This window comes from Elephas maximus, chromosome 25 (assembly GCF_024166365.1).
Source record: "Elephas maximus indicus isolate mEleMax1 chromosome 25, mEleMax1 primary haplotype, whole genome shotgun sequence".
Classification (NCBI taxonomy): Eukaryota; Metazoa; Chordata; class Mammalia; order Proboscidea; family Elephantidae; genus Elephas; species Elephas maximus.
In genome coordinates this window covers 39,406,977-39,478,579 of record NC_064843.1, presented here as the reverse complement: position 1 = coordinate 39,478,579, position 71,603 = coordinate 39,406,977, and the positions used below count along the sequence as shown (strand labels likewise).

Here is a 71,603-nt window from a genome sequence, read left to right as displayed (position 1 = left end):
GCTGACCTTCCGTGTATTTAGTGTTGTCTTTCCCTTCACCCAAAGCAGTTCTTATCTACTGATTAATCCATAAAAAACCCTCCCCCTCCCTCCCTCCCTCCCCCCTTCATAACCGCAAAAGCATGTGTTCTTCTCAGTTTTTACTATTTCTCAAGATCTTATAATAGTGGTCTTATACAATATTTGTCCTTTTGCCTCTGACTAATTTTGCTCAGCATAATGCCTTCCAGGTTTCTCCATGTTATGAAATGTTTCACAGATTCGTCACTGTTCTTTATCGATGCGTAGTATTCCATTGTGTGAATATACCACAATTTATTTACCCATTCATCCGTTGACGGACACCTTGGTTGCTTCCAGCTTTTTGCTATTGTAAACAGAGCTGCAATAAACATGGGTGTGCATATATCTGTTTGTGTGAAGGCTCTTGTATCTCTAGGGTATATTCCGAGCAGTGGGATTTCTGGGTTGTATGGTAGTTCAATTTCTAACTGTTTAAGATAACGCCAGAGAGATTTCCAAAGTGGTTGTACCATTTTACATTCCCACCAGCAGTGTATAAGAGTTCCAATCTCTCCGCAGCCTCTCCAATATTTATTATTTTGTGTTTTTTGGATTAATGCCAGCCTTGTTGGAGTGAGATGGAATCTCATCGTGGTTTTAATTTGCATTTCTCTAATGGCTAATGATCGAGAGCATTTTCTCATGTATCTGTTAGCTGCCTGAATATCTTCTTTAGTGAAATGTGTGTTCATATCCTTTGCCCACTTCTTGTTTGGGTTGTTTGTCTTTTTCTGGTTGAGTTTTGACAGAATCATATAGATTTTAGAGATCAGGTGCTGGTCTGAGATGTCATAGCTGAATATTCTTTCCCAGTCTGTAGGTGGTCTTTTTATTCTTTTGGTAAAGTCTTTAGATGAGCATAGGTGTTTGATTTTTAGGAGCTCCCAGTTATCTGGTTTCTCTTCATCATTTTTGGTAATGTTTTGTATTCTGTTTATGCCTTGTATTAGGGCTCCTAGGGTTGCCCCTATTTTTTCTTCCATGATCTTTATCATTTTAGTCTTTATGTTGAGGTCTTTGATCCACTTGGAGTTAGTTTTTGTGCGTGGTGTGGGGTATGGGTCCTGTTTCATTCTTTTGCAAATGGATACCCAGTTATGCCAGCACCATTTGTTAAAAAGACTATCTTTTCCCCAATTAACTGACACTGGGCCTTTGTCAAATATCAGCTGCTCATATGTGGATGGATTTATATCTGGGTTCTCAATTCTATTCCATTGGTCTATGTGCCTGTTGTACCAGTACCAGGCTGTTTTGACTACTGTGGCTGTATAATAGGTTCTGAAATCAGGTAGAGTGAGGTCTCCCACTTTCTTCTTCTTTTTCATTAATGCTTTGCTTATCCGGGGCTTCTTTCCCTTCCACATGAAATTGGTGATTTGTTTCTCTATCCCCTTAAAATATGACAATGGGTTTTGGATCGGAAGTGCGTTATATGTATAGATGGCTTTTGGTAGAATAGACATTTTTACTATGTTAAGTCTTCCTATCCATGAGCAAGGTATGTTTTTCCACTTAAGTATGTCCTTTTGAATTTCTTGTAGTAGAGCTTTATAGTTTTCTTTGTATAGGTCTTTTACATCCTTGGTCTGTCACACTTTTTGAGCACGGTTATTTTAGTTCCTGGCCTTTGGGAGGGAACGTCCCTGGAGAATAACAGAGAAGGAGCCCTGAGAGTGAGCCCTAGTCCTGCACTAAGGAGCTGGGGTTAAGAAGGTCTGGGATGCTGGAGGAGTCTAACATAATGGAGAGAACGTGCCCGGGGCTTGGATGCCTCATGGGAATTCAGGGAATGTTGGTGCCCTACTCAAGTTCCCTGTTAGATGCCAAGGACAATGAGACATCTTATCTGCACACCTACATAGCAAGGCTTGCAGAGTGCAGAATTCAGAGCAAGAGGAGGCCTGGCTCTACCACTACACACCACCTCTAGTCAAAGAGAACAAGAAGGCAGGCAGAAGCCAAGGTCTGTAGATGATCTGCACCATGTGCACAGTTCATCTACAAGGACCCAACTCATACAAAAAGCAGAGAGGGAAAGACAGAATGGAATACTACTCAGCAGTAAAAAGGAAGTAACTACTGAGGCACACACCAATGTGAACGAATCTCAAAAACATGTTGAGCCACAGAAAACAGACGCAAAACCGTATAGACTTATGATTCCATTTATATAAAGTTCTTGTCATCGTTGGTTGCCACTGAGTCAATTGCAACTCATAGCGACCCCATGTATGCAGAATAGAACTGCTCTATAGGATTTTCAAGATGGGCAAATCTCCAGGCCTATCTTCCAAGGCACCGCTGGGTGGGTTTGAACCCCAATCTTTCAGCTGGTAGTCAAGTGCTTAAACTTTTGCACTACTCAGGGACTCCTTATGAAGTCCTAGAGCTGCACTCGTCCTATATGGTAGCCCCTGGCCACATGCGGCTATCTAAATTTACATTAATTAAAATTAAACAGAATTACTGCATCCATTTTGGAGAGTGGTATCCGGAGTCTTAAGCATTAGCAAGCGGCCATCTAAGATGCATCAGTTGGTCTCAACCCACCTGGACCAAAGGAGAATGAAGAATACCAAAGACACAAGGTAATTACAAGCCCAAGAGACAGAAAAGGCCACATAAACCAGAGACTACATCAGCCTGAGACCAGAAGAACTAGAGGGTGCCTGGCTACAACTGATGACTGCCCTGACATGGAACACAACAGAGCACCCCTAAGGGAGCAGGAGAGTGTGGGAGGCAGACCCCAAATTCTTGTAAAAAGACCACACTTAATGGTCTGAGACTAGAAGGACCCCGGTGGTCATGGCCCCCAGACCTTCTGTTGGCCCAGAATAGGATCCATTCCCAAAGCCAACTCTTCAGACAGGGATTGGACTGGACAATGGGATGGAGAGGGATGCTGCTGAGGAGTGAGCTTCTTGGATCAGGTGGACACTTGAGACTATGTTGGCATCTCCTGCCTGGAGGGGAGATGAGAAGGTAGAGGGGGTTGGAAGCTGTCAAAATGGACACGAAAAGAGAGTGGAAGGAGGGAACACGCTGTCTCATTAGGCGGAGAGCAATTGGGAGTATGTAGCAAGGTGTATGTAAGTTTTTGTGTGAGAGACTGACTTGATTTGTAAACTTTCACTTAAAGCACAATAAATTTTTTTTTTAAAAAGAATAAAAATGGCACAAAAATGTAAAAAAAAAAAAAACAGATTTAAAAATTCGTTTCCTCAGTGGCACTAGCCACATGTAGCTAAGCCAGTTACTGTCAAGTCTGTTCTGACTCATAGAAGCATCCCATGTGTATCAGAGTAGAACTGGGCTCTATATAGTTTTCAGTGGCTGATTTTTCTGAAGTAGATCTCCAGGCCTTTCTTCCAAGCTACCTCTTGGTGGACTTGAACCTCCAACCTTTTGGTTAGCAGATGAGTGCATTAGCCATTGCACTACGCAGGGGCACTAAGCTAGTGACTATGTACTGGGTAGTGCAGAAATGGAACATTTCCATCATCACAGAAAGTTCTACTGAGCAGCACTGTTACAGAACTTATCTACAAGGACAGAAATCATAATAGTGTTAGCCTCTTGGGGAGAGGTTGACTGGAAAGGGACAATAGAAATCTTTCTAGGGTGGTGGTGATACTCTATAGCTTTTTGGGTGTGTTAGTTACAATGATGTATACAGACACTATGGCCTTCCCTCGTGGTCACCTTAGGAAGAGGTGGCTGAAGGACAAATGTTTTGTTGGCCTCATTGAGAACCAGAGGGTCTCCAACATGGCTTCTTCTGAAAACTGTCAAGAGCAATTTTGACTTTCTGTGATTTGGGCCTTTCACGTTGAGTTTGGAAATTAACCCCTAGAAAAGACTCGGCTCCTCTGTAATTGATAGTGTCCATAAGGAAAGTCTCTAATCCTTCCCAAGGGCCTCTAGAAAACCACTGGGCTTCTAGACAAGTCAGCCCATCCCAGGATCTGCCTCTCTTCCCATCTCACCTCCAACAAAGGGGAGACCCCACTGCATACCATTTCCCCCGTCCTTCCACTGATCACTGTCTTACAGTTAATTCAGTAACCCTTGTTTGAGCCTCTATTATGTACCAGGTGGTGTTCTAGAGTCAAAGATTATGACAGCCTCCCCAGCCATTAGAGGTAACTTAGGCAAACCCCTTCTCTTCACAGAAGCCCAGAGAGGAGGAGGGACTCACCCAAATCACAAGTAAGTCACTGGCAAGGCCAGATCTAGAACTCAGGACTCCTGCCTCCCTGCCCAAAGTTCTTCGCAGTATACCACCCACCTCATCCCTGGAGACTTCCAGGGGGTCCCTGGAAGCACTCATATTTGTAAGGGATCTGCTCTATGCTGGCACCCTGACAACCTTGCATGTATCCACTAGGCCATGGAGACAAGGCATTGTCTTAAGCCAGGGCTTCATTCTGGTTGGAACCTCTGCTCAGAATGTGCATTTCTAACAGTTCCCAGGTAACACTAATGCTGCAGGTTAGGGACCAGTTCTGAGAACCACTAGTAGAGCAGTGGGTCTCAAAATTTATCACACGTAAGAATCACCTGGGGATCTTGTTAAACTGTAGATTCTGATTGAGTATATCTGGGGTGGAAATGCAAATTCTCAGCAGGAGTTGAAACTGGAAAGAACCACTCTGAAACCCTGTCTTAAGCACAGCTGACTCAAGCCTTGATAGAACAGCTGTGATCCTCCCAGAACGTGGGCCAACAGCAGGCCTTTAAGGAGCTGCCACAAGGCCATTTCTCACCTATCTTCAAAGGGGCCCTGGTGGTGCAGCGGTTAAAGCGGTCACCTGCTAACCAAAAGCTCAACAATTTGAAACCACCGGTGGCTCTGTGGGAGAAAGATGTGGCAGTCTGTTTCCGTAGATCTATAGCCTCAGAAACCTGATGGGGTCACTATGAGTCGAAATCGACTCTATGGCAGTGGGCTTTTGGGTGGGTTCCCTACCTTGAGGGAGGCTGTCATAGACCTTTTCTCATCTGCCTCCCTGGTTCTGCGAGGTGGGGCTTTCCACCTTGCCCAGCTCCCCGTAGGGTGCAGCTGCAGGCCGGAAACAAGCATAGCTGCAAGCGTGGTCTCGGCTCCTTATCAACAGGTGCCCATCACTCATGTTGTGTGTCATCTGACCTCTTTTGTTTCAGCATCATCCATAGGACAAGGGATGCGGGAGATGACACCATTGCTGATCTTGCTTTTGCTGTCTATGTAACTAATAAACTGTCACAATCCATTTGGACTCGATGTATTTCTGCGGGCCGAATCTATGCCAGAGTGGCAAGCTAACCTAGCAACTTCTGCTGCTTAGAATCTATCAGTCTGCTTGACAATATGACTTTTGTATCAGTGTGATTATCCCCTCTGAGGTTTATCTATGGCACATTTCTCTTACTGGGTAGGTCCTGCGTACCATCTCGCCTCACGTTCCGGACACTGTTGGCCCATGGGGCCTACCTAGGTTTGGTTACTCAGAAGCCTGAACCAAGAAGAACTTACAAAGCCAATCTGCATGACCACAATAAAACAAAAAGCACACATGTCCTCAGTGGGCTCCCCATGCCCACTCTACCTGCATTAGCACAGACCATAGGAAGTAGCATTCATTTTCTCCTGTGCGGCTCCATTGTGTAGAGGAAACAGTAAAGCCATTGCGGCCAGACAGACCTGGGCTCGCTTCTGGCTTCCTGTGGTGTATTGGTTTCCTGTGTCTGCTGTAACAAATTACAAGACTTGGGAGCTTAAAACAACACGAATGTATTCTTTCACAGGTCTAGAGGCCGGAAGTGTGAGGTCAGTATCATTGGAGTGAAACCAGGGTGTCAGCAGGGCCATGCTGCCTCCAGAAGTTCTAAGGGAGAATCTGTTCCTTGCCTCTTCCAGCCTCTGGTGGCTAGCAGCTTTCCAGTCTTCAAGGCCAGCATCTTCAAATGTCTCTTTGCTCCTGTGTGTATGTGGGTGGGGGGAGGGGGGGCGCGGGAAGGGAGGGACTGTGGGAGTGGAGAAAAGCGGTCAAATATCCCTCTGCCTCTTTCTTATAAAAACAAATGTGATTGCATTTAGGGCCCATCCTGAAAAGCCAGGATAATTTCCCCATCTCAAGATCCTTAACTCAATCACATCTGCAAAGATTCTGTTGCCATATAAGGTAATATTAATGGTTCCAGGGACTAGGACCTAATATCTTTGGGGACCATTTCTTAGCCTACCACCTATGGCCCTGGGCAACTCATCCAATGTTGCTAAACTTCAGCTTTCTCTTCTGTAAAAGGGGATGATGTTGAGATTAGGATTATGTACACTGTTCTATGCAAAACACCTACCACTCCATTTCTTGCAGTCAAGTCAGCTATGTGTTGCCTCACTGGGCAATGGAAAGCCCCTTCCTTGCTCCCCAGAGCCAGTTGAGACCCCTATATTAGCCCTTGGTACATACTGTTTTGTGACTCATCCTACTAGGTCCCTGTTCACGGGCACTGTAACATACTAACCACAATTTCCAATCCAAATAAGTGAGTACATAGTTTGGCTGGGAGTCTAAGGACTATTCTTGAGCTCCAAAGCCACCTGATAGACATAGTTTAGCTTCGTTCCATGAAGAAAAGGAATTTCGTAGACATTTAGAGGATCAAGAAGAACAACGGAACAGCAAACCTGCTATCAGGATGGTGCAGGAAAGTCCAGCGTGTGTAGACCCCATAGCTATTGACATAGAACATGGGAGGATGGGTCAAGGGAATGGAGGATTCTGGTGCCTTCCACTTTTTGCAGGAAATCCGGAGCACAGACAGCCTTGTTGGCCATGGTAAGGTGCCTCGATTTTTTCTGAGTGCAGTAGAAAAACACTGCAGGGAGGCAAGACAGATATTTTTTAAAGTTTATCTAAGCCTGCTCTTGGAACTGTAACACCCTCCTAGGAGCTCAGAGTGAGGATTAAACTTCCTGTAGACTCCAGGGACAAACCAAAACAGGTCTTTCCCAGTGAAGCACCTTCCTTCCTCTTGTCTCTAGCTTGGACCCCTAAGATCCCAGGTGCCCTCATTTAAAGGATCAGGGACTGCCATTATACCAATAGTTTTCAAAGTGTAGTTCCCAGGCCAGCCCATCAACATCACTTGGGAACCTGTTAGAAATGTAAATTCTCAAGTCCCACCACAGATAGAATGATTCAGAAATTCTGGGGGCGAAGCCCAACAATCTGAGTTTTAATAAGTTCTCCAGGTGATTCTGAAGCATGTTGAAGTATAAGAATCCCTATACGCACTATACACACATATACCCAAAGCAACTGATTAACTTCTATGGATAAAATGACCTGTGGGTTTGGGATTATATTATTCACAAATCTTTTAGTTGAAAGTGGTAGAAAGTTCAGTTTAAACTGGCTTAAACAAAAAGGGGACTTTATTAGCCCACATAATGGAAAGTTTAAGGGTCATGTAGATTCAGCCATTGCTGCATCTATTGTAATCAGTCAGGGCTCTCTCTTTATCAGTGACTGCATCAACAAGGATCTGGAATTAACTCTGTTGGGATCATAGGCCCATCAATCACTGCATCCATGGGGATACAGAGTTCCAATTGGTCAGGCCGAGAGCTGGGAGTGCTATTAACTCCACCTGACCACGGTGGCCCGAGAGTGGAGGAAGAGTGCTTCCCCAAATGAAAACCAAAGTACCATCACCAGAAATAGGCAAAACCCAAATGTCCACAATAGAAATTTATAAGATTTTCTTAAATATTATTTGTTTTGTTGGTGATGGTGGCGAGAACATACACAGCAAAATATACACCAATTCAACAGTTTTTAAGCGTACAATTTAGTAACATTGGTTACATTTTTTGAGTTGTGCAACCGTTCTCACTCCCCTTTTCTGAGTTACTCCTCCCCCATTAACATAAACTCACGGCCCCTAATGTTCCTATCTAATCTTTGGAGCTGCTGCTGTCAACTTGATCCCATATAGATAGTTCTTACAGAGCAGAATGCTCAAGGCAGACCTTTTTTACTAGTTAAACTGAACTATTGTTTGGTTTTAAGAAGGCTTCAAGGGATATTTTTGGTTTAAGATTTAATGATTATCCCAGGGCAATAGTTTCAGGGGTTCATCTAGCCTCCAGAAAGTATGGAGTCCATGAGAATCTGAAATTTTGTTCTGTATTTTCCCCCCTTTGATTGGGATTCTTCTATGGAATCTTTGATCAAAACGTTCAGTAATTGTAGCTGGGCACCATCCAGCTCTTCTGGTCTCAGAGCAAAGGAGGCATTTGTTCATGGAGACCATTAAATGTATAAGATTTTTAACTAGACATCTCTATTCTACCTAGTTTCACCCAAGGCTTCTGGTCCTAGTCATGCCCTGAAACAGCAATGTGTTTCATCTTTCAGCCCTGCTGTCTGTCACGTTTAGGACCTACAGAACCTGACTCCTGCCCTCACTTCTACCATGCACAAGAAGAGCCAGTCCATTTCTTTGTCCCGTTCTCAGGGGCCCTTTCACTCAATACACAGAGCTCTTCAAAGGCAAAAGTTTCTACTTCTGAAGGTAGTAGTTTGCTGGCAGTGAAGGTATTCAAACAGAGCCTGGGCAGCCTTGTGGAAGCTTGTTTGAGAAGGGGATTCAAGCATCTGAAGGAGGCAGAGGGAAGATTCCATGAGAATAGATGGCTCAACATCCCACTGAGGAATTTCTAAGATTTCAACAAGGCTCAAATATATCAACTTAATCTATTGGTGAATGCCTGGAATTCCACCACTAAAGATTTTGCCCTTAACCTGAGATCTCAATCCCTTTAGAAGATTAACACCACTAGGTTGAACTAAGGTACAAAAAACCAGTGCCATCAGGTTGAACTAAGGTATTGTTAGTCACTTATACTTTGATGTGAGTGAGAGACACTAAAGAAGCTTGTTTCCAGGGAGTGGAAGAAGAGGGCTATGGTATCCCAAAAGGGAGAAGGGCCTTGGGACTTTGGACAATTTCATCTTGAGGGAGTGGCTCTAATCCCACCCATCTGGTATGTTCCCAAAGTCTTAGACTGGCAGGGCCCCCATTCAGGATGCACATTTTGCTTCCAGGGGCTGTTGGCCCCAACTCTTGGTTTAGAAACACAACCTTGCTGTTGCTTACATCAAATTACCATACTGTGCAGCAGTGACAACAGGCTAGCTCAGTTGCCACTGTAGGAAGAAGGCCCAGTTTTGGAGTGCTTGGCTCATTATTGAGTGTAGGGACTAGAGGCAACTAGCCTCACCTAAACCAAACCAAAACAAAACAAAACAAACCACTGCTATTGAGTCGGTTTCGACTCATAGCGACCCTATAGGACAGAGTAGATCTGCCCCATAGAGTTTCCAAGGAGCACCTGGTGAATTCAAACGGCTGACCTTTTGGTTAGCAGTGTAGCTCTTAACCATTACGCCACCAGAGTGTCCAGGCTCCCTTGTGCTTATAAATTTTACATTGCCAGAGTCTGGCATATTCCTTGCCCAAACATTGTAACCAGTGGGCAGTACAGCCTAGTCATCCTGACAGCTCCTTGAGACCACAGAAACCTAATTCCTCCTATTGAGCTGGGAAAGTGACAGTTTATTTTCATAGATTGGCGTTTTAGTACCTGAATTTTTATTAGTGAAATGCAACAGGATCAGATTATATGTCTTTGTAAATAAGTAATTCTGGACCTCAGCTTATGTCTTGAAACATCTCCTCACCTTGCCACCCAACTTCTGTTGGACAATCTGGCAACATAGTGGGAAAAGCTCTGGATCAAGATTTAAGAGGCATTTTCAAAAAATGGTGCTGGGAAAACTGGATATCCATATGCAAAAGAGTGAAGTATACCTCTACCTCATACCATATACAAAAATTAACTTAAAAGGGGTCATACCTTAAATGTAAGCACTAAAACTGTAAAACTCATAGAACAAAACGTAAGAGTAAATCTTTACGACTTTGGAAAAAGACAAAGGTGCCCACACTCACTACATCTATCCAATATTGTATTAGAAGTCCTAGCCAGAGCAATAAGAAGAGAAAAAGAAATAAAAGGTATCCAGTTTAGAAAAGAAGTAAAATTATCTCTATTCGTGGATGATATGATCCTATATACAGAAAATCCCAGAGTCTTCAAGAAAACTTCTAGAGCTAATAGAGGAACTTGGCAAAGTTGCAGGATACAAGGTCAACAAACAAAAATCCGTTGGGTTCCTATACACCAGCAAAGTGAAATCTGAACGTGAAATTAGGGGAACAATTCCATTTACAATAGCATCTAAGAGAATAAAATACCTAGGAATAAATCTAACCAGGGATGTGAAGGGCTTATACAATGAAAACTATAAAACACTGCTGAAAGAGATTAAGGAATACTTAAATACATGGAAAAATGTTCCGTATTCATGGATTGGAAGACTTAATATTGTTAAGATGTCAGTACTACTCAAAGTGATCTATAGATTCAATGCAATCATGATGAAAATTCTAACAGACTTCTTTACAGACATAGAAAAACCAATCTTCAACTTTATGTGGAACGGCAAGAGGCCCCAAATGGCTAAAGCAATGCTGAAAGAGAACAAAATAGAAGGACTCATATTTCCTGATTTAAAAAAATACATACAGCCACAGTAATCAAAACAGCCTGGTACTGGTATATAATAATTGACACATAGACCAATGGAATAGAACAGAGAGTCCAAAAATAAACCCACACATCTATGGTCACCTGATTTTTAACAAGGGTTCTAAGTTCATTTGATGGGAAAAGAAGAGTCTCTTCAATAAATGGTGCTGGGAAATTTTGATTTACACCTGCAGAAAAATGAAATAGGATCCATGTGGTCTTAGTTACCCAGTGCTGCTATAACAGAAATAACACAGGTGGATGGCTTTAACAAAGGGAAATTTATCTCCTCACAGTAGTTTAAAAGTCCAAATTCAGGGCATTGGCTCCAGGGGAAGACTATCTCTCTCAGTTGGCCTTCTCATCAATCTTCCCCCAGACTAGGAGCTTCTCTGAGTAGGGACCAGGGGTTCAAAGGACATGCTCTGCTCCCTGCATTGCCTTCTTGGTGGTACGAGGTCCTGCTGTCTCTCTGCTCCCTTCTTTCTTTTATATCTCAAGAGATTGCCTCAAGGCACAATCCAGTCTTGTAGATTGAGTCCCGCCTCACTAACACAACTGCCACCCATCCACTCTCATTAACATCATAGAGGCAGGATTTACAACACATAGGAAAATCACTCAATACCAGGAATCTTGGCCCAGACAAATGGATACACACATATTTGGGGGGACATAATTCAATCCGTGACACATGCCTCACACCATACACAAAAACAAATTCAAAATGGATTAAGGACCTAAATGTGTGAACTAAAACCATAAAATTCTTAGAAGAAAAAGCAAGGACAATGATGTCAGACCAATGGATTATCTAATATAATAACAAAAGCACAAACAGCAAAAGGCAAAGTAAATAAATGGGACCTCACAAAAGTTAAAAAAAAAAACTTCTGTTAATCAAAAGTCTTTACCAAAAAAGTGAAAAGACAAGTCACAAACTTAGAGAATATCTTCCGAAACCACATATCCAACAAAACCTAACCAAAATATATATATAAAACTTTGACAACTTAACAACAAAAAGGCAAATAACCCAATCCTAAAACAGGCAAAGCACTTGAACAGACATTTCACCAAAGAAGAATTCCAATGGCCACCAAACACATGAAAAGATGCTGAGCATCATTAGCAATCAGGGAGATGCAAATCAAAACCACAGCGAGATGCCATTTCACTTTCACTACAGTGGCTAAGACAAATAATAATAATAACGAATGTTGGTGAGGATGTGAGGAAATTGGGACCCTTACACATTGCTGGTAGGAATGCAAAATGGTACATCTGTTGTGGAAAACAAAGCGGTGATTTTTTTTTTTTTATCATATGACCCAGCAATTTCACTCCTAGGTATATACTCAAAAGACTTGAAAGTAGAGACTCAAACAGAGACTTGTACACCAATGTTCATTGCAGCTCTATTCACAATAGTCAAAAAGTGGAAACAACCTAAATGCCCATCAATAGATGAATGGACAAACGAAATGTGGTACATACATACAGTGGAATACTACTCAGCCAGTAGGAGAAGTGAAGTCTTTTGTACTATAATATGGATGAAACTGGAAAACACTTATGGTTAGTGAAATAAGTCAGTCACAAAAGGACAAATATTGTATGACGTCACTTATATAAAAAGACAAGAAAAGGCAAATACATAAGGAACAAAGTTTATTACTGGTTACCAGGAGTGAAAGGAAGGGGGAAAATGGGGGCTAACAGTGATGGAAATATTGCATTGATTAGGGGTAGTGTTGCACAGTCAATTAAATGTATTTGCTGTCAATACGTTGTACAACTGTAAAAAGCGGAATTGGCAAAAGTTGTGTGATAGATATATTTATAACAAGTACAAAAAAAAAAGGAGCAGCTGAGGCTGTTTATGTACAACTAAAAACTCATGGGATTCAGTTTCTTGGTTTGGAGATTAAGGATCATGGTTTCATAGGCCATCCCAGTTAACTGGCCTAATAACGTGTGTAATGCTTCTGTTCTACCTCCTAGTTTGTTGCATAGTGCTTGGGATCTTAAAAGCTTGCAAGCGGCTGTCCAAGTTACAACAATTGGTCTCTATTTGCCTGGAATTACAGAGGAAGGAGGAGACTCAGAAATAGAAGGAGGATACAGAATGTATGGCTAATTGCCTCCATGAACAACTACTTCCTTTGCCATGAGACCAGAAGAATTGGATGGTGCCCAGCTACCACCACTAAACATTTTGATCAAATTCCATAGGAGAATCCTAATCAAAAGGGAGAAAATACAGAACAGAATTTCAAATTCTAACGGACTCCATACTTTCTGGAGCCATGGAGGGTGGATGAGTCCCTGAAACTATTGGGCCTGAGATCATTATTAAACCTTAAACCAAAAATATCCCCTGAAGTCTTCTTAAAAGCAAACAATAGTTTTGCTTACCTAGTAAAAAAATGTCTGCCTTGAGCATTACGCTCTTTTAAGAACTATCTATATGGGATCAAATTGACAACAGCAACTTGAAAGGTTAGATATGAACCTTGTTGTTGTTGTTAGGTGCCATCAAGTCAGTTCCGACTTACAGCGACCCTATGTAAACAGAACGAAACACTGCCCAGTCCTGCGCCATTCTTACCATCGTCATTATGCTTGAACCCATTGTTGCAGTCACTGTTTCAATCCATCTCGTTAAGGGTCTTCCTCTTTTCTGCTGATCCCGTACTTTACCAAGCATGATGTCCTTCTCCAGGGGCTGCACCCACCTGACAACGTGTCCAAAACATGTAAGACACAGTCTCGCCATCCTTCCTTCTAAGGAGCATTCTGGTTGTACTTCCTCCAAGACAAATTTGTTCCTTCTTTTGGCAGTCCGTGATATATTCGACATTCTTCGCCAACGCCACAATTCAAAGGCGTCAATTCTTCTTCGGTCTTCCTTATTCATTGCCCAGCTTTCACATGCATATGATGCAATTGAAAATACCGCAGCTTGGGTGAGGCCCACCTTAGTCCTCAAGGTGACATCTTTGCTTTTCAACACTTTGAAGAGATCTTTTGCAGCAGATTTGCCCAATGCAATGTGTCTTGATTTCTTGACTGTTGCTTCCATGGGTGATGATTGTGGATCCAACTAAAATGAAATCCTTGACAACTTCTATCTTTTCTCTGTTTATCATGATGTGGCTTATGGGTCCAGTTTTGAGGATTTCTGTTTCCTTTATGTTGAGGTGTAATCCATACTGAAGGCTGTGGTCTTCGATCTTCATCAGTAAGTGCTTCAAGTCTTCTTCACTTTCAGCAAGCAGGGTTGTATCATCTGCATAACGCAGGTTGTTAATGAGTCTTCCTCCAAACCTGATTGCCCGTTCTTCTTCATATAGTCCAGCTTCTCTGATTATTTGCTCAGCATACAGCACAACTTTCCTGACTTTAAGTCACTCGGTATCCCCTTGTTCTGTCCAAACAACTGCCTTTGATCTAAGTACAGGTTTCTCATGAGCACAATTAAGTGTTCTGGAATTCCCATTCTTCACAATGTTATCCATAATTTGTTATGATCCACACAGTCGAATGCCTTTGCATAGTCAATAAAACACAGGTAAACATCCTTCTGGTATTCTCTGCTTTCTGCCAGGGTCCATCTGACATCAGCAATGATATCCCTGGTTCCGCGTCCTCTGCTGAATTCGGCCTGAATTTCTGGCAGTTCCCTGTCGATATACTGCTGCAGCTGCTTTTGAATGATCTTCAGCAAAATGTTGCTTGTTTGTGATATTAATGATAAAAAAATTTAAAAAAATTTTTTTTTATTGTTCGATAATTTCCACATTCGGTTGGATTGACTTTCTTGGGAATAGGCATAAATATGGATCTCTTCCAGTTGGTTGGCCAGGTAGCTGCCTTCCAAATTTCTTGGCATAGACAAGTGAGTGCTGCATCTGTTTGTTGAAACACCTCAGTTGATATTCCGTCAATTCCTGGAACCTTGTTCTTCAACAATGCCTTCAGTGCAGTTTGGACTTCCTCCCTTAGCACCATGGGTTCCTGATCATATGGTACCTCTGGAAGTGGTTGAACGTCAACTAATTCTTTTTGGTGTAATGGCTGTGTGTATTGCTTCCAACTTCTTCTGATGCTTCCTGCATCACTTAATATTTTTCCCATAGAATGCTTCACTATTGCAACTTGAGGCTTGAATTTTTTCTTCAGTTCTTTCAGCTTAAGAAACGTCGAGCGTATTCTTCCCTTTTTGTTTTCTATCTCCAGCTCTTTACACACGTCATTATAATACCTTACTTTCTCTTCTCGAGCTGCCCTTTTGAAATCTTTGGTTCTTTTACTTCATCAGTCCTTCCTGTTGCTTTAGCTGCTCGACGTTCGAAAGCAAGTTTCAGAGTCTCCTCTGACATCCATCTTGGTCTTCTCTTTCTTTCCTGTCTTCTCAACGATCTCCTCCTTTCTTCATGTATGATGTCCTTGATGTCAGTCTACAACTCATCTGGTCTTCAGTCATTAGTGTTCAATGAGTCAAAACTGTTCTTGAGGTGGTCTCCAAATTCACATGGGATATACTCAAGGTCGCATTTTGGCTCTCATGGACTTCCTCTGATTTTCTTCAGTTTCAGCTTGAACTTGCATGTGACCAATTGATGGTCTGTTCCACAGTAGGCCCCTGGCCTTATTCTCACTGATGATATTGACCTTTTCCATCATCTCCTTCCACAGATATAGCCAATTTGGTTCCTGCGTTTTCCATCTGGCAAGGTACATGTGTATAATCTCCATTTATGTTGGTGAAAGAAGGTATTTGCAATGAAGAAGTCGTTGGTCTTGCAAAATTCTATCATTGCTTCAATCGCCAAGGCCATATTTTCCAACCACCAATCCTTCTTCTTCATTTCCAACTTTCGCATTCCAATCACCAGTGATTATCAATGCATCCTGATTGTATGTTTGATCAATTTCAGACTGCAGAAGCTGATAAAAATCTATTTCTTCATCTTTGGCCTTAGTGGTTGGTGTGTAAATTTGAAAAATAGTCGTATTAACTGGTCTTCCTTGTAGGCGTATGGATATTATCCTATCATTGACAGCATTGTACTTCAGGATAGATCTTGAAATGTTCTTTTTGACGATGAATACAACACCATTTCTCTTTTAGTTGTCATTCCCAGCAGAGTAGACTATATGATTGCCCGATTCAAAATGGCCAATACCAGTCCATTTCAGCTCACTAATGCCTAGGATATCAATATTTATATGTTCCATTTCATTTTTTTTTTTTACTAATTTTTATTGTGCTTTAAGTGAAAGTTTACAAATCAAGTCAGTCTCTCACACAAAAACCCATATACACCTTGCTACACACTCCCAATTACTCTCCCCCTAATGAGACAGCCTGCCCTCTCCCTCTGCTCTCTCTTTTCATGTCCATTTCACCAGCTTCTATCCCCCTCCACCCTCTCATCTTCCCTCCAGGCAGGAGATGCCAACATAGTCTCAAGTGTCCACCTGATCCAAGAAGCTCACTCCTCACCAGCATACCTCTCCAACCCATTGTCCAGTCCAATCCATGTTTGAAGAGTTGGTTTCAGGAATGGTTCCTGTCCTGGGGCAATAGAAGGTCTGAGGGCCATGACCACCGGGGTCCATCTAGTCTCAGTCAGACCATTAAGTCCGGTCCTATGAGAATTTGGGGTCTGCATCCACTGATCTCCTGCTCCCTCAGGGGTTCTCTGTTGTGTTCCCTGTCAGGGCAGTCATCGGTTGTAGCTGGGCACCATCTAGTTCTTCTGGTCTCAGGATGATGTAGTCGCTGGTTCATGTGGCCCTTTCTGTCTCTTGGGCTCGTAATCATCTTGTGTCCTTGGTGTTCATTCTCCTTCGATCCAGGTGGGTTGAGACCAATTGATGCATCTTAGATGGCTGCTTGCTAGCGTTTAAGACCCCAGACGCCACTCTTCAAAGTGGGATGCAGGATGTTTTCTTAATAGGTTTTTTTATGCCAATTGACTTAGATGTCCCCCGAAACCATGGTCCCCAGACCCCTGCCCCTGCTATGCTGTCCTTTGAAGCATTCATTTTATTCAGGAAACTTCTTTGCTTTTGGTTTAGTCCAACTGTGCTGACCACCCCTGTATTGTGTGCTGTCTTTCCCTTCACCTAAAGTAATTCTTATCTACTATCAAATTAGTGAATACCCCTCTCCCACCCTCCCTCCCTCCCTCCCCCCTCTCGTAACCACAAAAGAATGTTTTCTTCTCAGTTTAAACTATTTCTCAAGTTCTTATAATAGTGGTCTTATACAATATTTGTCCTTTTGCAACTAATTTCACTCAGCATAATGCCTTCCAGGTTCCTCCATGTTATGAAATGTTTCACAGGTCCCTCACTGTTCTTTACCGATGCGTAGTATTCCATTGTGTGAATGTACCATAATTTATTCATCCTTTCATCCGTTGATGGGCACCTTGGTTGCTTCCGTGTTTTCGTTATTGTAAACAGTGCTGCAATAAACATGGGTGTGCATATATCTGTTCGTGTAAAGGCTCTTATTTCTCTGGGCTATATTCCAAGGAGTGGGATTGCTGGATCGTATGGTAGTTCTATTTCTAGCTTTTTAAGGAAGCACCAAATCGATTTCCAAAGTGGTTGTACCATTTGACATTCCCACCAGCAGTGTAGAAGTCTTCCAATCTCTCCACAGCTTCTCCAACATTTATTATTTTGTGCTTTTTGGATTAATGCCAGCTTTGTTGGAGTGAGATGAAATCTCATTGTAGTTTTGATCTGCATTTCTCTAATGGCTAATGATCTTGAACATTTCCTCATATATCTGTTAGCTACCTGAATGTCTTCCTTAGTGAAGTGTCTATTCATATCCTTTGCCCATTTTTTAACTGGGTTGTCTTTTTGCAGTTGAGTTTTTGCAGTATCATGTAGATTTTAGAGATCAGGTGCTGATCAGAAATGTCATAGCTAAAAACTTTTTCCCAGTCTGTAGGTAGTCTTTTTACTCTTTTGGTGAAGTCTTTGGATGAGCATAAGCGTTTGATTTTTAGGAGCTCCCAGTTATCTAGTTTTTCTTCTACATTCTTTATAATGTTTTGTATACTGTTTATGCCATGTATTAGGGCTCCTAATGTTGTCCCTATATTTTCTTCCATGATCTTTATCATTTTAGATTTTATATTTAGGTCTTTGATCCATTTTGAATTAGTTTTTGTGCATGGAGTGAGGTATGGGTCTTGTTTCATTTTTTTGCAGATGCATATCCAGTTATGCCAACACCATTTGTTAAAAAGACTGTCTTTTCCCCATTTAACTGTTTTGGGGCCTTTGTCAAATATCAACTGCTCATATGTGGACAGATTTATGTCTGGATTCTCAATTCCATTCCATTGGTCCATGTATCTGTTGTTGTACCAGTACCAGGCTGTTTTGACTACTGTGGCGGTATAATAGGTTTTAAAATCAGGTAAAGTAAGGCCTTCCACTTTGTTCTTCTTTTTCAGTAATGCCTTATTTATCCAGGGCCTCTTTCCCTTCCATATGAAATTGGTGATTTGTTTCTCCGTCTCATTAAAGAATGTCCTTGGGATTTGGATCGGAATTGCATTAAATGTATAGATCGCTTTTGGTAGAATAGACATTTTTATAATGTTAAGTCTTCCTGTCTGTGAGCAAGGTATGTTCTTCCACTTATGTAAGTCTCTTTTGGTTTCTTGCAGAAGTTTTCTTTGTATAAGCCTTTTACATCTCTGGTGAGATTTATTCCTAAGTATTTTATCTTCTTGGGGTCTACTGTAAATGGCATTGATTTGGTGATTTCCTCTTCAATGTTCTTTTTGTTGGTGTAGAGGCATCCAACTGATTTTTGTATGTTTATCTTGTATCCCGATACTCTGCTGAACTCTTCTATTAGTTTCAGTAGTTTTCTGGAGGATTCCTTAGGGTTTTCTGTGTATAAGATCATGTTATCTGCAAATAGATACTTTGACTTCTTCCTTGCCAATCTGGATGGTCTTTATTTCTTTATCTAGCCTAATTGCTCTGGCTAGGACTTCCAGCACAATGTTGAATAAGAGTTGTGATAAAGGGCATCCTTGTCTGATTCCCGATCTCAATGGGAATGTTTTCAGGCTCTCTCCATTTAGGGTGATGTTGGCTGTTGGCTTTGTATAAATGCCCTTTATTATGTTGAGAAAATTTCCTTCTATTCCTATTTTGCTGAGAGTTTTTATCATGAATGAGTGTTGAACTTTGTCAAATGCCTTTTCTGCATCAATTGATAAAGTCATGTGATTCTTGTCTTTTCTTTTATTTATATGGTGGATTACATGAATTGTTTTTCTATATGTTGAACCATCCCTGCATACCTGGTATGAATCCCACTTAGTCATGGTGAATTATTTTTTTGATATGTTGTTGAATTCTATTGGCTAGAATTTTGTTGAGGATTTTTACATCTACATTCATGAGGGATAAAAAACCCCCCAAAAAATAGGTCTATAATTTTCTTGTCTTGTGGTGTCTTTACCAGGTTTTGGTATCAGGGATATGGTGGCTTCATAGAATGAGTTTGGTAGTATTCCATCCTTTCCTATGCTCTCAAATACCTTTAGTAGTAGTGGTGTTAACTATTCTCTGAAAGTTTGGTAGAACTCTGCAGTGAAGCCGTCCAGACCAGGACTTTTTTTTGCTGGGAGTTTTTGATTACCTTTTCAATCTCTTTTTTTGTTATGGGTCTATATAGTTGTTCTACCTCTGTTTGTGTTAGTTTAGGTAGGTAGTGTGTTTCTAGGAATTCATCCATTTCTTCTGGGTTTTCAAATTTGTTTGAGTATAGTTTTTCACAGTAATCTGATATGATTCTTTTCATTTCAGTTGGGTCTGTTGTAATATTGCCCATTTCATTTTTTATTCGGGTTATTTGCTTCCTCTCCTGTTTTTCTTTTGTCAGTTTGGCCACTGGTTTATCAATTTTGTTGAGTTTTTTAAAAAACCAGCTTTTGGTCTTGTTAATTCTTTCAATTGTTTTTCTGTTTTCTATTTCATTTAGTTCAGCTCTAATTTTATTATTTGTTTTCTTCTGGTGCCTGAGGGTTTCTTTTGTTGCTCTCTTTCTATTTGTTCAAGTTGTAGGGATAATTCTTTGATTTTGGCCCTTTCTTCTTTTTGGATGTGTGCATTTATTGATATAAATTGGCCTCTGAGCACTGCTTTTGCTGTGTCCCAAAGGTTCTGATAGGAAGTGTTTTCATTCTCATTGGATTCTATGAATTTCTTCATTCCATCGTCAATGTCTTCTACAATCCAGTCTTTTTTGAGCAGGGTATTGTTCAGTTTCCAAGTGTTTGATTTTTTTTTCCCTGCTTTTCCTGTTATTGATTTCCACTTTTATGGCCTTATGGTCAGAGAAGATGCTTTGTAATATTTCAGTGTTTTGGATTCTGCTAAGGCTTGCTTTATGACCCAATATGTGGTCTCTTCTAGAGAATGTTCCGTGTGCACTAGAAAAGAAAGTATAGTTGATTGCTGTTGGGTGCAGTGTTCTGTATATGTCTACGAGGTCAAGTTGGTTGATTGGGGCATTTAGATCTTCCATGTCTTTTTTGAGCTTCTTTCTGGATGTCCTGTCCTTCACTGAAAGTGGTGTGTCGAAGTCTCCTACTATTATTGTGGAGCTGTCTATCTCATTTTTCAATGCTGACAGAGTTTGTTTATGTATCTTGCAGCCCTGTCACTGGGTGCATAAATATTCAATATGGTTATATCTTCTTGGTGTATTGTCCCTTTAATCATTATATAGTGTCCTTCCTTATCCTTTCTGATGGATTTCACTTTAAAGTCTATTTTGTCAGAAATTAATATTGCCAGTCCTGCTCTTTTTTGATTGTCGTTTGTTTGATATATTTTTTTCCATCCTTTGAGTTTTAGTTTATTTGTGTCTCTAAGTCTAAGGTGTGTCTCTCGTAGGCAGCATATAGATGAATCTTGTTTTTTAATCCATTATTCGTTGGTGCATTTAGTCCATTTACATTCAGGGTAATTATGGATAGGTATGAATTTAGTGCTATCATTTTGATGTCTTTTTTTGTGTGTTGACAGTTTCTTTTTCCCACTTGATTTTATGTGCTTAGTAGATTTTCTTTATATATTGTCCTTTCCTCATATCTGTTGTTGTTGATTTTTTTTCTCTTGAGTCTGTATTTTTCCCTTGTATTTTAGTTTGATGAGTAGGATAGTTTATCTCCTTTGTGGTTACCTTAGTATTTACCACTATTTTTCTAAATGTAAAACTAATTTTTATTTCTTTGTATCACCGTATCTTCCTCTCCATATGGAAGGTGTATGATTACATTTCTTAGTCCCTCTTTATTATTTTAATCTTGTCTTCTTTTATATAATAACATCGCCATTACCTGTGTTGGGCTTTTTTTTTTTTTTTTAATCTTGCTTTGTTTTTTGGATTTCCCTGTCTGGGTTGACCTCTGGTTGCTCTGCCCAGTGTTCTAGTCTTGGGTTGATACCTGATATTATTGATTTTCTAACCAAAGAACTCCCTTTAGTATTTCTTGTAGTTTTGGTTTGGTTTTTATGAATTCCCTCAACTTGTGTTTATCTGGAAATGTCTTAATTTCGCCTTCATATTTAAGAGACAGTTTTGATGGATATATGATTCTTGGCAGGCAATTTTTTTCCTTCAATTTTTTAAATATGTCGTCCCATTGCCTTCTTGCCTGTGTGATTTCTGCCACGTAGTCCGAGCTTATTCTTATTGGCTCTCCTTTGTAGGTGACTTTTCATTTGTCCCTCGCTGCTCTTATAATTGTCTCTTTATCTTTGGTTTTGGCAAGCTTGATTATAATATGTCTTGGTGACTTTCTTTTAAGATCTACCTTATGTGGAGTTCGAAGAGCATCTTGGATAGATATCTTCTCATCTTTCACAATATCAGGGAAGTTTTCTGCCAACAAATCCTCAACAATTTTCTCTGTATTTTCTGTTATCCCTCCCTGTTCTGGTACTCCAGTCACTCATAGGTTATTTCTCTTGAGAGAGTCCCACATGATTCTTAAGGTTTCTTCATTTTTTTTTAATTCTTTTATCTGATTTTTCTTCAAATATATTAGTGCCAAGTGATTTATCTTCAGGTTCAGAAATTCTAGCTTCTACTTGCTCAATTCAGCTCCTCTGACTTTCTACCGAGTTATCTAATTCTGTAATTTTATTGTTAATCACCTGAATTTCTGATTGCTGTCTGTCTATGGATTTTTCCAGCTTATTAAACTTTTCATTAAGTTCCTGAATAACCTTTCTAACTTCTTCAGTTGCTTTATCTGTGTGTTCCTTGGCTTGTTCTGCGTATTGCCTCACTTCCTTCCTGATGTCTTGAAGGGTTCTGTATATTAAACTTTTGTATTCTGCATCTGGTAATTCCAGGAATGGACTTTCATCTAAAAGATCCCTGGATTCTTTGTTTTGAGAGCCTGTTGAGGTGATCATGGCCTGTTTCTTTACCTGACTTGATATTGACTTTTGTCTCCAAGCCATCTATAAGTTATTGTATTAGTTTATGCTTGCTTACTGTGCTGCAGCTGCTTGCTTTGTTTTGTTTTGGTATACCCCTATGGGTTGCTTGAGTGAGCTAGCTTGATTATTTTCACCTTTGGAGCTCTGGTGTCCTGTCCCCAGCTGGGTAGAGCTGTTACCAGGTATAGCAGTCTAGGAGCCCATTCAGTTTTCTTGTATGAATTCAGCTCAGGTTTTCAGGTAGCTGATATCAAGTGTGTGGTACAGGCTCTGTCCTAGAGTCTTAGAGGGGCAGGGGTGATTGGCATATATACTGGTATCTGATTGCAGCAGGGGTCACGCTCTGAACAAGGCTGGGGGCTTAGAACCAACCCCCAAGTGTCTTTGAGGAAAACGCATCTCTGTTCCCTAGAGCGTGCTGGTGGGTGGGTTCTGCAGAGGGACCATGGACACCCAAAGTTTTTGTTTTAAGGACTGGGAGATACCAGTTATCTTTGGACCCCTGTCACGGGTGGCTGGGTGACCTGAGTGGAGCTACCAGTCCTTAGGTCCCTGTTGTGGGTAGGTGAGGACCTTGTTTAATAGGCAAAGCAATGTCAAACGTCAAACACCCACCGCACAGCTGAAATGGTTGGAGTTTGCCAACAAGGGCCTATTCCCCCGAAATAGGCCCATACAGGTCCATGCAGAAGGGAAAGGTGCTCAAGGTCCATGGATGGTTTATGCCTGGACAGGAGCTGCTTCTGTCCTGAGCTACTCCGGTTAATGGAGCTAGCAAATTATCTTTTTCCCCCAGTTGCAAATGTTTTCCTTCCCCAAGGCTGGGAGGACGGCTCCAGGTGCTCACCAGGGTCTATCTCAGGCCTAGGGATTCAGCCGCTGAGGCCGGCTTGAGGGTGCAGGGGGAGCGCAGTAAAATATACTCAAGTACTTATGCGTTGTTGTGAGTGCCATTCTCCTTAGGTTTCGGAGGTGTGAGTGGGCTGTGTGGCCAGCTGCTTCTCCCGGAGGAAACTGTGGCCCAACGCTAGGACCAGCCCGCCACTGCCCCTGCTGCCGCTGCCACTCCGGGAATGGTGCCTGAGGGCTCCCCGCAATTCAGGTTCAGTAACTCCTCTCCATTTTGAACAGCCTCTTCCTTCCCCTACCCCTCAGTTCATTGTCTAAGCTTGCCTTTGATGCTCAGGGTTCCCAGCTTGTCACAAATACACTCGTTTCACTTGTTTTTTTCAGGTCTTTGTTGTAAAGAGGGCTGGACATTCTACCATCTTGGCTCCACCCCCTGCTTCCATTTCATTTTTGATGATTTCTAATTTTCCTAGATTCATACTTCATACATTCCAAGTTCCAGTGATTAGTGGATGTTTGCAGCTATTTCTTCTCATTTTGAGTCATGCCACACCAGCAAATGAAGGTCCCAAAAGCTTTACTCCATCCACATCATTAAGGTCAATGCTACTTTGAGGAGGCAGCTCTTCCCCAGTCTTTTGAGTGCTTTCCAACCTGGGGGGGCGGGAAGGGGGGACTTATCTTCCTGCACTATGTCAGACAATGTTCCACTGTTATTCATAAGGTTTTCACTGGCTAATTCTTTTCAGAAGTAGACTGCCGGGTCCTTCTTCCTAGTCTGTCTTAGTCTGGAAGCTCAGCTGAGACCTCTCTTCTATGGGTGACCCTGCTGGTATCTGAATACCGGTGGCACAGCTTCTAGCATCGCAGCAACGCACAAGCCCCCATAGTACAACAAACTGACAGACACATGGGGGAAGAAGGATTGGTAGTTAGAAAACATGGCCTTGGTGATAGAAACAACACCAGAGATCACATGATAGAATTTTGCAAGACCAACGACTAGTTCATTGCAAATACCATTTTCAACAACATAAACAGTGACTATACGAGTGGACCTCACCAGTTGGAAAACACAGGAATCAAATCCACTACATCTGTGGAAAGAGACAATGTAAAATCTCAATATCAACAGTCAGAACAAGGCCAGGGGCTGACTGTGGAACAGACCATGCATTGCTCCTATGGAAGTTCAAGTTAAAGCTGAACAAAATGAAAAGAAATCCACAAGCACTGAAGCATTACCTTCAGTATATCCCACCTGAATTTAGAGACCACCTTAAGAATAGATTTGACAAGCTGAACACTAATGACTGAAGACAACACGTGAATTATGGGATGACATCAAGGACATTATACATGAAGAAAGCAAAAGATCATTAAAAAAGACAGGAAAGAAAGAAGAGACCAAAGTGGATGTCAGAAGAGACTCTGAAACTGCTCTTGAACTTAGAGTAGCTAAAGCAAATGGAAGAAATGATGAAGTAAAAGAGTTGAACAGAAGATTTCAAAGGGTGCCTCAAGAAGACAAAATAAAGAATTACAATGAAATGTGCAAAGACCTGGAGTTAGAAAACCAAAAAGGAAGAACACTCTCAGCATTTCTCAAGCAAAAAACTGAAGAAAAAACTCAAGCCTTGAGTTGCAATTTTGAAGAATTCTATGCACAAAATGCAGCCCTGGAGGTGCAGTGGTTAAGAGCTATGTTGAGCTATGACTGCTAACCAAAGGTTGGCGGTTTGAATCCACCAGCTGCTCCTTGGAAACTCTATGGGGAAGTTCTACTCTGTCCTATAGGGTCACTATGAGCCAGAATTGACTCAAGAGCCATGGGTTTGGCTTTTTGTTTTTGTTTTTTTGGTATGGGCAAAATATTGAATGATCCAGGACTCATCAAAAGAAGATGGAAGGAATACCAGAGTCGCTGTACCAAAAAGAATCGCTCAACATCAGTCATTTCATGAAGCAGAATATGATCAAGATCCAATGGTATTGATGGAAGAAGTCCAAGCTGTGCTGAAGGCATTCACAAAAAACAAGGGTCCAACAATTGATGGAATAGCAATTGAGGTGTTTCACTGAAGGGATGCAGCGCTGGAGGTGCTCACTCATCTATGCCAAGAAATTTGGAAGACAGCTTCCTGGCAATTGACTGGAAAAGATCCATATTTGTGTCCATTCCAAAAACAGTAATTCAACAAAACGCAGATACTATCAAACAATATCATTAATATCACATGCAAGTAAAATTTTGCTGAAGATAATTCAAAAACGGTTACAGCAGTACATCAACACGGAACTCTTAGAAATTCAAGCCGTATTCAGAAGAAGACATGGAATGAGGGATAGCATTGATGATGTCAGATGGATCTCGGCTGAAGGCAGAAACTACCAAAACAAGGTTTACCTGTGTTTTACTGACTATGCAAAGGCATTCGACTGTATGAATCATAACCAATTATGGATAACATTATGAAGAATGGGAATTTCAGAACACTTAATTGTGCTCGTGAAGAACCTGTACGTAGAGCAAGAGGCAGTCATTCGAACAGAACCAGGGGATACCGGGTGGTTCAAAATCAGGAAAGGTGTGCGTCAGGATTGTATCCTTTTACCATTTTATTTAACCTCTATGCTAAACAAATAATCAGAGAACCTGGGCCCTTGTAGTGCAGTGGTTAACAGCTATGGCTGTTAATCAAACGGTTGGCAGTTTGAATCCACCAGCTGCTGCTTGAAAACCCTAAGGGGCAGTTCTACTCTGTCCTATAGGGTGGCTATGAGTCGGAATCAACTTGACAGCAACAGGTTTCGTTTTTTTTGGGGGGGTGGGGGGACGAGTTGGGGGCTATATGAAGAAGAAAGCAGCATCAGGATTGGAGAAAGTCTTATTAACAACCTGCCATATGCAGATAACACAACCTTGCTTGCTGAAAGTGAAAAGGACTTGAGGGACTTACTGATGAAGATCAAAGACCACAGCCTTGAGTATGGATTACACCTCAACATAAAGAAAACAAAAATCCTCAAAACTGGACCAAAAGACAACATTATGATAAAAGGAGAAAAGATCAAAGTTGACAAGGATTTCATTTTACTTGGATCCAAAATCAACGCCCATGGAAGCAGCCAACAAGAAATCAAACAACGTATTGCATTGGGCAAATCTGCTGCAAAAAGACCTCCTTCAAGTGTTGAAAAGCAAAGATGTCACTTTGAGGACTAAGGTACACCTGAACCAAGCCATGATATTTTCAATCACCTCATGTGCATGTGAAAGCCAGACAAAGAATAAGGAAGACTAAAGAAGAATGGATGCCTTTGAATTATGATGTTGGCAAAGAATATTGAATATATCGTGGACTGCCAGAAGAATGAAAAAGTCTGTCTTGGAAGAAGTACAACCAAAGCACTCATTGGAAGTGAGGATGGTGAGACTTTGTCTCACATACTTTGAACATGTTATCAGGAGGGACTAGTCCCTGGAGAATAACTAGGTAAGGTGAAGGGTCAGTGAAAAAAAAAAAAAGGCCCTCGACGAGATGGATTGATATAGTGGCTGCAACAATGGGCTTAGACAGAGCAAGGATTGTGAGGATGGTGCAAGACTGGGCAGTGTTTTGTTCCAGTGTACATAGGACTGCCATGAGTTGGATATGACGTGATGCCACTTAACAACAGCCCATATCCTTACTAATTTAAAAATTTCTAAATTATTCACAAGCCCTTCCAGATTTTAAGGAAATGGGCCTCTTTATGGGAATAGTGCAGAAAACTTTGAGGTTATGTTTTTAAAACTCTACGCGAGCTCAGACAGAATCCCTGGTGGCATAGTGGTTAAGAGCTCAGCTTAATCAAAAGGTAGGCAGTTCACATTCACCAGGCGCTCCTTGGAAACCCTATGGAGCTGTTCTACTCTGTCCTATAGGGTCACTATGAGTTAGAATTGACTCAAAGGCAATGGGTTTGGTTTTTTTAGGAGCTCAGACAGGGAGACCAAAGTTGGATTACTACAGATCTGCCTCCCTTCGGGTCCTAGACTGAGTTACAATGCTGCCTTGGACCACAGCGCCTCTGCATATACTATTTCTTAGGGTTGGAATACTCTTAGAACCCCTCCCCTACACCTACACACCTACACACACACACCTACACGCACACACACACACACGGTCAGCTTGTTTAGATCTTGGCTAGACCAGGCTGCCTCACGACAGCATTTCCGCATACTCTAGGCTAGGCTAGGTTACACATCTCTGTTATATGTCCCTCATAGCATTATACCAGGCACCGCTCCCTCACAGCACTCATGGATTGGAAACTGTGTATTTGCTTGGGTATATGATTGTCTGTCCCTCAAGAGACATAAATTCTGTGAGGTTAAAGACTGAAATCTGTCTTCTTCCCTGTGTATTCCCGGCACTTAGCACAATACAGGGCATATAGTAGGTGCTCCGTAAGGATGTACGTGTGCAAGCTATGAATGAATAAATCCAGCCAAGAGTAGAAAGGCTTCAGTGCAGGGCAGTGTAATACTGACTCCTTTTCCAGTGAAGAAAAACCGAGCTCAGAACCTTGAGCCACTTACTGAACACTAACAGGTACTACGTGGGCACTGACTTCTCTCACAACCATCCTTTTTACAGGATGACTAACTGTGTACTTAGAAGTGTGAACCTCCTCAAAGTAACCCGTCAGTAACTGGCGGGCTCCCTATTATCACTCCCATTTCTCAGATGCCGAAACTGTGGCTCAGAAGCCTATGTGACTCCAATCACAGAGCGAGGAGGAGAAGAGCTAGGCCTTCCCTCACGCACTATGAGTTTCAGAGGCCTCGGGGCTTCCGGCGGCGACCGGAAGCCCGGGCTTCCGGGACGCGCGCCGTGTGTGAGCGCGCACGCAGGGCGGGACGTGCGGGGGCGCGCGTGTGCGCAGGGGACGCGCGGAGGGACGAGGCAGAGCCGCGGAACCGCCGCCAGGTCTGCTTTGCGTCCACGCCGCCGGTCGCTCCGCCCGCCCCGCGCCCGTCGCCGCCGCTGCCATGGGAGTGCAGGTGGAGACCATCTCCCCCGGAGACGGTGAGTAGCCGCTCTGAGCGGTCCCGGAGTGCCTCCCGCCGCCGCGCTCCCCCGCTAACCGAGACCGTCTCTGTCTCCTCAGGGCGCACCTTCCCGAAGCGCGGCCAGACCTGCGTGGTGCACTATACGGGTGAGTCGGGCGAGCCCGCGGGGTGGCGGCCCTCGGCCTGTGTGCGGCCGGCCACCGCGGCCTGGGGTCCCGGGCGCGGCGGCGACGAGGTCCTCGTGGCCGGAGGCTGAGGCCTGGGCGGTGGCCGCGCTCCGGAGGGTGCAGCCTCAGGCCTGCCGAACCTGGGGCGGTCCGAGCGGCGCTTGTGAGCGCTGAGTGCGGGCCAAGCGTTACCTCGCACGTCAGAGGCAGTTCTGTGCCTGGATACTGCCATTATGCCCACTGCGCAGATGGGGAAACTGAGGCTTGGCGAGGCGAAGTCACTTGCCCAAGGTCACGGGCTCAGGAGTGGACAGAGCGCTGGCCGGGGACCATTAGGAAGAATCTGTCCCATTTCTGTCTGGGTTGACCACCTATCTCTGCTTCCGGCCCGCCCTTCCATGAGCCCTTCCATGAAGATAAGACGGGTGAGGTGATTCAGAGACTGCTCCTCTCCCTGGGGAGCTCGGGATTCACCCCTCCGCTGTGGCTGGGGAGACTTCCACTTCCTAAGTCGTGGCTTTGGCTCGGCCTGGTCTCCAGGGAAGTAGTTGAGCCACTTACAAATTGAAACCTCAGTGGCACTGGTGGTCCAGGCTGACAGAAAGTTGAACATGTAATTAAGCACCCAACCGGCCTAGGCACTTTTCTCATGCCCATTTTAAAAATAATGAAACAAGCTCAGTGAGGGTAACAAAGCTAATGTAAATAAACCAAAGGAAATTTTAGACCCCCAGCCGGACTTCAAACCTCAAAGCCTGGTGCCTTGGGCCATCTTTTACTCCATGCCCTTACAAGGACCTCCTGGGTTGTCTGGGGGAAGGGAGAGGGGGTTGAGCTGGCTGAGACTGCCTGGCTGTTGGCTGGAGGAGGTGGGGGCGAGTGATTTGTGTTGCCACAGTTGTTATGAATAACCTTCCCTTCTTCCCCTTTCTTTTCCCCACCTCTTCCTCCCCCTCCTTCCTTTCTCTCTTCCTTCTCTCTCCGTCCCTTTCCTGCTCTCCTCCCTTCTTCCTCCTCCTGGCTAGCAGGGCTGTGGACAGTTTTGTGCGCTGCTCAGGAAAAAGCTCTGCTCTTCTCCCCCAGATCATGGGAGGAGCGCTCTGTTGTCACTGAGAAGGAAAAAAAGAAGAAAGGGGACAAAAAACAACTAACACCCCCCATCCCATGGTCATTTAGTTCGCTGGCCCTTCTCCATGAGTAGAAATGGGAGCAGGGGTGGAGGGTGTTAAGGACTAGTACCTTAAAAAGACTGTCAAAGGAGAAGGTATTGAAACCCATCTTAAAGAGAACAGTCTTATGCCTGTGAACGAAACTGGAAAGTGGTTTGGACTTTTTAAATAGCTGTTTGTAGGCCATGGTCAGTACCTGAGCCTAGGAGTTTTAGGGAAGGAAAGCTCATCAGTTTGGTCATTTTTGATCTACTGAGTGGAAAGAATAAGTGTTACCTTGTACAGGCTCAGATGTCCTGAGTTGAGTGGCAACTCATTCAGTTAACACAGCCATTTGGGGTGGAGACTGAGGCTCAGGAAGGTAGTTTCCAACTCCGTTTGTAAGTGGCCAAGGTAGGATGTGTACCCCTCATCCTTGGCTCATCTGTTCTCTGGTGCTGCTGGCAGGACTGGACACCAGCATACAGGCACAACCACATTTCACTGTGCCTCTTGGTGATATGTCCCCACACATGATCTGCAGTCTTTTTCTAGGAGAGCAGATGGTCGTAGGACCCAGAACACCATCAGGGTTTCCAGTGCCTCTTCTCCAAGTCTGTGTTTTCCTCGCGGGTGGCACCCACCCACATGTTCCCAGAACAGCAGCAGGACCCTGGCATGCATTAGGACAAAAGCTTTCTTTTTATTTCATTTTTGATAAGCCCTACAAAGACGCCTTAGTAAGAAGCCAGCTCTGCCTCATGCTCACAGAATAGGCTGTTCTCAGCAGGCGGCTTTGTTCCCGTGGGTCTTTGCCACCAGCCTCCCAGGAAGAACCTGTTTGAGACCTGTGGGGGCGTGAGAGGAGTGGGTAGGCACTTGAGATCTCATCTGTAGCAGTTAAGGCTTTTAAGTCACTGGGAACAGAATCCATCTTGAGGGAATTGGATCATAAAGGAAGAGATTATCATAATGACCCAGGGGAGCCTCCAAAGGCAGGAAGCGCACTGTACCCCAAGAAGGGAGAAGAAATTCTCATAATGTCCTGAGTTTTCATGTCTCTTTTTCTACCTTGTTGCCTCAGTAGTATGCTGCAGATTCCTTTTTTTTATTTTACCTCTCCATCTGGTGGTTGATGAAAGTAACTGGCTCAAATTGCTTGACTGTGTGTCTCCACTGATTATAATTCCCAGGAGGGAGAATCTGACCCATGTTAGGGGCAAGTGAACACTCAATTTTAGGGGCAGGTCCAAAGCAAGAGGAATAGAAGTAAGGTGGCCAAAATCTCCCCTCAGCCATCAGCACAGACCGACTTTTACCATGTGGAGGTTTACATGCCATTGGCAGCTATTGGTAGTAGTCCTGATGCCACTCTCAAGTCTCCCTGTGGTGGCTTCCATAGCCTCTAGCAGAACGCATTGAGCAAGGCCTCCAAAACGGCCTGCACCACCTCTTTGTGGTGCCAAAATGGAAAATGAAAACTTTTACTGTCATCACCCAAGTGTCTCCTAGTAGTCAGAAGCAGAGGTGGGGTGGAGGAGGTAGGAAGGTAACCTGCCCAGTAAGTGCCTAGAGGATCCAGTGGATTCTCACAGCCGCCTCCCTGCCTCCAGTAGCTTTGTCATCTTTACTGTTGAGCTAGTCTTAACTCAGAGCTAGGCTTATATTCCTTTTACTCACACCAGCAGGCCGTGTGCCTGCCATTGTGAGAGCAACCTCAAGTGGATTAGAGGACATTCTTTTCTTGTCCTCTTAAAAAAATAGCTGGACATCTTGTCCTTGTGACTGGGTTGAAGTCACCCATACCCTCCTGATTTTTAACTGAGAAAAACCAAGGGTCCCACAACCCTGTTTTCTCAGGTGGTCCACTTAGAGGGATGCTTAGGTGTGGCCACTTCCCTGTGACTTCCCGCTAAGCCCCTTGCTCTTTGGCCTCTGTCTCAACTGTCCTCTCTACTTTATTCTGTCCACTCTCCTGCCAGGTGTTTCTTGGTTGATGACCTAGTGTCTGGAAGAAGGCTTATGCCCAGCAGAGACACCTCAGATGGTTTCCCCAGATGTGTGTGATCTTGAGGCAGACAGGTGGTAACTGGGCAAGGCTGCTTTTAACAGACTCTTTCCTTCCTACAGCAAATGTTTATTGAGCACCAGCAACAAGCCAGGCACTGGGGACATGCAGTGAACTAAATAGACTGAACCAAACCCATTGCCATCGCGTTGCAGAATAGAACTGTCCCAAAAGGTTTCCAATGCTCTAATCTTTACGGAAGCAGACTGCCTAATCTTTCTCTGTGGAGCAGCTGGTGGGTTCAAAACACCAATCTTTTGGTTAGCAGCCAAGCACTTAATCACTGTGCCTTGAGGGCTCCTTAACTAAACAGACAGAGGTCCTTATCTGATGGGTCTTAACCTTGTGATGAGGAGACCGATAACGTGAATGTGTCTGTGGCGACACGTTATAAGAAGCACTGGAGAGATGAAAGCAGAGTGAGGAGTTGGGGTGCTGCTGCTTTTAGGGAGGATGGTTGGGAAAGGCTGCGACAAAGTGACATTTTAACAGTAACCCAAAGGAAGCTATGGCATGAGCTCTGTGACTCTAAGGGAAGAGTGTTGCAGGCAGAGGGAATAGGTAGTACAAAGGCCCTGAGGCTGGAGTATGCTGTGTGTGGTAGAGGAACAGCAAAGAAACCAGTGTGGCTGGAAATGAATTGGGTGAGGAGAAAAGTAGTAACAGATAAGAGAGCGTAGCCTTGTAGATTGTTTTAAGAACATTAACTTAACCCTTTGAGGTGAGAGCCACTGAGCAGGGTAGGTCTGTAAGCTGCCTTAGGCTTTAACAGGACTCCTCCCTTCTGGCTGTGTGGAGAATAAACTGGTGGGGACAACGGCATAAACAGGACGCTGATTGTACCCTGGGTGTCTAGAGTGTATGGACCCAGGCAAAGAGGCAGAGGTGATCCTCTCAGAACAGGCCTGCACATTGCCTACACGTATCCAGCTAAGGAAGCTGCTGCTGTCTGTTAAATTTTGGGACTGAGGGAAGTTTTGTTGGTTGGTTGGTGTTTGTGGGTATGAGAAGGGTGGATCGGTCTCTACCAGCTTGACTATGAGCAGGGTAAGGTATGAGTCCTTTTTCTCTTCCTTAAGTTTCTTTAACATAATGAGATTTTAAAACTTTGAAAATAGACCTTGATGTGAAAACATTACACTTAATTGATATGGAAAGGTTCCAAAGACTAGGTCATTATGTAAAAATCGGCATTATGCACAAATGGAGGATGACTACGTCATTATATGATTGCCAGATTACATCATTACATAACTCCCAAACCATGAGAATCATGGCCCAGTCAGTGTGTTACTCTGACCTTGGTGTTTGTTACTGCTGGACATACATCATTAAGGTGCAAAATAGTCGGATAGTCAATTTTTTACTATTGTCGTAAATGGAAAATGTTGGGTATCAGGATAGTCGATAAGTGAGGAATCAGTGTACTTTCCTTTGGGATTGTGATTACTGGAATAAGAATCATGCAGATACCATCATTATCTTCTTACACAGTTAAGAGCAGAAGGCTCACTTGTCTTAAATGAACATAAGGCCCCGTAGCCTTCTTGTGTGTATGTTCAACTCTTTATTATGATGTCGTTGAGATGTACAGAAAAATCAAACTAGAACAGTGAATACCCATGTGCCCACCACCTGGATTCGGCGATGATGAACATTTCGTCATATTTGCCATATCTGTGTAGAGTATGTATATCGGTCTCTAATTTATTGGGTTTTGCTGATTCGTTTTTAGTTGTGGACATCATGACACTTTACCTGTAAATACTTGGACATGTCCTAGGAATGAGGATATTCTCATCCTCCTGCTTATCTCAGTTAAGAAAATTTAAGATAATTCCATAGTTTCTAAAACCACATTCACATTGAAATTACCCCCAGTCATCTCCAAAATGTTTTTTTTTATAGCTTTTTGTTTTTTTTAAAAAGCAGAACTCAGTTGAGGTTCACTCATTGCTGTTGGGTGTTATGTCTGTAATCTCAATCTGGAAGAGTCCTCATACTTACTTTTTCTTGATGACTCTGATGTTTTCCGCAGAGAGCAGCCTGGTTATCTTACAGAATCGCCCACATTCTGCATCTGTCTCATTGTTTTCTCAGTCAGAGTGTTGTTTAACTGGGTCCTCTGCCTGGTTTCATGTAAACTGGAAGTTCAGTTTTAAATGTCTGAATAAATTCTGGCTACCCATTTTAGTGTGAGTATTTTATACATGGTGCCATGTTCTTCATACTCCGCACATTGTGAGGAGCATCACTGTTTAAATGCTAAATTTTATCTTTTTTGTTAAGGTACATTTTTCCCTTTGTAGTTAGCAGGGTTACTGTGGATTACTCGGTGTAGAAGTGGCATGTTGGGGGCATCTGACCTCCTCTAACTTCACGAGGGGGAGAGAGAATCGCCATCAGCCCAAGGCTGATTCCTATGAAGCAAAGGTCAGATATACTTCCTCTCACCAACCTTTTTACCAACTCTGATACCAGTTATCCCTCCCATGGCACTCCCAACTTCCCTGCAGGGTTCGATGATTCATTGCAGTGGCCACCAGGAACTTACAGACCATACTAACAGTTACGAGGCTTATTAGGGAAGTAACAGGTTATAATTCAGAGTCAGAAGTGACTAGATACAATTATTCGGTCAGGACAGCTTCTCAGCTGTGCCCACAGGCAGGCCTCTCCTTGACCCTCAACCTCTCAGCCTTCGGCACCTTGGGCCTTTTTGGGCCAGCCAGGCCTCTGCCCTGCTCAGGCAAGGGTTACAAAGCTCTTTAGCTCCACTGATAAGTGCCCGAAGGCCCCCCACTCTACCAGCAAGCCTCCTGCCAAAAGACGCTCAACTTTCTCACTCCGTGGGTGGGGAAGCCCACCATGCCATCTCCTGCTGGTCTCCTGGTTCTGCTGCCACCATTTCTCTGCCACTGCTTCTCACTGCCTCTGGTGTTACAGCTCACTCTCTGTCTCCTGGGTCTAGGAGGTTCTCAGCACAGGGACCCCAGGTCCAAAGGATATACTCTACTCCTAGCTCTTCTTTCTTGGCAGTAGTGAGATCTTCTCTTTCCACCTCTGGGATGGCTCCTTTTAAGCCTATTAGGATGTCAAAACTGACCAATCCCATCGTTAGGGTTCCATATACCTTATTTGCATGGCCCCACCCACCACAAGGGTGCCATGTACCTTACTTGCCTTATTAGCAAGCTATCTAATCCCCTGACTCACAGGCTTTTGAACTTGAATGTTTTTGTTGGCTAAAAACTTTTTTTGTGACATGCTAAAGGGCTTAATGTACCTGATAACTTGGAATCATTTGTCTGCCTTGAGATTTTCTGTAAAGATAGGATTGTCATCTGCTGTTTCCCTATGGAAAAGGCCAGGGTTTTTACTAGTTCTTCCTTTGGTACTAATGCCTGTGTTGGTTGTTCCCTTTCCCCGCCCCTCACCTTCCTGCTTTTTTACCCACTGAGGAGCTCAGCTGAGTTCCTGCATTCCTTCACCTGGGCCCTTTTAATTTTGACCAAGCAAGTTTTAGAAGTACAAAAAGGAAGAGAAGGAAAGTAACTGGAGAGAGAGAAATAATCACCTCCTGAATGCTTCTGTCCCTGATCTCATTGCCTTTACTCTCTCCTCCCAGAAGCGCAGATCACCCAGGCCTGTTGCCTGTTGCCTGTTATTCCTCAGACATACCAAACCTCTCTCCACATAAGAGTCTTTGCTTCTGTGCACCTGGGAGAGGGTAGGTGTAGAGGTAGCTTAGAAGTGGAGGACTGTCAGATTTCTGCTGTAGAAGGGCCATGATTTAGGTGATTTGAATGCAGAATTTAGATTTAGCCTCCCTGTGGAGCTGATGGCATCTTGCCAGATTGTGGTGGGCCACTGACTGAGCTCTTTCCCGCCTCCCCCAGAGAAGCCCATGCCAATCACTCCCACCTCAGCTTCCAGAGCCTTCCTGGGTTCGAATTGGGTCTGAGCTTTTCAAGCCAGAAGAGCAGTGTACCTAGTGAGGAACCAGAGGGCAGTTCACAGATAGGGCAGACCCTCCCTTTCCTCACCCTCTGGTGGAGGCCATCAGGAAGGCTAGACGGCAAACATCTGTTGAGTGCTTACTGTGTGCTGGGCACTGGTGCAAAGGCTTTACCTATAGTGTATTCATTGAATCCTCGCCTCATTCCTGTGAGTGAGGTCTGATAATTAGGATCATTTTATAGGTGAGGGAAATGGACTGGAGAGGTGAGCTATAATCACACAGCTAGTACGCAGGAGAGCTGATACTTGACCTGGGCAATCCAGTCACAGAGCCCACACCTTTAACCATTACACCCTACTGGCTCCCACCTCCGTGTTTTCTGGAAAACAGAAAAAATGAAAGTAAAGCTAAAGATCATATATATTTCTAGCATTTGTATATAGCCATTGTTAGTCTATTGTCTACTGTGTACCTCCCCATGAGACACATTTGGCAGTCCTCTTATTTGTATTGTGATAAAACGGAAAATGGGAACATACTTTCTTGCCTGCATTCTTCATCCTGCTGTTGCGTTCTTTCTGTTCTTTCTGTCATGGTCCTTGCCTTTGAGAATATGATTTTGGTTGTAGAATCTAAAGGGATTTAGCCAAAAGTTAAAAATATTTCCAGATTACAGATGGGAAACGTGCTTGCACTCAGTTTGTGTTCTAGAGAAAATGGTGGGGTAGGCATTCAACTTTTGGTCACACTGCGCACAAGGGAATCTCAGAGCCCCAGTTTCGGGAAGGTTGCACAGGAAACACAGCACAGAGGCCCAGAAACTGAGCAAAGACCTGCACTTTGAATTAATACCTTTTACCTACCTCAGTGCCTAGGTTGGGGAAAGTGGGTAGTTTACAGGTTAATTATAAAAGTGACATGGCGTCTCTAAACATTTTATTTCAAATTCAAGCGTTAATCGTTTGCTAAAGGGCCACGTCTTTCTTTGCAGATGGCTCTGATGGTTGGAGTTTCCCATCATGGTTCTTGCAAAAATGAATTTTAATTTCTTTTAAAGTACAGCAGGTAATCTAAATGTTGTGTGGTAATCTAAATGCCAAACCTTTCCTTCATTTCCATGTGAGCTTTATGCTTACCTAGGAGTCCGTCTGCTGTGTTTGTTTCCAAAACCATTTATATCAGTTACACTAACTGTGTAACGAACCACCAACCTTTCAGTTAGCAGTTGATTGCTTTAACCACTGCACCACCAAGGCTCCTTACTGTGTATAACCCAAACCAAACTCATTGCCTTTGAGTCGGTTCCCGCTCATAACAACCCTATAGGACATAGAAGAACTGCCCCATAGGGTTTCCAAGGATCAGCTGGTGGATTCGAACTGCCAGCCCTTTGGTTAGCAGCCATAACCCTTAACCACTGCACCACCGGGACTCCTTAGTGTGTATAGATAACGTAATTAAGTAGTACGTAAATCAGTGAAATATGAGTATGAATAGAAAATGAGTGGTGGCTCCTTTATCTTAGCTGTTTGGAAAGACTTGATAAAGGCAAATCACTAAAAAATACTGCCAGCAAACTGTGTGTGGGTGAGACCGCTGTACATTTGGAGAAGGTAAATCCAGCTAGAGACTGGAGCATGAGGGAGCTTTTAGCATCCTGGGGGTGTGCAGGCAGTGGGTTTTATAAGAGGCTGGCCAGGCAGTGAAATAAGGGCAGTTAAGAGAGCTTCTCCTGTATGTAATCGGGAGGGGGAAGGGAAGTAGCTAAGCCATGAGGCCTAGGTCAGTACACCCATTTGAGGATGTCCCACATGGCTTCTAATGCAAGTCTGTGGACTGATGGGCGGCCTTCAGACTGGCTCCCCCGCCCTGCACTCAGTCATTGCACTCTTAGTGCTCTAGAAACTCACCTGTGAGTTGAAAGTAGAAATCCTTTCTCTGTCCCCAAACTGTAAATGGCAAGAAATTTTGCTTTGAAGTTTTGGGACTTGGGCTGTTCTGTTATTTTTTTGTTTGATTTAGATTTGAGTTTTTTAATCTTAAAACATAATGTTTTGGTCACTATGACGTGCTGCTTATGAGAACCTCCAGCAAAGATTCATCAGTAACTGAAAACCACATTGTGAGTCATGAGTGTCTTAATTATCTAGTGCTGCTACAACAGAAGTACCACAGGTTGACGGATTTAACAAATAGAAATTTCTTTTCTCACAGTTGAGGGGGCTAGAAGTCTGAATTCAGAGCGCAGGCTCTAGAGGAAGGCTTTCCCAATGTTGGCTCTGGAGGAAGGTCTTTGTCTCTTCAGCTTCTGCTTCCTGGTTCCTTGGAAATCTCCATGTGTCTTCGAATCAGTCGTCCCTCAACTCTGCTTGCTTGCTTGCTTTCTTGTTCAATCTTCTTTATATCTCAAAAGAGATTAACTTAATACGCACCCAACACTAATCCCGCCTTGTTAACACAGCAAAGACAACGCATTCCCAAATGGGCTTAGAGCCAGGTTGAGATTTACATCACATATTTTGGGGGGAACACAGTTCAATCTGTAACAATGAGCTTTAACCACAAGTGCTGAATTTTAACTCTTTAAGTTCATTCCCCGCATTCGTCTTCCCTTACTGCTTAGAGTGTCTGTGGGAGTCTGCCTTCCATGAAGCAGAGTGCGCGAGAAGTAACTTTCTATTGGGTTATTAGTGAGCTCCAGCATCCTTGTGAATCCTGTGGCATGGCCTGTACGTCAGGAACACAGCCTGGGGTACTTTTGTCTGCTCAGTAGCTACCGACCAAGTCTTCTGCCCATCCCTTCTGAAGGAGAACACTCTCAAACAGATGAGCTGCAGGAAAGGCTGCCAGTGGGGGAGACATGCTCAAGACTCTGCCTTACACCTTTCTTTTTTAAAGTGCACTTGTTCCCATTCCAAGGATTTGAGCCGCCTTCTCCCCCAGAACAGCTGAACAGTTTGGGTGAGACCCAGGCGAAGGTGACATCAACCACCCTGCAGCCAGAGGCTGCTTAAACAGCCCTGCCTACAACTATAGCTTTTGCTCCTTTCATGGTCTTGTATTTTCAGCTGGAGACCCCAAAATTTTCATTTTTCTCAAAGATGCTGAAAGAAAGGCTGCCATTCTGGGATTACCCCTCAGATTCTTATTACCGTATAGGGAAGCAGATCTAAATAAGGAAGCCTCATGCTTGTCCTGCTGGTTCTTAAAAATCATGCAAGTAAAGCGAATTCAAAAGTGCTCATGAATGCCAGCATTGCAGGTGCCAGGGGTTGAGCCGAGTGCCATAGGGACATAGAACTCCAAGCCCAGGTCCAAGACCTCACGCTGCATTCAGTCAGGAGAGACATGAATTAACACTTGAAATCGAGAACACAGATCTGTTTCTGAGTCATGATGTATAGATTTGTGTGTAGTCAGAAATGGAGTCAATCAATGCTGCAAGTGGAAGATAACGCTGGTGATGTTTTATGCCAACCAAGAATGGCCTTTGTTGTTGAAGGAATGTCAGCTGTCATGTCGGAACCGCAACCTCATTTGGCTTCTCTTAGAGCGTGCTTTCTCTAGGAAGTCATGGCACTAACTTGGCAAGTGGCTTCACTGTTGAAGTGCTCCAGGTCCTGGCACAAAGATTGACAGCATTGACACAGGAGCAACTGCTGAGAGGCTTGACTTTGCCTGCTTTGCCTGCTCCTTCTCAAACGGGAAGCACCTTTTCATCAATGCCAGGTTGGGTGTAGGAGATAAACATATGCTGGATTTTAATAAATCTGACTGCCTACTTTTCTTTCTTTTTTTCCTTTTTATTTTTTCAAGCAATTTTTTAAAAATAGTTGACATTCAGTAAACTGCACGTATTTAAAGTATATAGTTAAATAACTTTCGATATATGTTTATTGTGCCCCTTTAGAATTCCTTCTTCCCATTGCCCTCCCCAAGCAATAAATGATGTGCTTTGTGTCGGTATAGATTGGTTTACATTTTCTAAAGTTTGGTATAAATGGAATCCTGCAGTATTCTTTTTTGGTTTGGATTCTTTACTCAGCATAATTATCTTGAGATTCGTCAATGTTCTGTGTATTGATACTCATTCCTTTTGGTTGCTGAATAGTACTCCGTCGTGTGGATATACTGCAGTTTGTTTATCCGGTCACCAGTTGGTGGAATTTGGGTTATTTGTAGTTTTTTGGTTATTACAAGTAAGTCTGCCTTCTTTATAGGGTGTAGGCTGTTACTTCTTTTGGATAAATACACAGGAGTGGAGTGACTGGGTCGTATGGGAGGTGTATGTTTAGTTTAATTGCCAAGCTGTGGTTGTTCGCTTTACATTCCCACCATCAGTGTATGAGAGTTCAGTTCCTCACCCCTTGCCAGTACATGGCATGGTCAGTCTTTAGTTTTGGCCACTGTCATCGGCGGTGGTAGTAGTAGTAGTATCTCCTACTGGTTTAATTTGCATTTCTGTAATGATCAGTGATGTCCAGCATCTTTTCATGTACTTACTTCCCATCCATATGACTTTTTAGATGAATTATCAGTTCAAACCCCCCCTTTTTTTTTAATTGGGTTCGATTTCTTACTGTTGAGTTTTGAGAGTTCTTTATGTATTCTGAATACAAGCTCTTTATTATATATATGCTTTGCAAAGATGTTCTCCCATAATGTGGCTTGTCTTTTCATTCTCTTAACAGTGGCTTTTGAAGTGCAGATGTTTTTAATTTTCATGAAGTCCAGTTTATCAGTTTATTCTTTTATGGATCTTAGTTTTTGGCAGTATATCTAAAAAATCTTTACCTAACCCAAGGTCTCAAATATTATGTGTTTTCTTCTGAAGGTTCCATTTTGAGTTAATATTTGGTTATGGTGTGAAATACGGATCCAAGTTTTTACTTTTTCTCATGTGGATCTTCAGTTTCTGCACCAGTGTATTTTTCGTCTTAGACGTGATAGTTTTCATCTCTGGAAGTTAAATTTGAGTCCCAGTGTCCTTGTCTGCTAATTCTAACATCTCTGTCAGTTCTAAGGAGCCCTGGTGGCATGATGGCTAAAGCATTTGACTGTTAACCAAAAGGTCAGTGATTTGAACCCACCAGCTGCCCTGCTGGAGAAAGATGTGGTAGTCTGCTTCTGTAAAGATTACAGCCTTGGAAACCCTGTGGGGCAGTTCTTCTCTATCCTGTAGGGTCGCTGTGAGTTGGAATCGACTAGACAGCAGCAGCTTTGGGTGGGGGTGTGTGTGTGTGCGCGCGCACACGCGCGTGTGTGTTGTAGATTGGTTTCGATTGATCAGTCTTTGCATCGTGGGTCATGTTTCCTGCCTCTTTGCATGCCTGTTAATCTTTGACTAGATGCCAGACATTGTGAATTTTACCTTTTGTGGTGCTGGATATTTTTTATTCCTTTAAATCTTCATTAGCTTTGTCTTGGGAAGCACTTAATTTACTTTGAAACAGTTTGATCCTTTTGGGTCTTGCTTTTATGATTTGTAAAGCAGGTCTGGAGCAGGCTCAGTCTAGGACTGGTTTTTCGCTACTACCAAGGCAAGATTTTCCCGAGTACTCTACCCACCGCTCCACGAGCAGTGAGTTTCCCCAGTCTGACTGGTGGGACAGGCAGTGAGCCCTGTGTGAACACTGGGCACTGTACCCCCCAACCCTCTTGGGTGGTTCTTTTCCTGGCCGTGAGCAGTTTCCTCAAACGTATGCACTGATGAGTACTCTGCCGAATACTCAAGGGGATCCTCTGCAGATCTCTGGGTGTCTCTCCACAGCTCTCTCCTCCCTGGTGCTCTGTCCTGTGGGCTCCAGCTGCCTTGAGCTCCACCCCTACTTCCCTCGCCCTGCGCCTCTTCCTGGAAACTCCCAAGCACAGAAGCTTGGGTAACTTAGGGCTCACCTTTTTTGTTTCCCAGCTTTCAGGGATCACCAGCCTTCATTGCCAGATGTCCAGTGTCTTGAAAATTATTGTTTCAGTTATTCTGTCTGGTGGTTTTGGTTGTTTCAGGCAGGAGGGTAAATCTGATCCCTGTTGCTCCATCCTTGCTGGCAATGGAAGTTCTCACTACCCATTTTGGTGTCATAGCTTTTCTCTTACGTTCTGCATTCAACACTGACTGGCATAATTCCCACTCCAGATAACACTGCATGCACATTTATTCCTGTTATTTAAGGGATCCTGCCTCCCCTTCTGGGTCACTTCCTCTCCCAGCTTGTCAGCTTACAGCCAAATCTGAGGTGGTCTCTTCGTCTTTGTTGGAGAAGCCCTCCTTCTAGCCCCCTTGGCTTCTAGCCTATGCCAATTGTGTGACATACCATCACATACCATCCTGCTCATCTCTGGAGGTGTTGTTTAGCTTTTGGATGTAGATATTGGGAAATTCCCTACCTGGCCTGAGGACTCCCCCACCACCACCCAACCCTTCTCTGTAAGATTTCTCCTTCTCCCAGGAAGTAGATGAGATTGACGGTGCTGACTGTGGTCTGAAGCTCTGGAGCAAAGCTTGTGTCCCCTTCCCGGGGATGACAGCTCATCTGAAACAGGGTGGGAGAATAGGGATCCTAGACAAAGCTCCTGTTTAAAGGCCCTTTCCTTAGAAATCCTGTTTTCTAGCTTTTATGATTCCCTAAAATAGGGAGAGGCCTGCCCTCTCAGTGTCCTGGGTGAGCTTAAGAGAGCTGGGAGTGGACAGACATCCTCACGGTCTCTGCTGAGGGTGATCACCTTCTCCAGGCTGGCTCAGCAGGAGAGAGCACCTGTGCCCCAGGTGTGCTCCCAGCCCCTACCAGTCAGCCACTTCAGAAAGCATCTCACTTTCAGGCAAAACAGGATTGATACATATAACATCTGGAGGCTGCCTGGCACTGCATTTGACCAGAAATAAAAGGAAAGTGTAGGCAGTCTATCTCGATACCCTGTATTTTTTTTATTGCAATTAAAATTCAGTCTTGCCCAGGTTGAGGCCATGTTTCAAATTTGGCAGGAAATGGGGTAATTCTTCTCTAGGTATACTGCATTTTTTAAACTGTGAATTACAGCCCATTGGTGTATCAGGAAATAAATGTAGTGAGTCACAGCATCTTTTTTTAAAAAAGAGGAGTGCATCCCACATAGTAACTATAGTTCCATGAAAATCTTGTTTCATTTACATGTGGGCACATGTGCTGGGTCCTGACGGAAAGCATAAAATATAAAAACTTAAATCAGTGGTAGCTGTTTGTGCCCTGGGTTGTTGCATTCCAGTCCTTTGTTACTCTTCTCATGGCACCACCTCAGTGGGTTGTGCTAAGTAAATATTTGTCAAGAATATTTACGTCATGCCAATTAGGGTGCACTCAGCTGCCTCCAGGCTTAAGTCAGAGCAGACTTGTTGAGAATATACACAGCAAGACATATACACCAATTCAACGGTTTTTGCACATACATTTCGGTGCATTGATTACATTCTTCGAGTTGTGCAGCCATTCTTACCCTCCTTTTCTGGGTTGTTTCTCCTCCATTAACATAAACTCACTGCCCCCTAATGTTCTGTCTAATCTTTTGAGTTGCTGTTGTCAACCTGATCCCATCCTATATGGGTAGTTCTTAAAAGGGCATAATGCTCAAGGCAGACCTTTTTTACTAGTTAAACTTTAGGGGATATTTTTGGTTAAGGGTTTAAAGATTATCTTAGGGCCATAGTTTCAGGGGTTCATCTAGCTTCCTTGACTTCAGAAAGTCTGGAGTCTGAGAATTTGAAATTCTCTTCTGCATTTTCCTCCTTCTGGTCAGAATTCTTTTATAGAATCTTTGATTGAATGTTCAGTACTGGTAGCCCCACATCATCCAGTTCTGGTCTCATGGCAGAGGAGGTAGCTGTTCTTGGAGGCAACTAGCCACACATCCATTTCCTCCTGTTTTGACTTAAGGAGCCCTGGTGGCACAGTGGTTAAAGTGCTCAGCTGCTAAGCGAAAGGTCGATGGTTCGAACCCACCAGCTGATCTGTAAGAGAAAGATGTGGCAGTCCGCTTCAGTAAAGATTTACGGCCTTGGAAACCCTGTGGGGCAGTTCTGCTCTGTCCTATAGGGCCACCACAGGGTGAATCGACTCCATGGCAGTGGGGATGGGATTCCTGACTTTCCTTCCTCTGTTTCTGTAGGCAAATAGAGACCAGTTTTGGGGCCTTGCAAGCATTTAAGACTCAGGCACTACATAGCAAACTAGGAAGTAGAACAGAAGCACTAAACACATTGTTATTATTAGGTCAGTTTAGGGGGATGGGCAGAGCAGGCTTTTGATCACCTCAGAGTACAGGTCTGGAGGGAGGTGATTTGGGATTGGATACTGAGCACTGTAGCCACTGCCTTGCAGTGTTCCTCACCTTCTCATGGTCACAGGGTGGCCGTTGTGGCTACAAACATCACATCCTCACACGACAGCATTCAACAGGAAAGGAGGGCGGGAGCTTTTCCCAGAGTATCTTTTTTTTTTACCAGTGAGACAGATTGTTCCTGGGAGACCATACTAGATTTCCCACATTGGCCCACATGCTTGCCCTGTGCCAGCCCTGGCATAGGAGAAGGGCTTAAAGAGACTATAGTTCATTTCCTGTTGCTCTTCCTGGAAAATTAACGTTCGGTTAGAAAGGAGGGGTTGTGGGTACTGGGTCTGAATTTTCCAAGTGTCTGGCTTATGGTGCAGTCTTGGTTCCAGGTGCCTCTCTGGATGTTTTTTCCCATGTGTTTTGTCCAGCCAGCCTTTGTGGACAGTCAGGGCCCAGAGGCCAGAGAAGCACCCTTCCATCCTTGATCCTTTCCCAGGAGGCTTTCTTGCCTAATGCCTTGTCCACCGTGGCTGCTCAGGAAGTACTAGCGCCAACAAAGCGCAGACCAGGGAGAGGCTATTTCTGGTTTTCAGCCTCCTTCTGGGCTGTCAGTCTCTAGGGGGCTAAATAAAGCATTTTGCTAGAGCCAGGCCCCACCATTCACTGACCTTGGGTAGGTTCCTGAGCCTTGGAGTTGGTTTCCTTTTTTCTGTTATGAGCATTCTCACAAGAGTGGGTGGAAGGGCTCCTTGCCTGGCCACGGAAGGGACTTTGAGAATCAGCTGTTCATTGCCCACTCTCACCCTGAACACAGAGTTCACTTTGTGGGTTGGGTTCAATGAATGAAGTAGAGCTTGAAATGGGGCCAGAGGCCATGCGTGCAGTTGGGTGTTGTGGAGAGCAGAGACCTGGTCCCCTCGCCTCTGCATCCTACCATTTGTTGTTTCCTTCATCAGAGGGTTCTTGTGAATTCAGGCAGAGGGATGAGCTAAATGTGCACCCAACTTACCGACCTGGGTTGCCCGTTCCTGGCTCTGCACTGGCTTAAAGCACAGGCCAGTCTCTGCTCCCCTGTCTCCCTCTCAGTCCTCAGCTCCAGGCTTTAGACTGTGTCAGCACCTACCCTGCCCCAAGGCATCCATCTCCCCTCTTGCTGTGTTAGGACAGCAGGCCCCTCCCCCCATCTCCCCGATCCCTCACCCCCAGTTTCCTATTTTGTTGATGTTCAGATACTATGGTGGCTGTGATAATGTTCTCAATTGATCTCTGCTTCTCCATCCCACTTATAAGTGTTGACATTGGTTTTTAGATAGTGATTTTGCCAGGATTTCCGTCCTCCTCTAAATACACAACAGAATTTTATGCTTTGTTGTTCTTCTGAGTGATGCTTAGAACCATGGTGGGTGCCCACCCCCTACCCTCATCCTCCAATAAAATCAGTTTTGTGTTAATTATATGTCAGCAGTTGGCTGGCCCCTTCCAATTTGGAGTCCCGGTATGAGATTTTTTTAGGGGCTCAGTGTCAGCTCTCACAACTGACCAGCACTGACTTCCTGAGAAGTCAGTGATAAGGGGAAAGGAAGTTGCAGATGTCTGTCCATCTTACCTCATGTTGCTTACCCCGTGGGCTCTCCATCCCTGGAGTTCCCCTTTATTGGAGGTCGCCACTGTGGTCTCTCTGGCTTCTGGAAAACTGTCATATTGGAAGGAACATGGTATTTGGATGTATAGTCTGGCCTTACTACTGAGCCAAATTATCACACTGCTCTCTGCCTCCGTTTCTTCGTCTGTGAAATGGGGGCAGTGCTGTGGAGAGGATTGAATGAATTTGTGTGTGGAAAGCACTTGGCCCAGTCCCTGACTCAAACTGGAAGCACTGTTCTGTTAAGTTGGAGTCGTCAGCAGTTCACTGGGCTCACTGAGGGCAGCCATTTAAACCTCAGTACTACTGCCGTTCTCTTCAGCCTTCTCTGTAAGAGTTAACTGTGCAAAAATGGTATTCAGAGGCCTGGGGCACCACTGGGTAACATGAGTGGGATGAACGCTGAACAAGTTCTGTTGTTCGTTTCTGTGGCTCAGCCCAGGTCAGTTTTCACTTTTCTCGGGAAGATCACGACACCTTGAGAGCCCTCCTACCTGTGTCCCAAGTTCTCTGTTGGTATGTTACACTTAGCACCAGAATGCTGGCAGACACTTGCCTCTCAGATTTGTCTGATAGCATCCAGAGTGCAGAGCAGGTCCTCCTCTCCTCTCTGTGTGCAGCTACCCAGTCACCACAGCCTGGAGGGCAGCACTGTGTATGGGTCACATTCAGTGAGCCACAGAGGAGACTGTGGGGCGGCCAGTGGGGGAAGGGGGTCCCCTCCACTGGAAGCCTGCCCAGAGAGGGGCTTCGCTTTAGCTGAGCAGTGGAAGGAGTGTTTGTGCCTGCTGTATTTAAAAGGTGGTAGGGTGAGTTGGTTTTGGGTAGGGTGAATTGGGAATGAATATTGCTGCTGCTTGCATTGTGTATGACTTTCAGCAGTTAGGTGAGCCTTTAAGGGCCCAGTTAGTCTGGGAGGAAATCCACAGTGGGCGGGGAAAGAGTGAATTCACCCTTCCCTGTTCTCCAGACCAAGGTAGACTGCTGCCCGCCTCTGGTACTTGAGATCCTTCTGTGGTCAGCTTACTACTTGGAGTCACGGAGAAGAGCATTCACAGATTTGGAGTACAGGGACGACCCCCAACTCCCTGGTTGCCCAGCGAGGGCACAGGAGGTCCTCCCTGGACACCGCGGTGCCTTCTCAAGCATGAGCATCTGTGATGGGTACTCTGCTGCTGGTTTCTGACTCGCCTCGTGCCATTGCTCCTTGTTGCTCATGTTACAACTGCCCTTTTTCACAGGGATGCTTGAAGATGGAAAGAAATTTGATTCATCCCGGGACAGAAACAAGCCCTTTAAGTTTATGCTAGGCAAGCAGGAGGTGATCCGAGGCTGGGAAGAAGGGGTTGCCCAGGTATGCTCTTGTTTGTTTTGTTCCGTTACTTGTATCTGCCGTTTAAGTTATTTTTTATAGGTTTGTTATTGTTAGGTACCATTGAGCCTGTTCCGACTCAAGCAATCCTACATACAACAGAAAGAAGCCCTGCCCAGCCCTGTGCCATCCTCACAGTCATTGCTATGTCTGAGCCCATTGTTGCAGCCACTGTGTCAATCCATCTCCTTGAGGGTCTTCCTATTTTTTGCTGACCCTCTACTTTACCAAGCATGATGTCCTCCTCCAGGGACTGGTCCCTCCTGATAGCATGTCCAAAGTACATGAGGTGAAGTCTTGCCATCCTCACCTCTAAGGAACGTTCTTCCAAGGCAGATTCACCCGTTCTTCTGGCAGTCCATGGTATATTCAGTATTCTTTGCCAGCACCGTAGTTCAAAGGCATCAGTTCTTCTTCAGTCCTTGTTCATTGTCCAGCTTTCACATGCGTATGAAGCGATTGAAAATACCATGGCTTGGGCCAGGCACCTTAGTCCTCTAAAACCCTTTAAAGGTTTTAGGTAGTGCATTCATATAGTTCAAAAATAAAAAATGTTGTAAGTGAAAAAGCCTTTTCCCACAGGTGATTCCAGTTACCATCTTGTACTGTAGAGTTTCTTGAAGCATATACAAATTCATACATATTTCTCTTGCTTTTTCACTTAATACATCTTAGACACTTTATGTGCCAGCATATTAAAAAAAAGGAGGCGGCTGTCCTATAAAAAAAAAAAAGTCCTATAGCTGCATGGTATTACTTTAGGGAGCGTACTCCAGTGTATTTGTCCAGTGTTCTGTTGATGGGCATTTGGGTTGTTCCTAGTGTTTTGCTGTTACAAACAATGCCATAGTGACTAACCTCGTATGGACTTTATTTGACATGGAGTAGGGCTCAAAGGCTGTGTGCATGACATTTGGCCAGATACGGCTAGCCATGGAGATGGAGCGCACGCTGTCTGACCCCACCCCCACCAGCAGGGAACGACAGTGGCGTCTCCCCACAGCCCTGCCAGCAGTGTGTTGTTAAACTTTTGGCTTCGGGACACTGTGATGTGTGAAAAATGCTATCTCGTTGTAGTTTCAACTTGTGCTTGTCTTAATATTGAACATGTTGTGTCAGACCACTTCTGAGAGGTCAGGCTTGAGGAGAAAGTCATTTTGTTTGTCTTGAGTCTGTTTCCTGACTTACTCCTCCCCATTATTGTAAACAGCTTTGTTCTGCCAACACTACAGAATTCCTAGGAGACAATAGGGGACTCAGGGTTGCCAAATTGCAGTTGGATTCTATCCTTCCATCAATCCCAGGAACTTTTTCTTGGCACTGACCAGGTAAAGGGATGTTTACAATAGCCTGAGACCCAGGCAGCTTTATAATTAGACCCTGCATGATGGGTAATTCGTCTGTCTTCCTCTCTTCAAGGAGAATTCGAGATTTAACCAGGATTGAGGTTTCTGTCTGTCTTCCCCTTTTCCAGAGTACACTTTGCTCCACTTCCTCTCTAAAATGTCACTGGTTTACCTCCAGGTAAACTGCTTACCTTTCAGAAACTTTAAGCCATCCCACTCACAGGAGTTGTCAGTCCAAGAAGGAAAGGACCTTTGTGGTTTACTTCCCTTTGGTAACCTTGCCAATCTTACCTTTCTGTCCCCTCTCCACTGCGTCTGGCTGGCTCTTGGATCTGTAGCCCACCCCCATCCCCCGTGCCAACAATTGTCCACACCACAGCCCACCTTCTGTGACTGTTCCACTGTTGGAACAATAACTGTGTTGTCTGTCCCTAGTGCTCTCGCCACCATCAAGATAGTCTTATCAGCCTGTTTCACAGTCCCAGGCTTGGTGAGGCATGACAGGGTGTTGAGGAGAAGCTTGAACTCCCCCTTGGCCCAGAGCTTTGGGACAATCACTGCTGTGTCACTGGTGAGGAGTTTGGATAGTCTGAGACCTATATAAAACACCTTTGTTTAAACTCTCCTCCACAGAGTATTTCTTCAACAAGCAAAGAAGAGGGGTTTGTCTTGTGCCACTTTTCTTTCGATGATGTTGTTTTGATTTTACATGTCTACAGATATGGTATCATGTCACAAGTACTATTTTGGTAGTTTGTCTTTTTATCTAACAATAGCTCCCAGGCATCTCTACATGTTAGTACTTTAAAGGTAACTCCTGGTGTGTATGTACCTATGTAATCATTCCACATGTGTTGGACATTTAGGTTGTTACCAAAATATTCTAGAAGCAGAATTGCTGGGTCAAAGAATGTGATTATTTGGAATTTTGTTAAATAAAGCCGTATTGGAGGAGGACAGGGATGGTGGAGTCTCTGCTTTCACCTGTAGTCCTGTTCTTACTACCTTTGTCCCAGCATGTCTCTTGTCCCAGTTTGTGATGGAGTTGCCAGAAACAAGGATTCTGAGTTGCATTAGAAGCTTCATTACAGCTCGCAGCTTCTCTTTAGCCTCCGTCTCTCAGGCTGGGTTAGAGACCCAGGAGTGCACATGTGGAGGCTAAAAGCAGAGTAGATGAAAGAACGGGACGTTCAGTAGAGACCCTGCTCACTGTTCAGAAAAGAGATATTTACACTAACCTGTGTGTTTGATTAGAAAACGAAAAAATACACAAGTATATAAAAAAAAGTGAAAGCTTTCCCTCCATCCTGACCACCAGCCTCACTGCTCTCCCCACAAATGCTGATGTTATTGGTGTCCTTCCACACATGTTTTCTGCTTATACAGACAGCTACAAACACAGAAATATTTTTCTCTTCTTCATACCAATGGTAGCTGTAGAATACTGTGCATACTGTTTTATACCTCAGAAAATCATTGTCTTTTTAAAAAGTTTTTCTGAGTATGAAAGTAGAGATAGAGAAAATGCAGAACAATAAACTTACCCCAGATAATATTTTCTGTGCATGTGTTTTCTATTAAAGCAAAGTTTTGGACAAAGTATTCCTTTTTTCAAGAAGAACATAGATGCCTCTTAAGAACATGTCTCTTGAATGGTGGGTAGATGCTGGGCAGATAACTCTAGAAGTCTCATCACCTAGCCCATTAGGTGATTAAGATCTGGATAGAAAGGTTGAGGGCCTGACCATTCTGAGAGTAAGTCAAGAGGGGTTTTTAACTGCATTGGACCCCCAGCAGTGAGATGTAGGAATCATCGAACCTGGCTGCCAACTTCTTGCACATGAGAATGCAGCCACAAAGTCACCAGAATGTCCTAGTCATGCTGTCCTGGCCAAAGCGCCCTCAAGTAAACAGCTGTGCTTCTTACAGAGACAATTGAGGAGTGTGTTGAGCTGATTGTTCCTTGTTCTTTTCACAGATGAGCGTGGGTCAGAGGGCCAAACTGACTATCTCCCCAGACTACGCCTATGGTGCCACTGGGCACCCAGGCATCATCCCACCAAATGCCACTCTCGTCTTTGATGTGGAACTTCTAAAACTGGAATGACAAGAATGGCCTCCTCACTTAGCTCCCTGTTTTTGGGTAAGGAAACTTAAAGCTGAAGGACCTTTAACTGCCTTTGCTCCTCTTGTCTTATGCCCAGTGTTTGATGAGTAACAACAGAAAATGCCACAGGGTTTTTTCTTCCTGCATTCTACCTCTCTCAGGTGTCCTTTCAGTTCTGGTTACTAATGTATACCTTGAATGTAGAAGTTGGTCACCATGATGCAGGGGATGTCATGTGCTCTCAAATGAATTTCTGAGGGTGGGGCAACTGATGGTAGCTGTTTAAATCAAGTATTATTATATGTAGCTTATAAACTAAAACCAAGTTGAGGGCTGTGGAAAATGTAGACCAAATTTTTAGTGCCAACATTTTAGTTCTTTAGAAGTAAGACCATTGCTGACTTTGCCATACCCTGTTTCTAGTGGCTTGTGAGAAAAGCCCCTCTGAGCATGGGCATCATGACCTAGCTGTGCAGCTTTCTCACTTATGCAGTGTAAGGGTCCTCCATGTTTGATGATATGAAGAAGGCATCACCACCCTGTCTGCTTGCCTCGGCTGGCAAGGCCAGGACATTTCTCCACTTGTCATTCCTACCAGGAGGGAATCCCTGACATGTCATAGACCCTCTGTTTACCCCGAGGTCTACACCTAGTCCAAACCCTCTTCCTTGTTCTTTGAGAGCTGAGTCATTTGTTCATAAACATATCGCAAGGAGCCTTGGAGTTATCCTGGTTTGGAAATGCTTTCTGTAAACCTAGTGGGGTGAGAGAAGGGAGAAAAGGGATAAAGGGCTGCGAGTCAGTCTGGCCTGACCCTCCCCACCCAGAGAGAGAACATCTCAGAGCTGGTTGCAGGGGTCTTGAAGGAAGGCCCAAGGGCAAACTCAGAAAGTTGTAGGCTCGAGTGAGTGAGTGAGTACTGCAGATATTTTCCAAGTCTATTCAGCGTGGCAGATATCAACTTAGGGCTGTGGTTCTCAGTCGCAGCTGCACATTAAAATCACTTGGGAAGTGTTTTAAAATCTTTTAAAATGTGCCCAGCTCATACCCTAGGCCAGTTAATCACTGTCACTGGCTGGAGCCAAGCATTAATGATTTTTTTTTTTTTAATTCCCAGGTGATTCCAATGTGCAGCCAAGTTGGAGGTCCAAAGATAATGGGGAACTATATTGTTAGTAGTACTGGTGGGCTGGCCTCCTGCAGGCCCAGTTTACCTCAGTGCTTCAGATAAATAAGACCAGTGTAAGCAGTAAGAGGGTTGTTCCCCGGGAGCTCAGTCTGCTCTCTTCCGCCTCCCCAGCTGGACCAGGCCTGGCTTGGTCTCAGTAAAACCTCTCAGCTGTTAGGGAAACGACTTGGCAGAGGCCGAGGGTATTGTGGCTCTCCCCACCGCACACTCAGGGCACTGAGTTGCTGGAACTCACAGATTTTCTGTCCCCAACAGATCTGCCACAGAGGGATCTGGTGCCTCCAGACACGCGCACGTGACTCCAGATGGAGCTTTACTTTCCCTGATGTTCCTCTGTACTCTCTGTGTAAACATCTCCCCCGACTGAATGTGTTCTCTCACTCAGCTTTGCTACCGACACCTCCATTTCCTCTTCCCCTTTTTCCTTGTATGTATGTTGACTTAAACTATATGCCATCAACCTCAAATTACTCGTTTTATTTTGTTTTGGGGTGAAGATTCAGTTTCAGTCTTTTGGATCTAGGTTTCCAACGAAGCAGATGATCCAGTATTAACAGCACAAACAATGGGTTAACTTTAGAATAGGAATTGGTATGGGGTGGGGGGTGCAAGAAACTTTATTTTATTTTATTTTTTTTGGATGAAATTTTTATCTATTATATATTAAACATTCTTGCTGCTGCGCTGCAAAGCCATAGCAGATGTGAGGCGCTGTCGAGGGCTGAATTCTCCAGGTTGAGAGAGGCGTCCTTGGGTTGAATTAAAAGCCCTTCCCAAAACTGAAGTGGGGAAGGGGAGAGGCTTTGCCTCCACCCACCCCAACCCACCCTCCCTTTAAACGCTCTGCCTTTTGAAAGCAGATCGTTGTCACTGCAGTGTTGGACACTACCGGTATCTGTCCCGGGCCAGCAGGGACCTCTGAAGCCTTCTTTGTGGCCTGGCCTTTTTTTTTTTTTTTTTAGACATCCTGTGGTTTTTCTAATGAATTTTCAGGACTTTTATAAAATCTCATAGCTATCCAAGCTCTACCACTTCCTAAATTTTAAGAACTTTAATTGAAAGTTTAAATTGAAGGTGCTGTTTGTAGACACTTAACACCCAACGAAAGCCCAGCCATCATCACAAATCCTTGAGTGTTCTCGTAAGAAAATGATGCTGGTCATCGCAGCTTCAGCATCTCCTGTTTTTTGATGCTCGGCTCTCCCTGCTGATCTCAAAGTTTCCTGGCTTTTCCTTCCCCCTCTCACCCCTTTGCTGTCCTGTGTAGTGATTTGGTGAGAGAAGTTGTTGCTGCCGCCCCCCGCCCCAATCTTCTGCACCACATAATGAGTTTCAAGTTTTATTATTGCAATAAAAGTGCTTTATGCTGGCTTTTCTCAGCTCTGTGTGATGGCAGTTACTTTCAGGTACCTCCCCTTGCCATTTGGTGCTCACCAACCGGGATGGAGTGGGGGGTGTGGCGATGGGAACATGCAGTGTCTGAGGTGGTGTCTTGACAGAAGTGAACACCCTTCCGCACTGGCTTCTCTTGGGAGGTGGGGGAAAGGTAGTGTCTTAGGCTGGGTTCTCTAGAGAAGCAAAACCAGTAAAGTGTATAAATATACGTAGTGAGAGATTTATATGAAAGAAACGGCTCATGTGACTGTAAAGGCTGGAATGTCCCAGGTCGATGGATCAGGATAGAGGCTTCTCAATACATGTAGCTTCAGGGGCTGGCGAACCCAAGATCAGCAGGTCGGAGACCAGGGCTACCGCTCTAAGGCTGTGAAGATCGACAAATCCCAAGATCTGCAGATAAGCTGATAGCTCAAGTCCCAAGAGCCGGAAGTCAGACAAACAGGAGGCAGCTGCAGGATCCAGAGTGAGCAAAAAAGCCAGAACATCTGCTTGTATTCGGATGCAGTCCACACCCCCAAGGAAACTCCCTTTCAACTGATTGGCTACTCACAGCAGATTCCATGATGGAAGTGATCACATATAAACACTGAGAATCATGGCCCAGCCAAGTCGACACATAATATTGACCAACACAGGTAGGCTTGCATCTGCACCCATAGTTCCATCTGTCATCAGAGGAACTGCCTGGAGGTGAGGCTGGGTGGGACAGTCAGGGAGCACTTCCCCCCCACCCATCATCAGATGTTTATTAAATAGCACATGTTCTGGGTAGAACACTCTGCTGGGTTCTCTGGGGTTACAAGGAAGTAGGAGATGGATCTACCCTCAAGAAGGAAGCCACAGTCCAGTTGAAGACATGTGCTGCAAGCAAATTGATGAAGATTTATGAAGGGAAGATTCTGGTTTTACATCAGTGTTCCTCAGTGGAGGTGCTCTTGGCATGTAGTGTGGAAAGATTCTGAGTTGTGTGGATAGTTGGGTGGTTGCAGTAGCTTCCCTGGACCTTACGCTGTGTAGGTAACACGCCTCTCCTCCCCTGTTAACAAGACCACCTGAAATGCACCCACACCTTTACAGATGCCTTCCAGAATTGTCTGGTTCAGAATAGTTGATTTTAAGTAGAGAGGTTGTTCAGGAACTTGCTTATGATTTTCTAAATTCTAACCTTTATTAGTTCAGGTCACCAGAGTAACATTCAAAGATCCTATCTTATTTTTCCGAAATTCTTTAATAAAAATTATCTAACAACAAAGCGAAAGAATTTTGCACTGAGCATACTCACTACCTAGATTCTACTATAAACATGTTGCTGTGCCTGTTTATCATATATCCATCCTCAAGGCCCCTGGGTGGTGCAAACAGTTTGTGCTAGGCTGTTAACCGAAAGGTTGGCAGTTCAAACCCGCCCAGCGGCTCCATGGGAGAAAGACTTGGCGATCTGCTCCTGTAAAGATTACAGCCTAAAAACTCTGTGGAGCAGTTCTGTCGTTGGGGTCGCTATGACTCTGAATCTACTTGAGCACCTATATCAGCAACAGACCAATCAAAACCCACCCAGCCCCCAGCCCCCAGTGCTGGGTGAGGGCCCCCAAGCACCTGAGCCCCTGGGTACAGGCAGGGTTCAGTTATTGAAGAAGCAGGGGTTCTGCTGTGGGTAGGCCCAACTACTCGGACCAGCTGGGACTGGTTGGCTTAGGATGCTACCAACTGTACTTTCTTTTCTTTCCTTCGTTGTTTTATTTTTTAAAAACCTGATGGTTATATTCACAGCCCTAGAACTCAGGAAAATTTGTTTCTAATTCTGCTTCCAACCTTTACTACAACTTAGACACCGAACTACTCTGAATTTTTCCATTCCTTAAATAGACTTGGGGTGGGGGAGGGGTACGGGTGGTGGGCCACAGTGACTGGATGAACTTTAAGATACCTTTCAACTCTAAAATTTTGATCATTTGAAATTTGATGATCCATGTAAGAAAAATTTTGCCATTGCAGCCACTCCCCCCGTAAACAGACCATGATGACAGTTTAACTGCAAAAAAGCACCCCATCAAAGCCCTCTTGTTTGAGGAAATGGCCAGCCACAGACAACCCCTTGCCTCTAGCATTGAACAATCCTTCCTCTTTTGAAATGTCCCCCAACTACTGGCTTGCCCCTTGCAGCTAACCAAGGACTGCCAAATGTACTTGAAGACTTGTTCTCCCATAGTCTCCCACAGAAGGCTGGCCCTAATGGGACATTTGCCAGAAGGACATTATCTCTGTGTATACTCCACCACCTTTGAACCCTGCTGAAACTAAAGCAATACGGAGTGTTTCCTTGCACAAATTTATCAGTGAACAGCTTTTGTTAATTTTACTTGGACTTAACTTTTCTCTCTTACACCCATAAGTGTCTATAAGAATTCTGCCCTAAACACATACCTCATGCTTCCCTGGATAACTGTGGGTTCACTTCGGTTGACAAACTTGGACTACGCTTGGCTTGAGGAATCATGGAGAAGCTGTAGTTTGGGGATTCTCGTTCAGTCCACTAATTAAATTCAGTGAATTAATGAGGGACAGCTGACACCAAAAATGGATTAAAATAAAAATGTGAAGGGCAGCATTCCCCTGGCTTCTGCTCAGGGTATCGAATGAGTTCTTCCAAGTTCCATGTGTGCAGAGGGCAGATCCATTACAGACCCTTCCAAGGCTGGACTTGCCCCAGCAGCTGCCCCACTGGGCACACAGGACAACAGCTGTCAGCTTTTATTAGGAAGGTAGAAACTTAGGCCAGTGGATATGGAGGAGTGGTACAGTATTGGATCTGTCTGCTAATTACCACTGTAGTTTTTCCTATTTCAAAATTTGTCTATTTCTTAAAGTGCTATATGCCTAAGATTTAGGAAAATCGGTTAACAGCAGAATATTTTTATGGTGCATCATCGTCCCTCTAGTCAATGCTGTTGAAGGTGTTGGGAATACAGGATATGAGAGAGAAAGGCCCTGCCCCCAAGGACCACACGCTGTAGGGAAAACCAAAAAAAAACCAAACCCACTGCCATCAAGTCAATTCCAACTATCAGCAACTCTATAGGACAGAGTAGAACTGCACCATGGAGTTTCCAAGGCTGCAGTCTTTGCACAGACTGCCACATCTTTCTCCTGCAGAGCTACTGCTGGTTTCGGACAGGCAGCCTTTCCGTTAGCAGACAAGCGCTTAACCACTGTGCCACCAGGGCTCCTTACATTCTAGTGAGGGAGATCCAAAACAGATGAGCAAATAAATAATGTCGGGTACCTGGAGCCTGAAAGCAGTAAGGAGGGCGAAGTAACCAAGTGAAGGCCTGGAGGGAAACCTCTAGGCTAAGGGAACAGCAAATGCAAAGGCCTTGTGGGGTGACAAGTTTAGGGTGCTGGGAAACAGCAGGAAGACCAGTGTGGGAAGAGCAGAGGTGTGAGGGACAGAGTTGGGCAGGGGCCATTTCAGGCTGGGCATTACATTATCGGTGTGAGTGTGACAATGCCATTAGAGAGAATTTAACAGGGGAGTGATGTCTGATTTGTTTTTAGAAGACCCCTCTGAAAATGAGAATGGACTGAAGGAGGTCATAGGCTAGTCTCCAAAGATGGTCCCCAGTAATTCTTCCACTCCCTTGAATCTGGACTGGCCTCCTTAGATCATTAGAAGGCAGTGGAAGGGATATTCTGGGACTTCCCAAACCAGCCCTTTTGAGGACTGGCAGCTTCTGCTTAACTTTTGCAACTCCAACTAACTCATGGGCCCAAGCCACACGGAGGCCACATGGAGGAGAATCGAGGCTCCAGGCTAACAGCTCCAGGTGAGGATCCAGCCGACTGCCAGCACCAAACATCGACCAGGTGAGTGAGCCATCTTAGACATTCTGCCCAACTGAGCCCACAGATGACCACAGCCCCAGCCATGAACAGCAGGACCACCCCACCCAAGCCAGGAAAACCACAGAATTGTGAGATTTAATAAATTGATTTTGAAGTGGTTCGTTTCACAGCAGTAGATAGTTGAAATGGGCAAAGTTGGAAGCATGACCCAGTGAGTCGACTGTTGGGATCGTTTAGGCAGGAGATGATAGAGGCTTTGACCAGATTGCTTGAAGTGAGGGCGGTAAATGGTCATATTCGGGACACACACTATCAGTGCAGCTTTCAGGCTGGGACTGTGAGAGAAAGAGTTACAATAGAAAAGCCGCAGCTCCCCACCTGGCCTCTCCTCACTCCGTGCCACTGCTTACAGACAGCCACTTTAAATTCTTAGCCCTATGTCTAGGCACCACCATATTGCACCAACCAGTCCTCATACTATTACTTCTTTCTTCTCTTTTCTGTATTGTAAGCAAAGGAAAAAAAAAAGTGTATGGAAAGGACCTTCTTAACACAGAGACAAAATCTCAAAGACATAAAGGAATTTTTTTTTTTTTAATTCTTACTGTGCTTTAAGTGAAAGTTTACAAATCAAGTCAGTCTCTCATACAAAAATTTATATACACCCTGCTATATACTCCTAGTTGCTCTCCCCCTAATGAGACAGCACATTCCTTCCCTCCACTCTCTTTTTGTGTCCATTCGGTGAGCTTCTGACCCCCTCTGCCCTCTTATCTCCACTCCAGACAGGAGCTGGCCACATAGTCTCATGTGTCTACTTGATCCAAGAAGCTCACTCCTCACCAGTATCATTTTCTATCCCATAGTCCAGTCCAATCCCTGTCTGAAGAGTTGGCTTTGGGAATGGTTCCTGTCTTGGGCTAACAGAAGGTCTGGGGACCATGACCTCTGGGGTCCTTCTAGTCTCAGACCATTAAGTTTGGTCTTTTTATGTGAGAATCTGGGGTCTATCCCACTGCTCTCCTGCTCCCTCAGGGGTTCTCTGTTGTGTTCCCTGGCAGGGCAGTCATCAGTTGTAGCCGAGCACCATCTAGTTCTTCTGGTCTCATGCTAATGAAGTCTCTGGTTTATGTGGCCCTTTCTGTCTCTTGGGCTCATAATTACCTTGTGTCTTTGGTGTTCTTCATTCTCATAAAGGAAATTTTTAATGGATGTGACCACCTAAAAATACAAGCCAAAAACAAAACTTCTGCATCATAAAAGATAACATAAATAAAGCTTAAACATGAGCCAGAAAAGGGAGAAAATATTTGCAAAATATAACAAAAATTTCATGGACTAAGTATGCAAACAATTTTAAAGAAAAAGACAATCTAATAGAATATAGCATTAAGCTGTTACAAGAATTTTCCATTTTATTGCTCTGTCTTGATTGGTCAGTTTTTGTGATGTCATTCTCCAGTTAGCATGCTGGGGTCTCTTCACAGCCTGGTGGTCTCAGAGTTCCAAGAAGATGAGATGCGTGCTTGCTTCGGCAGCACATATACTAAAATTGGAGCAATACAGTGAAGGTTAGCATGGCCCCTTTGCAAGGATGACACGCAAATTCGTAGAGTGTTCCATATTTTTCTGTGAAAAATGTAACTAATGTCACTGAAAAAACTGTAGAAATTGTTAAATGGGAACTTAATTTGCTGTGTAAACATTTATCTAAAATACAATAAAATATTTTAATTAAAAAAAAAAAAGATGAGAAGCTGCAAAGCCTCGACCCCAGAACTCACACGATGTCACTTCTGCCATGTTCCATCCATCAAAACAAGTCACAAAGGCCAGCCCAGATTCAGAGGGATGAAGAAATAGATTCCCATCTATTGGGAGAAGCAGCAAAGTCGCATGGCAAGGTGGCGGGGATTCACTGGGGACTGTTCTTGTAACTACCTCACAATGTCTAAAAATGCTTCCTTCAACCCTCACGGTGGGTTGTTTGGGCAGGAATATTACTCTGAATTGACGATGATCCTCCCCAGGAATTGAGGCGTTGCTGCATTGTCTTACAGCTTCCAGTGTTGCTGTTGAGAAAGGTGATGCCATTTGGATGCCTGTTCCTTTATTCTTCTCTCATTCCTCTTTCATTCCTTTCTGAAATCTTTCAGGGGCTTCTGCTTATCAGAGGTATGATGAAATTTCATAACATGACCTCGGGGTGGATCTTTTTATTGTTGTTTCTTTTATTGCCCCACTTCTGCCGCCTCCTCTTCCTTTTTGTCCTTTACTGTGCTGAGCATTCAGAAGGTCATTTTTCATTTGGAATCATACGTCCTCCGGTTTGGGAGTTTTTCTTATACTGTTTCTTTGACGTGTATTTTCCAAAATATCGTTTCTCACAAAAAAATATTGGAAGAGTGGAGTTATTTGACATTTTTGGAAATCCGCTTAATGCCTGGCTAATAGGAGACAGCTAAGTTCTGCGTTCTCTGCTTCTGCATTCAGGGTGTTGCAATATGTTGTTTTAGCTGAAGTATATGAGGAAATTCCAGCTGAGCACATTTGAAAAGGAAGCGTATGTCTGAACAGATAGGACAGGAATCAGTGTAACTAGAAACCTGGCAACCAGCTATCGATTTTAGGACTAAATGGGAGATACTCAGTCATCTTTTTTGAAAAGGATATATCCCACCTTTCATTGATACTGGTAGAAAACAAAACTGCCTTTGTTTCCCTGTATAAAAATCACTTGGCACTTCATTTGTAAGTCTGAGTGTGGAAGTTTGTGAAGAGAGCAGTCAGAGAAACCATGGATCCAATTTGCAGATATAACTAACCAAGAGAGAATGCATGGTGTCAGATCACCCTCAGGTAGTCTGCCGAATCGCCATCTCAAAGTGTACTAGCTGCCTGGAGTAATGTACTTCCTCCATCAGGGATCTGAGTGCGTGGATCGGACAGAAGACAAACCTTAGAGAGCTTGACCATGGCGGTGAGGCTCTTTAGTGTCTTTAGTGAGGTACTCAACTCATCATAAGCCACCAGCTATTCAGCATGGAAGGATGGCAGTAGGTACATAGGACCACAAGCTGGTGGTTATTCTTGCATCCGATGAACAGTGTGTCCGTAGATTCTGTGAGATTGCAGTAGCTGGTCATCAGAGGCTATGGATAATCTTCATATCTGCTTACCCACAATAGAAGTTGTATCACTTTCCCTTGGTCCTGTTACTAACTCCTAGGACATAAACAGCAGTATGAGACCAAGGTTACAAACCACTAAAATTCCAAACCACATGAAGAGCATGACTGTTTTCCATGTACTTTGGTCCAAACATGTGATTAGTAAGTAGATCACAGCAGATCAATTCTGGTAAATCGAGACAAAAGCATCCTTTTACTCGGGAATCGTGTTATCCTACCCAGGCCTTGAAATAGGTACTAAGTGATGGATCAAAATTTTTCCTGTCTTTAGTGCTGCTATGACAGAAAGACCACAAGTGGATAGCTTTAACAAAGAGAAATTTATTTTTTCACAGCCTAGGAGGCTAGAAGTCCAAATTCAGGGTGCCAACTTGTGATAGTTAAGGTTGTATGTCAGCTTGGCTGGGCCATGATTCTCAGTGGTTTGATAGTCGTATGATGGTGTGATCATTTCCATGATTTGATATTATGCAGTCACCTCCATGATGGGATCTGCTGTGAGTAGCCAGTCAGTTGAAAGGAAGATTCCTTGGGCATGCGGCCTGCATTGAATATAAGTGGATATTCTGGCAAGGTTTGTGAGCTTTTGCTCATTCTGGATCCTGCAGCTGACTCCTGTTCATCAGATCTCTGGTTCTCGAGACTTAAGTTAGCAGCTTACCTGTGGTCTTGCCTGCCAATCTTTGGGATTAGTCGGTCTTCAAGGCCTGTGAAGAGGAGCCCTGCTCTCCTACCTGCCGATCTTGGGTTCGCCAGCCCTTGTGGCTACTTGTGTCAGGAGAAGCCTCTATTCTGACCCCCGGACTTGGGATGTTCTAGCCTCTACAACCACGTGAGCCATTCCCTTGATATAAATCTCTCTTTCTGTATATATTTATATACTTTACTGGTTTTGCTTCTCTAGAGAACCCAGCCTAAGGCACAACTCCAGGGGAAGGCTTTCTCTCTCTGTCGGCTCTGGGGAAAAGTCCTTGTCATCAGTGTTCCCAGACTGAGGAGCTTCTCAGTGCAGGGACCCCAGGTCCAAAGGACATGCTATTCTCCAGGCTCTTGTTTCCTGGTGATAAGAGGACCCCCTGTCTCTCTGCTTGCTTCTTTGTTTTATATCTTGGAAGAGAATTGGTTTAAGACACAACCTAGTCTTGTAGGTTGAGTCCTGCCTCATTAACCTAACTGCACTAATCCAACCTCATCAACATCATAGAGATAGGGATTACTATACAGGAAAATCGCATCAGATGACAAAATATTGAGCAATCACACAATACTAGGAATCATGGCCTAGCCAAGTTGACAGATACTTTGGGGGGACACGATTCAATCCATGACAGCAACCCTTTGTGTTTCAGAGTAGAGCTGTGCACCATAGGGTTTTCAAGACTATGATGAAGGGACGAACATAGGATCCATTATGGGGCCCTCTGTGTGCTCTGGGCAGACAAAACCTCCCCAGCTGACCCTGAATGTGGGCAGACTCTAAACACCTCCCAGTCTTCACAGGAGAGCACCCCAAAAGGAACATGACCTTTCCTGGCATGCTTGATGCATATGGGGAAGCCCCCCCATGAAAATAAGGAACCCAGAGTCTGGCAGGGTGAGCTTGGGAAAAGAGTTATCCAGGTTAGTGGAAGGCTGGAAATGGAAATATTGACGCTTCAGAAACCAAGTGATCCAGCCTTGATAAACATTGCTTTACAAGGAAGTGCCTACATTATTATGTATGTTCTTGTGGAATGTGATGGAAGCCTGAGTGTGAAAGACTTTGTGGCATAGCAAGAATTCAGCCGTCCTCTCAGCTCTGGAGGGACCCTATCTACTTAGAGAAAACCAAAAAACCAAACTGTTGCTGCTAAGTTGGTTCCTAGTAGCAACAACTGTGAGGCCCGACAAGGAGCCCAGGGGAGAGCAGGAGCAGCAGCAGCATGCTCTGTCTCTTCTTGCCCTGTGGACACTTCAGTCCCTTAGATCTGCACCCTGGGCGAAATCCATGTGAACCGCAACAGTGTGCATTTGAATGTGTGTGTGTGTGCGTGCGCACGTGTGTGCTCTTCCAGCCAATCTGGCAGCCCTGCAGCCCTGCAGTGGGAATCAGGGAGCAGAGGTTCCAGGCAGAAAATGAGGCTGCCTTTTAACCAGCCTTGGCTGCAGCACAAGGAGCCCTGGTGGCACAGTGGTTAAGCTCTCGGTTGCTAACTGAAATGTTGGTGGTTCACACCCACCCAGCGGCTCCCTAGGAGAAAGGCCTGGTGACCCGCTTCTGTCAAGATTACAGCCTAGACAGCCCCTGTTAGGCCGCTCTCTATTACAGGGGTCACTGTGGGCTGGAGTGCACTCAGCGGCACCCGACAACAGCCAGCTGCAGCTCAAACCCCTGGGCGTGAGGTGGCTGAGTGATAGAAAGGAAAACAATGTCACTTAGGGCCCCAACCCGGTGCTAGGGGGCCTCTGCGACAGCTGGACAGTGGGAAGGTGTTTCTGTACTGGCTGGGAAAAGGGGCGGCCATGGTGGCAACCATGAGGCAACTGCAACGGCAGGGGTTGTTGGGGCACTGGATGTCGGCCCCTCCCTGGGAGAGGCCCTGGCAGGGCACTGAAGGATTACCTAAGGTGCAAGGGGAGTCCCTGGGTGGTGCAGGTGTTTAACGCTCTCAGCTGCTAGCCAAAGGTTGGAGGTTGGAATCCACCCAGAGGCGCCTTTGAGGCCTGGCGATCAACTTCCAAAGCCATTGACAATCCTGTGGAGCACAGTTCTACCCTGACACACATGAGGTCTCCATGAATTGAAATTGACAGAAACTGGCTTAAAGTGCAAGGACAGCCGGGTAGCTGGAGCAAGGGAGGGGTGGCGGTGCAGGTGAGGCAGGCCCGGCCCAGCCCGGACCTGGGTTTGACTCAGAGAGTTGCCCAGGGTTGGAGCAGGCACGCCTTTGTCCTTTGCTTCCACCGCTAGGCCTGACATCTCCGTCCTCCATCTGAAGTACAGAGAAGGTGTGACTTCCCTAAAGACACACAGCATGTCATAACTGAGGTGGGGCTAGGACTCAGAAGCAGGGCTCCCTCAGTCACTCCATCACTCACCCTCTTCTGGGGATGGCCAAGGGTGACATCCTGTTATGATCATGAAAATGATATTCCCCATGAAATGAACACAGTGGAAGACCAAGAGTGGGGCGTGGGGGGGGCTGGCTCATCCCAGTGCAGGCAGTGAGGGGGCGCACTGTCTGTAGAGAATTTAAAAAAGCGATAATAAAACCTATAAAAAGTCGGTCTGCTTTTTATTATCACTGTGCATAGGGTCGATAGGAGTCAGAATCAACTCGGTGGCAACGGGTTTGGTTTTTGGTATGCACTGGCAATCCTAAATAAAGTCACTGGTTAAGCATCCCTCCCTGTAAAAACCTTTCGGTGGTCTAAGTTCGAAACAATCGATGTAGCTAACTGTTAAGTTTTAAGAGCAGAATATTAACTTTTTATTTTATTACTTTTCCTGTAGTAAACATTGTATTCTATATGGAAACTAATCCAGAGATCCTCCAGTTATGCAGTCAGCCCCCAACATGCAGCTACACCGTTTGTTTTAAGTTTCCTGACAATTTGGAATAGTTCGAAGTCCCCTGAGGCACAGTTCCTGCCTCCAGCTCCTGTGTACTAAGTCCACGCATCTGTGTTTACACAGTAAACGTGAAAGAAACAATGGAAACCCTGTGACTGTAAAAGGAAGAAAGGGAACTTGAGGGACTGCCACGCGTCACTCCACACACAGCTCCTGCTCTGAACCTCACGGGGCCCCCCTTTGGAAAGTGTTTCTGAATGTTATTTTTTCCTTTCTCCAAAAAAAAAAATGTGGTTTAAAAGTATTAATCCACTACTTCTTTTCCTTTTTTTTTTGTACTACTGTATTGTATAAGTTGGAATCCACTCAACGGCAGTGGGTTTTTGGGTTTTTTTTGTATTATATTTGCCTATTCAGTTATTCTTCACCAGCACAATTATATATATTTGAAGTTCAATAAAAGAAAATGCTCACTGTCTGCCTTTCTTTTCTGACATTGTTACCATTCATTTTGTGTCATGATTATTAATGAAAATCAGGAGCCCTGGTGGTGCAGTGATTAAGCGCTCGGCTGTTAATCGAGAGGTCGACAGTTCGAACCCACCAGCTGCTCTGCAGGAGAAAACACCTGGCGATCTGCTCCCGTAAAGACTACAGCCTTAGAAACCCGATGAGGCAGTTCTACTCTGGCCTACAGGGTTGCTCCGAGTTGGAGTCAACTCATGGCAATGGCTTTGGTTTGTTTTTTATTAGTGAAAATAATTATGTTGCATAGAGGAAGGGAGAATGGAAACAGTCTGCTCCTGTTTGGCTACTGCACAAGGGCTAAGCAGAAGCCACGTGTGCTCAGCCCTCTACCCTTGACCTCACCTGTAACTTCACATTGACCCTGTGAGGTGGGCTTTCAGAGACTGTTTTACAGGTGAGGAACTGAGGGCTGTCAAAGGGGAAAAAGTAAAAAACAAAAGAAAAACCAAAAAAAAAAGAGGAAAAACCAAAGCTCACACAGCTAAAAGTGGTAGAAGGAGGATTCAAACCCAAGGACTGCCTGGCTCCAAAGCCCATGTCTGAAACTTAAAGCAAGTGTTGAGACCCCACCAGAGCAAGGTGACATGGGCTGGGGGGCGCAGGGAAGGCTTCACAAGAGAGGCCACTGAAGCATGAGGACCGTGTGAGGGGTCAGGAGCAGGAGGTCTAGCCAAGGCGCCATCATTCACTCACTCTACAGCATCTCCTTGGACAAGTCCCATCCATGCTTGGGCCTTCTGTTGTGGTTGGGTGCCATCAAGTCAGTTCCAACTTATAACAGCCCTGTGTACAACAGAACGAAACCGCTGCCTGATCCTGCGCCATCCTCACAATCATTGCTACGTTTGAGCCCATTGTTGCAGCCACTGTGTCAGCCCATCTTGTGGAGGATCTTCTTCTTTTTCACTGACCCTCTACTTTACCAAGCACAATGTACTTCTCCAGAGACTGGTCCCTCCTGATAACACATCCAAAGTATGTGAGACGAAGTCTTGCCATCCTTGTTTCTAAGGAGCATTCAGGCTATACTTCTTCCAAGACAGATTCGTTTGCTTTTCTGGCAGTCCATGGTATATTCGATAATCTTCACCAACACCATCATTCAAAGGCATCAATTCTTCAATCTTCTTTATTCACCATCCAGCTTTCACATGCATATGAGGCGATTGAAATCACCATGGCTTGGGTCAGGCACAACTTAGTCCTCAAAGTGACATCTTTGCTTTTTACCACTTTAAAGAGGTCTTTTGCAGGCGGTTTGCCAAATGTTTTTAAAGGCCCCCCCAAAAACAAAAACCAGTTTAAAGGCCCAGAATTCCACAAATCAGGCTAAGGCAGTGAGCGAGCACACCTTTCCTTGACCCATGTCTAAGAACTGGGCCCCAGATCCCTCTGGGCCATCCTTACCCTGCGCTTCTGGGGTGAGAAGCCTAGCCCCTGGCTGGGAATCAGGGTGGCATTATGGTCAAGAGCATAAGCCTGGATGCTAGACAGGTCTGGCTCTGAGTCCCAGATCCACCACCTCCTTCCCAGCTGATTGACTTTGGACGCACAGTGTCCTAAACCATAAAGCTAAATCACCATATTAACCTCAAATGGTTGTTGTTCTTGTTCTTAGGTGCCTTCGAGTCGGTTCCTACTCATAGCAACCCTATGCACAACAGAACGAAACACTGCCCGGTCCTGCGCCATCCTTACAATCGTTGTTATGCTTGAGCTCACTGTTGCAGCCACTGTGTCAATCCACCTCGTTGAGGGTCTTCCTGTTTTCCGCTGACCCTGTACTCTGCCAAGCGTGATGTCCTTCTCCAGGGACTGATCCCTCCTGACAAGATGTCCAAAGTGTGTTAGACTCAGTCTCACCATCCTTGCCTCTGAGGAGCATTCTGGCCACACACACGTCTTCCAAGACAGATTTGTTCGTTCTTTTGGCAGTCCATGGTATATTCAATATTCTTTGCCAACACCACAATTCAAAGGCGTCAGCTCTTCTTCGGTCTTCCTTATTCATTGTCCAGCTTTCACATGCATATGATGCGATTGAAAATACCATGGCTTGGGTCAGGCGCACCTTAGTCTTCAGGGTGACATCTTTGCTCTTCAACACTTTGAAGAGGTCCTTTGCAGCAGATTTGCCCAATGCAAAGTCCCAAATTTGTGGGTCAAGCTGGAGGCTTCTCCTGACTCATATAGCTGCAGGTGCTGGCAAATCCAAGATCAGAATGTCACGATAGCAGGCCTCAGGCTCACAGGCTGTGAAGGCCAACCAATCCAAGATCAGCAGGTAAGATGCCAGGTAAGCTGCTAGCTCAAATTCCAAGGGCTGGAAGTTCAATGAACAGGAGCCAGCTGCGGGAGCCAGAGCCAGCAAGCCTTGCCAGAAAGTCCACCTATATTGGATGCAGGCCACACCCCCAAGGAAACTCCCTTTCCACTGATTGCCTACTCACGGCAGATTCTATCATGGAATTGATCACATTATATCAGATCTCATCGTGGAAGTGATTACATCATTATATGACTACCAAACTACATCACAACTGCCAAACCACTGACGATCATGGCCCAGCCAAGTGGACACACAACCTTAAGGATCACAGTTGGGATCACTATGAGTTGGAATTGACTCGGTGTCACCTAACAACAAACAGAAGAAGGAGTACCTGGGTGTGCAAATGGTTAATGCACCTCGCTGCTAACCAATAGGTTGGTGGTTTGAGTTCACCCAGAGGTGCCTTGAAAGAAAGGCCTGGCAATTTACTTTAAAAAAAGAAAAAACTCAGCCATTGAAAACTCTACTCTGATACATGGGTCACCCTAAGTTGGAATCTACTCTGATACATGGGATCACCATAAGTTGGCAACTGGACTGGTTACCGTAAGGGGAAACAGATGCTGGATGACTCTAAACAGCAACCATTCTTGGTGAAAGGGAAGTTCATTGAAGTGACTTCTTCCACATCACCCATCTGGCAGCTCAGGTGACCCCAGAAAGGGATAGCATCCTTGGCAGACCACCTATCAGAATGTGAAGAGCCCTTGGAGGTCCCCGGTGTCGTAGGGATGGGAAGCCGAAGGCCCAAAGAGGGAGAGTGACCTGTCCAAGGTCACACAAAAGACTACATGCAGGGGTAAAACTAGAACACAAAACTCAGGTATCCTGGCTCCTCACCCAGCTGGCCCAAAAGGAGCACAAAAGGGGGCTCCATCCCCACCAGCCTCTCCTGGAGAAAGGGTTTTCACCCTAGCAGCTGTTGTGGGGTGTCTTAACAAGCTTCTCCCCATCCCTCACTGGACTGGGCTCTCCCAGTCTCTCAGGTGGAAGGGAGCCAGGAGAGAGGTGCCCCAGATTCCCACAGATCCTTCTCAGTCACCGATAATGCCAATCTGAGGCCTTAATCTCACGGAAAATGCATCAAGTGCAGCGCCAGGAAGTGCCTCTGCCCCTCTAGCTGTCCTGTAACTTCTGGAGACTCTGGAGCCACCACTTCCCCAGCCAGCCTGGGTGTTCCAGTGTCTTCTCTAGGGCCCTGGGCTCCAAATTTCCACCCCACCCCAGGAACTGCTCAAATGTCGTCCCACCAACCAGGCTGTCTGGGGAAATTCTCTGTGGGCGGGGCCTGGGTGCTGTAATCTGACTGGACGGAGGAGAGAGGCTGGCCTTGCAGCTTTATTTGCATGGCAAGCACTTGATGCTGTCTAGGTGGTGTGCCTATTTGCAGAGTTAGGGGCTTCTGACCGAGATTGAACCTGTTGCCGTGGAGTCAATTCCCAGCCTTCCTAGCTACCTTGTAGGACAGAGTAGAACTGCCCCACAGGGTTTCCAAGGAGCGCCTGGTGGATTGGACCTGCCGACCTTTTGGTTTGCAGCTGTAGCTCTTAACCACTTCGCCACCAGGGTCTCCTGACAGAGGTTAGGAGGCGCGTAAGTACTGCCCCCAGTGCACTCCTTGGTACTGTCATAACTGCCACCATCAATTTGAATCTAAGCAGAGGAGCCACATGTTAGCTCAGGGAGAGCCCCAGTGGAGGCACGGCAGCTAGTGGGAAATATGTACTGGGGAGTTGGTGGTGGGCCGGGGCACATGGACAAGCCCTTCCCAGCATCTTAGGACTGCACAGTGGTTAAAAGCATAGGGTCTGGGGTCAGACTGCCTGGGTTCAAATTCTCACTTTCACCCCTTACTTAACCTGGTACCTATTACTTAAACTCCCTGTGCCTCAATTTCTTCATCTGTAAAATGGGGCTAGTAATAGGGGTAAAAAAGGAGCCCTGGTGGCGCAGTTGTTAAAGCCTTGGCTTTAACACAAAAGGCCCTTGAAATCCACCAGCTGCTCTGCAGGAGAAAGATGTGGCAGTCTGCTTCCGTAAAGATTTACAACCTTGGAAACTCTATGGGGTCACTATGAGTCGGAGTCAACTCCAGGCAGTGGGTGTTTGTTAACAGGGGTAAAAGGATGATTCTGTGTGAGATAATCCGTCTAAAGCATTTAACACAGGCTCTAGCATTTTTAAGTGCTCGAGCAATGTTGACCATTATACTTATCGTTAGTCTCCTGCGTTGGAACCTAGTTCCCAGGGCTTTTTTCTTGGGCCAGGCAAGGCCCACCCCCACTCCTGGCTCCCGGAATTACAGCATCTCACTGCTACCGGCTGCCCATTGTTCCTGCCTTCCTGCTCTGCCCCGCTCCAGGAATGGGGCCGGACTAGCTCCAGCCGGGCCAGGAAAGGATCAGGGCTGCTGGGCACCCTCCCCCACTCCGCCCAGTGCACAATCAGCCAGGCACCCCCTGCCCGCCTGTGTCAGTGTTGTGATCCCTGGACTCAGAGTCCTGAGGCCTGAGTCCTACTTACCTCCATTTTCTCTGAAGAAAGCAATGGAGGAGCCCACCTCACAGGGTAGCTAGAAGGTTCAGTGCTGGGCACCATGCCTGGTATTGCACCATTAGCACATCCTTCCTTGGAGGTACCATTGTCTCGTTCAGGATTCACTTTCAAAATGCCGCTCCCCAGCCAGGCAGCAGGGAGGCACCTAGTGTCTGGTCCTGAGTGAATTTCTCAGAGAATCATGCTGTCCACCACCCCAGCATGCCTCCCTATAAAAAGCTAAAGGTAGGTAAAAGGGCTGGGCAGCTCTCCCAAGCTGGCAGCTGGAAGGGCCAGAAGAGACCAGGATTTGGAGTCATTGGGTCCTGGCTCAACTACTGAATTGCTGTGTGACCTTGGGCAAAGCCCTCCCTCTCTTTCTTCCCAGTTTTCCTCCTCTGATGGTTGTAGGAAGGCCAGTGAGGTTCCTCATCCTGGCTGTGCCACTGTCTGGCAAGGTTACTATGGGAATGTTGTTTGATTTCTCCAGGACTCAGTTTGTCTTACCTGCAAAATGGGTACATTGCCATGCCCACCTAGATTAATGAGATAGCTCCTGATCCCGGGGATGTTTCTCTCTTGTCTTTCTGAGGCCTTCTCTGCTACTTCCTCTGCTCAGAAAAGGAATTTTTTGCCACGAGACTGAGGCCAGCTATTTGAGGTTCCTGGGAAAATAAATCCAAGCCTTGGTGGCATCTCTCTCTGTGATTGGCAGGACCAGGCTTTTGATATGTTTGCTTTCCTCCCCCACCCCAGGCAGCAGCGAGAGCTCCACGTTCGCAGATCCTGAATCTTTTCAGGGCTTCCGTGTGCACAGGATGGCTTGTGCATGACGTGGACGACAGGGCAGCATGTCCGGGGGCCCACAGTCAAGAGCAAGCCTACAGAGCGGAGTTTACTGAAGGTCTGAAGAGCAGGAAGGAGCTGGCGCTTACATCACAGTGATGCAAGCAGCTTCAAAACCTAACCTTTTTATTAAAGTACCCTACTGCTGCCACCACCTCCCGGGGACTTTCCATGGAGGTCACTGCTTGTCCAGCTTCTGCCCATCATGCTGCCTCCCTTCTCCTGTTCCCCCATCTTGTGGACTTCCTCGGGAACCCCCATATCTGCTCCCTTTGATATGCAGAACAACTGAGGAGGTGCGGGGAGGGGGTGGGGGGCTTGAATGTCTCCAAAACCTCCATCAGCTCCCCCCAGGCCATCCCAAATAAATGAAGTCACCCCAAAGAAATCCTAGAATTGGTAAGGACACACAACCTCACAATAAGTCCCCTGCTCCCTTCCAACCTGAGCCCCACTTTGCCAAGCTCCGGCTCTCACATTTACCTGCCCACATACAGGGAAGGCTCAGTAAAGCAAAGGGCTCTCTTCTGACCAGCGCCACCTTCCGGAGAAGGCTGCTGGGAGTACAGAGGCAGGTTCCCCCATGGTTATTCTTATTTCAGTAAATCTTCACTAAAATCCCATAGCTTAGAATGCTGTCCCGATTTTATACAAGTGGAAACTGGGGCTCCTGGCTAGGACCAGAAGGCAGAACTATGACGTCATAGCCCCAGGCTCTGGTATGTCAGATGATTTTCCTTTCTCTCCAGCCCCTTAACTCCCCAAGTAGGTCCCAGCTGGGCTCAGTGCTGCCCCCAGGACACATCTATCACCCCTGCCCCTGCATAGGTTATTGCAGCCACAGGCAGACAACTGGGAACAGAAGACTGAGGCCCTCAGTAATGCCCTTCTCTGTGTACTTCCCACTCTCTGCTTCCTGGGCACGTGACACTTCCCTGCCGGCTAGTGGTGATGGGGGGCGGTGGTTATGTGACTGGTCCTGGCCAATGAGCTGTCAGCAGAAGTGACTGGAGCATTTAATTCAGGCTGGAGTATTTAGTTGCCAGATGAGGACCCTCGTTCCATCTGCCACAGCCACTGACCACCTTTGAGGTGGTGCTGCTCCATGGGCCTGGGTCCTACAGTGAGGAACCATGGAGACCCCTGCCAGCCCTCAAAGGCCCGTGTGGCGTGAGAAAGAGCTTGGTGTTAGGGACCACTCAGATTTGGGGGTTGTTACTGCAGCCTGACCTGGCCTGCCTTGACTAGTACCCAAAAACACCAAACCCACTGCCGTCGAGTCAATTCCCCATAGAGTTTCCAAGGAGCACCTGGCAGATTTGAACTGCCAACCTCTTGGTTAGCAGCCATAGCACTTAACCACTATGCCACCAGGGTTTCCTGACTAGTACCAGTCCCCTAAAACCAAACCAAAGAGGGGGCTGAGATCGGCATGGAGGACATCTGTCCCTGGAGACCAGGTGCCCAATCTGGACATCTGTGGTGTCTGGGCCCAGCAGGGGCTGGGAGTGGGTGGGCTGGGGTGCTGAGTTGTCCCTTTGTTAGGTCTTAGATAGCACAGCTGGGGACCTCAGAAATACTTCATCCAAACCCTCCCAGGGCGAATATGGAGACTGAGGCCCAACGGAGCAGACACTTGATAGGAAGCTCTGACAGAGGCTGGTGTAGAACCCTCTTAGCCAGGACCAGATTGCTATTGCCAGTCATGATTCTCATTTAACAGATAGGGAGAGTGAAGCCCAGGAGGAACAGATGAAGCTGGCTCTCTGTCAGGCAAAGCTACCAGGTGGGGTGGGTTCCCACCTGGTTCTTCAAGCAGCCTTCAAAAGAGCAGCCAATGGAAGCAACCAAGGTGTCCATCAGTAGATGAATGGTTAAATAAATTATGGTACATTCACCCAATGGAATACTACGCATCGATAAAGAACAGTGACGAATCTGTG

The 71,603-nt window shown here is 45.0% G+C and overlaps 1 protein-coding gene and 1 non-coding gene across 2 annotated transcripts; both read left to right on the top strand.

The window, feature by feature from the left end:
- Positions 1–27,989: 27,989 nt before the first annotated feature.
- On the top strand, positions 27,990–52,813 carry FKBP1A (FKBP prolyl isomerase 1A). The gene is made up of 5 exons (XM_049869293.1): positions 27,990–28,149; positions 28,232–28,279; positions 46,662–46,774; positions 50,117–50,281; positions 51,690–52,813. Exons 1-4 carry the CDS (start codon positions 28,113–28,115, stop codon positions 50,243–50,245), a joined length of 327 nt encoding a protein of 108 aa, XP_049725250.1. The 5' UTR covers positions 27,990–28,112; the 3' UTR covers positions 50,246–50,281; positions 51,690–52,813.
- Positions 52,814–58,197: 5,384 nt separating this feature from the next.
- Positions 58,198–58,304, top strand: LOC126067858 (U6 spliceosomal RNA). The gene has a single exon (XR_007515473.1). It is a non-coding gene; the product is annotated as a U6 spliceosomal RNA (small nuclear RNA).
- The last annotated feature ends 13,299 nt before the right edge of the window (positions 58,305–71,603 follow it).

Excerpts from the sequence above, each read along its gene's own strand:
- FKBP1A (XM_049869293.1), top strand. The coding sequence starts at position 28,113 with ATGGGAGTGCAGGTGGAGACCATCTCCCCCGGAGACG. Across the intron at positions 28,150-28,231 it reads GACCATCTCCCCCGGAGACG|GGCGCACCTTCCCGAAGCGC; the intron begins GTGAGTAGCCGC and ends CTGTCTCCTCAG. Across the intron at positions 28,280-46,661 it reads CTGCGTGGTGCACTATACGG|GGATGCTTGAAGATGGAAAG; the intron begins GTGAGTCGGGCG and ends CCTTTTTCACAG.